At 42.6% G+C, this 72089-nt stretch overlaps 1 protein-coding gene and 1 pseudogene across 2 annotated transcripts; one reads left to right on the top strand and one right to left on the bottom strand.

Moving 5' to 3' along the window:
• The first annotated feature begins 14211 nt into the window (after positions 1–14211).
• Positions 14212–20379, top strand: LOC120024389. 2 transcript variants are annotated; one of them, XM_038968624.1, is made up of 7 exons: positions 14212–14320; positions 14983–15128; positions 15486–15614; positions 16009–16036; positions 18062–18106; positions 19503–19629; positions 19832–20379. In XM_038968624.1, exons 1-7 carry the CDS (start codon positions 14248–14250, stop codon positions 19971–19973), a joined length of 690 nt encoding a protein of 229 aa, XP_038824552.1. In that variant the 5' UTR covers positions 14212–14247; the 3' UTR covers positions 19974–20379. The 2 variants fall into 2 exon arrangements, with proteins under 2 accessions (XP_038824552.1, XP_038824554.1); XM_038968626.1 differs by lacking the exon at positions 15486–15614.
• A 31628-nt stretch (positions 20380–52007) lies between these two features.
• On the bottom strand, positions 52008–71130 carry LOC120024407 (annotated as a pseudogene).
• Between the last annotated feature and the right edge of the window lie 959 nt (positions 71131–72089).

The following is a 72089-nucleotide window of genomic DNA, read 5'->3' as shown; positions in this document are numbered from 1 at the left end:
CTCACCTATTCTGACCAAATAACTATTCATAAACTTTACTAAAAAATACATGTTGTACAGGAAATGATAGATACACTAGTTCTTAATGCAATCGCCGTGTTAGAATTCTAAAAATAACTTTAGTACGACATACACCTTACGTTATAGCGAGAGAGCGCCCAAAATCTGGGCAGAAACTAATAGTAAACATTTGACAGAAATACGAAATATCATAAATGGGTCCTACTTTTGGTGAGCTTCCATCAGAATCTTGTACAAGGGGTCCTTTGTCCAGAACAATCGTTGTTTGGATTTAGAATGTCCTCTTCGTCTGTTGATTTAGCAACCAAAACTTGCCAAGTGGCGCGAAGCTGTCCATCGTCACCAAACGCAGAGAACGGAACACGCCAAAACTCCCGAAAAATGGTCAATAATCTGATAAAACTATATTGAAAAAACATACTTTACGATGATATTATCACATTTATCAAATAAAATCAAAGCCGGAGATATTAGACGTCTATAACGAAAGCTTTTCAGAAGCAAATGCTGAAGTCCTTTCCGCGTCTTCCTGAACAAAGGAAATTGGGGTCATGTCATTCCAGGACCTCTCTTTTCACCATAGATACAGCTAGACACGCCATTTCACCGCTCACTGCCTATTGACATCTAGTGGAAGGCGTATGAAGTGCATGTATAGTCATACATTTCAAGCAAATTATTAGGGAGGCCCTGGAACAGAGCCTCGATTTCAGATTTTTCACTTTCTGACAGGAAGTTTGCTGCAAAATGAGTTCTGTTTTACTCACAGATATAATTCAAAACGGTTTTAGAAACTTGAGAGTGTTTTCTATCCAATAGTAATAATAATATGCATATTGTACGAGCAAGAAGAGAACGAGGCCGTTTAAATTGGGCACAATTTTTCCCCAAAGTGAAAATAGCGCCCTCTATCCTCAACACTGTTTCCCATGCTTGTTCAATGAACCATGAACAATTAATTAACATGCACTTGTGGAACTGTCATTAAGACACTAACAGCTTACAGACGGTAGGCAATTAAGGTCACAGTTATGAAAACTTAGAACACTAAAGAGACCTTTCTACTGACTCAGAAAAACACCAAAAGTAAGATGCCCAGAAAGCCACAGTGAAATCATTGGATATTTTCCAGCCCATCATCCTTTAAGGAATGTAAATGAGGCTGAAGGGTTCACATTGTGATAGAGGATGTGGGGATTTTTATTGTCTTCAGTTGATTATTGATACCCTTTCTGTTAATCAATACTCAACGACATTAACAACCAGATGAGAGGTTTAGACCTGGAGCACCAAATGACAAGCAGTACTGTTTTACCACTGAGACACCAACACAGTGATATAATAAAACAATCCAAACAAATTGATGTGCTCTTACTTGTGGTAAATACAGCAGTGATAAGGTAGACGTGTATCAACTGAAAAACAGAATATTGACAGACACAACCTTAACAACTATTTTACATTGTTACTTAGTTTTTTTATTGAGAAATACAATTTCAATGTCTTGACTGGTGTCATGGTAACAGATAGAAATGGACAATGGATGGTCTAAATTACTTTAGATTGTTATTGCCATCGCAGTGCAGCTGGTATAGTGGTCAGTCAGTGGAATATGGGGCCTTCCTCCCAAAGTCCAGGTGTTGTCATAACTCTCCTGTGACGATCTGAAGGATCAGATTACAGGGGGGTCCGCTCTACACCATGCTCTCTCTCATAGAGGGGGAGAGCGGGAAGTCAACTGTTTTATGGTCAGTCATAAAATACGCTGCCCCTATGCTCTGTTTGTTCAAGATTAGAATGTAAACTGTGGAACACAGAGAGACCCTTGGACATCAAAAGTTTGAATAATTAAACAATATTTCTACTTGTGGGAATGGTCTGTGGACACTTAAGGGATAGTCATGATGAGTGTGTTTCATTTGGTGATCTCATGAAGGACAGGAAACACACAACTGTATCTCTTAAAGTGTACATTTCCCAGCTGTCAGGTTGATGTCTAAATATTGTGAAACATGTGTGATTAAATATGAAACTATTTGTGAAAAGATGTGATGTTAACCTAAATGAGAGTATGGATTTTCATATAAAGATGAACTAGTCAGTGGCCACACCCCCGTGAGCCAAGACATTACATTTGGCGTCATAGAACCGCCCCATCTTCCACAGAGTATAAAACTCTCTTCCTACAAAATATACATTAAGTCAGAGAACGCCGGGACAGAGTCCCCACGTTGGAATGGCTACAATTCTATAGGCCACGGAGACCATACAGCTGTAGTTTTGGCTACACGGCTGGAAATGGTTAAACTCGATCACTACAGAATAAGAGCAAATCTGAGATGTATAATTACTAGTCTGCAGCTAGAAATTACGTAAGTCTAGTACAAGTCTAGTACATCTATTCTATGCAACAACCATCTTCAGATCTGATGCATCCATTACAACGGACACTATCCAGAGCTGCGGAGAAACCTACAACCACAAAGGACATTGTTACTTCTGGGGAAGTTAACCAGAGACTCTCTGATGAGCTGACTCTCCAGTAGAAGGACAGGCGATTCCAACAAAGACAACAACGACATACGGGCGTAAATATATACATTGCAATTATTCGCGAATGAGCGGTCATTCATGTGCAAAGGATTAGCATTTCAATTAATACAATTTTCAACTGTGTGTAGTGAATCCATTTTGTCTTTCCCACTTTTTCTCAGTCCCAACCCCTTTCCTTTGTCTACCAAGACGTCATATTGGCTTCGTCCGATAGGGACTTTTTCTTTGTATCATGTAGTAACCCAAATATCTACTGTTAGTTAGTAAATAAATAATGAATCCAATTTGTATATTGTTGATTCATGATTTAGGCTAGGGTTCATACAGATATCCAAGGGTTTGTGACGTTCAGTAAAGAGAACTGATGAGGTAATAATAATACATTAATGAGGTTAACTAATTGATAAGATATGAAAATATCTGGAGTCATATTTGGGAAATTGACACTCTATAAACAAAAATGTTCCGTGGTGCCCCGACTTCCTAGTTAATTCTAGTGCATTTGCAGTATCCAGAACATTTACATTACATTTAAGTCATTTAGCAGACGCTCTTATCCAGAGCGACTTACAAATTGGTGCATTCACCTTATGATATCCAGTGGAACAACCACTTTACAATAGTTCATCTAACTCTTTTAAGGGGGAGGGGGGGTTAGAAGGATTACTTTATCCTATCCTAGGTATTCCTTAAAGAGGTGGGGTTTCAGGTGTCTCCGGAAGGTGGTGATTGACTCCGCTGACCTGGCGTCGTGAGGGAGTTTGTCCACCATTGGGGTGCAAGAGCAGCGAACAGTTTTGACTGGGCTGAGCGGGAACTGTACTTCCTCAGAGGTAGGGAGGCGAGCAGGCCAGAGGTGGATGAACGCAGTGCCCTTGTTTGGGTGTAGGGCCTGATCAGAGCCTGAAGGTACGGAGGTTCCGTTCCCCTCACAGCTCCGTAGGCAAGCACCATGGTCTTGTAGCGGATGCGAGCTTCAACTGGAAGCCAGTGGAGAGAGCGGAGGAGCGGGGTGACGTGAGAGAACTTGGGAAGGTTGAACACCAGACGGGCTGCGGCGTTCTGGATGAGTTGTAGGGGTTTAATAGCACAGGCAGGGAGCCCAGCCAACAGCGAGTTGCAGTAATCCAGACGGGAGATGACAAGTGCCTGGATTAGGACCTGCGCCGCTTCCTGTGTGAGGCAGGGTCGTACTCTGCGAATGTTGTAGAGCATGAACCTACAGGAATGGGTCACCGCCTTGATGTGAGTTGAGAACGACAGGGTGTTGTCCAGGATCACGCCAAGGTTCTTAGCACTCTGGGAGGAGGACACAATGGAGTTGTCAACCGTGATGGCGAGATCATGGAGCGGGCAGTCCTTCCCCGGGAGGAAGAGCAGCTCCGTCTTGCCGAGGTTCAGCTTGAGGTGGTGATCCGTCATCCACACTGATATGTCTGCCAGACATGCAGAGATGCGATTCGCCACCTGGTTATCAGAAGGGGGAAAGGAGAAGATTAATTGTGTGTCGTCTGCATAGCAATGATAGGAGAGACCATGTGAGGATATGACAGAGCCAAGTGACTTGGTGTATAGCGAGAATAGGAGAGGGCCTAGAACAGAGCCCTGGGGGACACCAGTGGTGAGAGCACGTGGTGCGGAGACAGATTCTCGCCACGCCACCTGGTAGGAGCGACCTGTCAGGTAGGACGCAATCCAAGCGTGGGCCGCGCCGGAGATGCCCAGCTCGGAGAGGGTGGAGAGGAGGATCTGATGGTTCACAGTATCAAAGGCAGCCGATAGGTCTAGAAGGATGAGAGCAGAGGAGAGAGAGTTAGCTTTAGCAGTGCGGAGCGCCTCCGTGACACAGAGAAGAGCAGTCTCAGTTGAATGACTAGTCTTGAAACCTGACTGATTTGGATCAAGAAGGTCATTCTGAGAGAGATAGCAGGAGAGCTGGCCAAGGACGGCACGTTCAAGAGTTTTGGAGAGAAAAGAAAGAAGGGATACTGGTCTGTAGTTGTTGACATCGGAGGGATCGAGTGTAGGTTTTTTCAGAAGAGGTGCAACTCTCGCTCTCTTGAAGACGGAAGGGACGTAGCCAGCGGTCAAGGATGAGTTGATGAGCGAGGTGAGGTGAGGGAGAAGGTCTCCGGAAATGGTCTGGAGAAGAGAGGAGGGGATAGGGTCAAGCGGGCAGGTTGTTGGGCGGCCGGCCGTCACAAGACGCGAGATTTCATCTGGAGAGAGAGGGGAGAAAGAGGTCAAAGCACAGGGTAGGGCAGTGTGAGCAGAACCAGCGGTGTCGTTTGACTTAGCAAACGAGGATCGGATGTCGTCGACCTTCTTTACAAAATGGTTGACGAAGTCATCCGCAGAGAGGGAGGAGGGGGGAGGAGGGGGAGGAGGATTCAGGAGGGAGGAGAAGGTGGCAAAGAGCTTCCTAGGGTTAGAGGCAGATGCTTGGAATTTAGAGTGGTAGAAAGTGGCTTTAGCAGCAGAGACAGAAGAGGAGAATGTAGAGAGGAGGGAGTGAAAGGATGCCAGGTCCGCAGGGAGGCGAGTTTTCCTCCATTTCCGCTCGGCTGCCCTGTTCTGTGAGCTCGCAATGAGTCGTCGAGCCACGGAGCAGGAGGGGAGGACCGAGCAGGCCTGGAGGATAGGGGACATAGAGAGTCAAAGGATGCAGAAAGGGAGGAGAGGAGGGTTGAGGAGGCAGAATCAGGAGATAGGTTGGAGAAGGTTTGAGCAGAGGGAAGAGATGATAGGATGGAAGAGGAGAGAGTAGCGGGGGAGAGAGAGCGAAGGTTGGGACGGCGCGATACCATCCGAGTAGGGGCAGTGTGGGAAGTGTTGGATGAGAGCGAGAGGGAAAAGGATACAAGGTAGTGGTCGGAGACTTGGAGGGGAGTTGCAATGAGATTAGTGGAAGAACAGCATCTAGTAAAGATGAGGTCAAGCGTATTGCCTGCCTTGTGAGTAGGGGGGGAAGGTGAGAGGGTGAGGTCAAAAGAGGAGAGGAGTGGAAAGAAGGAGGCAGAGAGGAATGAGTCAAAGGTAGACGTGGGGAGGTTAAAGTCACCCAGAACTGTGAGAGGTGAGCCATCCTCAGGGAAGGAACTTATCAGGGCGTCAAGCTCATTGATGAACTCTCCAAGGGAACCTGGAGGGCGATAAATGATAAGGATGTTAAGCTTGAAAGGGCTGGTAACTGTGACAGCATGGAATTCAAAGGAGGCGATAGACAGATGGGTCAGGGGAGAAAGAGAGAATGTCCACTTGGGAGAGATGAGGATCCCAGTGCCACCACCCCGCTGACCAGAAGCTCTCGGGGTGTGCGAGAACACGTGGGCAGACGAGGAGAGAGCAGTAGGAGTAGCAGTGTTATCAGTGGTAATCCATGTTTCCGTCAGTGCCAAGAAGTCGAGGGACTGGAGGGACGCATAGGCTGAGATGAACTCTGCCTTGTTGGCCGCAGATCGGCAGTTCCAGAGGCTGCCGGAGACCTGGAACTCCACGTGGGTTGTGCGCGCTGGAACCACCAGGTTAGGGTAGCGGCGGCCACGCGGTGTGAAGCGTTTGTATGGTCTGTGCAGAGAGGAGAGAAGAGGGATAGACAGACACATAGTTGACAGGCTACAGAAGAGGCTACGCTAATGCAAAGGAGATTAGAATGACAAGTGGACCACGTCTCGAATGTTCAGAAAGTTAAGCTTACGTTGCAAAAATAAAAAATCTTATTGACTAAAATGATATAGTACTGCTGGCGGTGAAGTAGGCTGGCTAGCAGTGGCTGTGTTGTTGACTTTGTTTGAAAGTGTAGCTGGCTAGGTAACCTCTAACTGGCTAGGTAACCTCGACAATTTCTCAAAACTACACAATTATCTTGGATACAAGGACAGCAAAGACAACTATGTAGCTAGCTAACACTACGCTAGTCAAGTCGTTCCGTTGTAATGTAAGTTGTAATGTGAGTTTCTACAGTGCTGCTATTCGGTAGAAGTTGGCTAGCTAGCAGTGTTAGCTAGCAGTGTTGACTAGGTAGGAGAACGGCAGCGCGGCGAAAATAGCTGGCTAGTTAACCGAATAATTACTCTAAACTACTCTAAGCTACACAATTATCTTAGATACAAAGATAGCAAAGACAACTATGTAGCCAGCTAACACTACACTAATCAAGTCGTTCCGTTGTAATGTAATCGTTTCTCCAGTGCTGCTATTCGGTGGCTAGCTGGCTAGCTAGCAGTGTTGACTACGTTACGTTACGTTAGGACGAAAATAGCTGGCTAGCGAACCTCAATAGCTACACAATTATCTTTGATACAAAGACGGCTATGTAGCTAGCTAAGATCAAACAAATCAAACCGTTGTACTGTAATGAAAATGAAAATGGTAATACTACCTGAGGAGCGAAGCGGAATGCGACTGCTCGCTCCAAACCGGAAGACAATTGCGAGCTAACAATAACTAATGTTAGCTCGCATGAAGAATGGCCACAGTTTCAATTTCATTTCAAATCCATGTTTCACTTTAAACCCCCCAAACAATAACCACCTCAACTGACTGGATTAACAACTCAAGTCCTGTCTAAAATCAAGGGGGGAAGATTCAGGTCTCCCTCTCCAATATTCACCAAAGGAATGTCCTTTGTTTCAAGATACTTTTTCCTGACGAAACTCTAACATGTTCAAAAGTGAATACTGGAACAATATTTCTAACATAGAACGTGGGGAATGGTCAGAGGTAATCTATAGAACACAAATGTAATTTTGTTTGAAATACTGTAACTTGGAAAGTGTACCCACTACATGTACAAAGTTTCCATACTATGCGTTGTGCATGTAATATGAAAACCGCTGAAAGTGTGTTTCTTAAGAGAGGGATGTGATTTGAGAAACTATAAGAGTGCACAGTAAGTAGCCACCGCCCCTGAGCGAGGTCAGCCGTACCAGTGATCTTCCGGTAGGTGAGTTTATCGTCTCTACCTCATGTTGATATTCAAAGTTCAAACCACTTTAAGCGTGTAGCTGCAGCTTTATGTCTCTCTGGTCTAGCTTGTTATTTTCTTAACCCATCACTTTATACAGTTTTTTCGAAAGGGGCAGTTCCGTCAGGGTGACACTCTCTGACCTCGCTCAGGGGATGTGGCTACTTTCTGTGCACTCTTATAGTTTACGCAAAACTAAAAGCATTGTATTTGGGACAAATAGTTTACTAAACCTTAAACCTCAACTACATCTTATAATGTTGAACTTGAGCATGTTGAGGTGATCAAACTGTTGGAGTAACCCTGGATTGTAAACTGACATGGTCAAAACATATTGATACAAAAGTAGCTAAGATGGGGAGAAGTCTGTCCATAATAAAGCTCTGCCTTCTTAACAAGCCTATCAACAAGGCAGGTCCTACAGGCCCTGGTTTTGTCGCACTTGGACTACGGTTCAGTTGTGTGGTCAGGTGCCAAAGAGTGACTTGGGAAAATTGCAGTTGCCTCAGAACAGGGCAGCACAGCTGGCCCTTAAAAGTACACAGAGATCTTACATTCATGGCATGTCAATCTCTCATGGCTCAAAGTGGAAGAGAGATTGACTTCCACATGACTTGTTTTTGTAAGAGGTGTTGACAAGCTGAAGGTACCGAGCTGTCTTTTTAAAATACTTGCACACAGCTCAGACACCCATGCATACCCCACAAGACATGCCACCAGTGGTCTCAGAACTACATAGAGTCATGACTACATGGCCACATCAGTTAACTGTCACGCCCTGATCTGTTTCACCTGTCTTTGTGATTGTCTCCTGTTTTCCTCATTAGTCCTCGGTGTATTTATCCGTGTTTCCTGTCTCTCTGTGCCAGTTTGTCTTGTCAAGTCAACCAGCGTTTCTCCTAGCTCCTATTTTTCACCGTCTGTTTTTTCCGGTTTTTCTGGTTTTCTGACCTGGTTTATAAATATTGTTTTCAACCTAGGAGAAGACCTATAGACGGGAGTAGGCAAGAAGGAGTCGGCCGATGTTGGCTAAAGTAATGTCTAGTTGGTCAGAACAGTATTGGAAGATACCGAGTGAGTGTCTTTGATAACTGACAAGTTGGTTAGCTAGCTAGCTGTATTTTACAATTAACTAGTTAGCTAGCTAGATAATGAACTAACTGCAATTATCATAAACCATTATCTAGCTACCTACAGTAGCTAAATATCTATCAGATGTAAAGCAGGATTGTGGCATGTTAGAATCATTGAATGTTGGCTAGCTAGCTCATGTTAGCTAGATCACGGTAGCTAGCTAGCAAGATAATGCCTACAGATGTAACTCTGAAGTGAAGCCTACTTTCTGAACCAAGCAATTGAGTCGATACTTCTAGAATGAATCAGGTTGTCATTTAGCTACTTAGGCTTATCACCCTATTTGTAGCAGTTTAGCTGCAAAATTAGCTTGGCCTCAATCACAGGCTGCATCTAGCTAAACTAGTAGCTGGGCTCCACGGACAGATGAATTTTTTTAACAATGCTTTTTTCTGATTAAAAACTTGTTCATTGCATCTGCCGTGGAGCCCAGTTTCGTATTACAATATGTCCCAGCTGCTTGCCGTAACTCTGAAGTAATCACGAAAAAACAGGCCTTATTTTTGGTATTTTGTCACCCTGCCAGCTCCTATTAGTTCTACTGAGCATCGTGAGACCTTCCCACTTTGAACTCGGAGGCTTACCTCGGGTAATTTATTCTTAACTTCTTTGGGACAGGGGGGCAGTATTGAGTAGCTTGGATAAAAAGGTGCCCAGAGTAAATTGCCTGCTACTCTGTCTTAAAAGCTAGAATATGCATATAATTAGTAGATTTGAATAGAAAACACTCTGAAGTTTCTAAAACTGTTTGAATGATGTCTGTGAGTATACCAGAACTCATATGGCAGGCAAAAACCTGAGAAAAAAATCCAACCAGGAAGTGGGAAATCTGAGGTTTGTAGTGGTTCAACTCTTTGCCTATCCAAGATACAGTGGAAATAGGGTCATGTTGCACTTCCCAAGGCTTCCACTAGATGTCAACAGTATTTAGAACTTTGTTTGATGCTTCTACTATAAAGGAGGGGGGAATGAGAGGGGATTGAGTCAGAGGTCTGGCAGAGTGCCACGAGCTGGCCACGCGCATTCACATGAGAGGTAGCTTGCGTTCCATAGCATTTCTGAAGACAAAGGAATTCTCCGGTTGGAACAGTATTGAAGATTTATGATAAAAACATCCTAAAGATTGATTCTATACTGAGTTTGACATGTTTCTACGGACTGTAATATGACTTTTCGTCTGAACTTTCGCCTGGACCTGCCAGCGCGTTGTCAGTTAGGGTTGTGTACGAAACGCGCGAACAAAAATAGTTATTTGGACATAAATTATGGACTATCGAACAAATCAAACATTTATTGTGGAACTGGGATTCCTGGGAGTGCATTCTGATGAAGATCATCAAAGGTAAGTGAATATTTATAATGCTATTTCTAACTTTGTTGACTCCACAACATGGTGGATATCTCTTTGGCTTGTTTGGGCTCTGAGCGCTGTACTCAGATTATTGCATGGTGTGCTTTTTCGAAATCTGACACCGGTTGAATTAAGGAGAAGTTTATCTAAAGTTACATGCATAACACATGTATTTTCATCAACATTTATAATGAGTATTTCTGTAAATTGATGTGGCTCTCTGCAAAATCACCGGATGTTTTGGAAGCAAAACATTGCTGAACGTAACGTGCCAATGTAAACTGAGATTTTTGGATATAAATATGAACTTTATCGAACAAAACATACATGTATTGTGTAACATGAAGTCCTATGAGTGTCATCTGATGAAGATCATCAAAGGTTAGTGATTAATTTGATCTCTATTTCTACTTTTTGTGACTCCTCTCTTTGGCTGGAAAAATGGCTGTGTTTTTCTGTGACTAGGTGCTGACCTAACATAATCGCATGGTATGATTTCGTCGTAACGCCTTTTTCAAATCTGACACGTTGGCTGGATTCACAACAAGTGCAGCTTTAATATGGTGTATTGCATGTGTGATTTCATGAAAGTTTAGTTTTTATAGTAATTTATTTGAATTTGCCATGTGAGATGCTAGAGAGGTTTTAACAAGGTTAAGGCTACTTTGTGGGCAAGCTCACTATTCATATGGGTACATGTTATTGTTACCCATTCCGTCCCAATGACTGGCGCATACCCATCAAATGTTAAACATTTTATGTTCATGGTTAACCATTTTGTTTTCAGAAAAGGTGTAAACCTGAACATAGTATATGTTCCTGTCCTCATTTTCAAGATGTGGCCGATTTTAAACAGCCAGAAGACATTTTTGAATTAAGAAATAACCTTTTTTTTAACGACTTGTTGTTTCTAAATGGCTGCTGGGTAATTTGATCAAATTTAGCGAATGCTGAGCAGGTTCACTGAGTTGCAAACAAAATGGATAGGTCTAGCTCATTGATTTGCAGATCTGAAGCAGTTGCTACCTCAGATTATGAGCCTAACATGTGTCACGAATGAGTTATGTATTACCTACAGAAGGACACAGGGAGGAGCAAAAGCTATACACCCATACTGTTAAAAACCCTAACCTTAGGTTTAACCTATTTTAGCCCTAACCCTGACTTGTAACACAATGCAGCTATAGCTGTAATGGTCACCATTTTTCTAACCCTAACCCTGACTGACATAAAATAGCATGCAACAAAAGACTATGTCCCATGATTTTCTAAAATGGTCACTCATTACTTTACAGTTATTTATATAAAAATATTGTGTTTGGCCTGTTGGTTTTGGGAGAGAAAAAAAAACATTGCAGGTATTGCACCCGAGACAAATAATCACTAGTCAGGTGCGCTAACCTCAACTCTAGTATACATGCATTATGAAATCATCTTAATATCTCATAACAGTAATAGAAAACACAAGACTGCCTCTTCAACAGCCCGCGAAACAATTACATCATGCAACCCTCGCAGTTAACAAATGCAACTTATTTCTAATTATGTAAGTCTGGGCAGTGTATCTCAATGTCATTAGGCCAAAAATAGTCCTTAGTTGCAGTTTGTTTTCTACTTTCTCCTTATGCAGACATAAGTGCAGTTGACACCATAGAGGTGCGTATGTTTACTTTCTACACAAGTTTTTTTATTCCAGTTTTGTCATAAGAACAAATTGTAGTTGTAATATGAAAAGGGATAAATTATGCCATTTAGGCTAAATGGAATTCTAAGCATAATTCCAGTCAAACTAGGCTCTGCGAACGTTCTATTCAATTCATTTGCTATGGGCTCGAGCTAGTGTTCCAGCTCAGCCAACGATCTATTGCCGTTTTCAGCCTTGGGTGAATTTGGACTCGTTCTATTGTCCAGTTTACCTTTAGTCAAAGATAAAGCAAAATAAAGACAATAGTCCAAAAATCAAACTACCAGGACTTTGAGCATCTCCTTTGTCTAATCTATGTATGCCTGGCCCTGCATTCAAGCAACAATCTTGCTAGTATGTCATTTACCTTGATCGTATTTACATAGTCTAATGTGTTTTCGCTGCTGTTATAGTTGACATGTTTTTTTCAGCAGGGCTTTTAATAAAACACAAGATGGCCCCGTTCACTGCGGCTAGCAGTATGACCGGGCAGTTTGATGCTAACTATATGAGATAATATGTCCAGGTTTCGAGGCTACAGACATTAGCTAAATTAGCGAGCAAGTAAACTCAGCAAAAAAAGAAACCTCCCTTTTCCAGGACCCTGTCTTTCAAAGATAATTTGTAAAAATCCAAATAACTTCACAGATCTTCATTGTAAATGGTTTAAACACTGTTTCCCATGCTTGTTCAATAAACAATTCATGAACATGAACCTGTGGAACTGTCGTTAACACACTAACAGCTTACAGACGGTAGGAAATTAAGGTCAGTTATTAAGACGTAGGACACTATAAAGAGGCCTTTCTACTGACTCTGAAAAACACCAAAAGAAAGATGCCTAGGGTCCCTGCTCATCTGCGTGAACGTGCCTTAGGCATGCTGCAAAGAGGACTGCAGATGTGGCCAGGGAAATAAATTGCAATGTCCGTACTGTGAGATGCCTAAGACAGAGCTACAGGGAGACAGGCTGTACAGCTGATCGTCCTCGCAGTGGCAGACCACGTGTAACAACACCTGCACAGGATCGGTACATCCAAACATCACACCTGCGGGACAGGTACAGGATGGCGGCAACAACAACTGCTGAAGTTACACCAGGAACGTACAATCCCTCCATCAGTGCTCAGACTGTCCGCAATGGGCTGAGAGAGGCTGGACTGAGGGCTTGTAAGGCAGGTCCTCACCAGACGTCACCGGCAACAACGTCGCCTATGGGCACAAACCCACCATCGCTGGACCAGACAGGACTGCCAAAAAGTGCTCTTCACTGACGAGTCGCGGTTTTGTCTCACCAGGGGTGATGGTCGGATTCACGTTTATCGTCGAAGGAATGAGCATTACACCGAGGCCTGTACTCGTCCGTCATGGTCTGGGGCGGTGTGTTACAGCATCATCGGACTGAGCTTGTTGTCATTGCAGACAATCTCAACGCTGTGCGGTACAGGCAAGACCTCCTCCTCCCTCATGTGGTACCCTTCCTGCAGGCTCATCCTGACATGACCCACCAGCATGACAATGCCACCAGCCATACTGCTCGTTCTGTGCGTGATTTCCTGCAAGACAGGAATGTCAGTGTTCTGCCATGGCCAGCGAAGAGCCCGGATCTCAATCCCATTGCGCACACCTGGAACCTGTTGGATAAGAGGGCTAGGGCCATTCCCCCCAGAAATGTCCAGGGACTTGCAGGTGCCTTGGTGGAAGAGTGAGGTAACATCTCACAGCAAAAACTGGCAAATCTGGTGCAGTCCGTGAGGAGGAGATGCACTGCAGTTCTTAATGCAGCTGGTGGCCACAACAGATACTGACTGTTACTTTTGATTTTGTTCAGGGACACATTATTCAATTTATGTTAGTCACAGGTCTCTGGAACTTGTTCAGTTTATGTCTCAGTTGTTGAATCTTATGTAAATATTTGTATGAAAATATGTTAAGTTTGCTGAAAATAAACGCAGATGACAGTGAGGACGTTTTTTTTTTTTGCTGAGTTTATCTGATTTAGCTTATGCTGAACACTGCTGATCCTGGTGCTAGATTAATGTTAGCTGAATTGTCTAGCCATCCTTCCACTGTAAACTAGCTGATAAACTTTATGATTCAGTAACAACAAATTTCAAAGACAAAATCGTTACAGTGTAAAGGTTCATACTCTGCTTGCAATGCAGTGGAAAAGAAAGCTCCTTCAAACTGAAATCTAGTTGAAAGGAGGAGCTAGGGAAATTAGCATATTGTTAAATTAGCGTGTGTGGGTGTATATTTAGCATAATTTGACGTGTGCAGGACCGCTTGCAGCCATTTATTTAGCATATTTTGAATCGCCTGCAAGCACATTTGACGCGATTATTTGACTCATGTAGGCGTTAATTTCGCGTCTGCGACCTGTTTACTTTACACACGAAGCATTAAAATTCGCGTTTTTACCCCGTGCTTTAGGACCCAAGCGGCGTCCCAGATGATACACAATGACCCGCCTACAATTTGAAATACTAAAACTACAAAAAGTGTTCTCTGTTCACTCTCAGCTTCAGATCGCACGGAATGTTGAACTGCGCTGGTTGTTGGATCAGCTGTGTCATACGGAAGGTGTCAATGAAATTGATTTGCGTGTTCTGTAAGTAACCTTACATATATCAAGTAGGCTAAAGTAATAGTTATTTAAGCCAACAGTGAATGTGCTGTTTAATTTTTTTGTTGTTGCGTTATTTCATGTGTAGTGCAGCGTCCCAATCGTCCTATGTAGCCAATTTTTACTCATCTTCCACCGTTTTGCAATGTTGAGGATTATGGAAAAGAGTAGCCTTATGCGAGTATGTTATAAACATAGTTAAAATGTTATGTATTTTAGTTAATTTGTCTAAATGTATTATTAATACGGACTTTATTATCAATACGGACTGTTCTGATATCGCAGTTTGGAGGATTTGGATGATTCACTTGATGTATTTTGTCAATGTTTGTCTAAATCCCCTCGAAGTAGGGAGGCGTGGGTGAAAGTTAATGCAGCAGGTGTATACACGTGTGCAGTATTATTAGCGGTATGCATGTGTCATTTGAAAAACAATGGCGCAGTATATCCTACTTGTCAAATCGTTTCACAGATTTGTGAAACCGCTCAAACCAATTTTCCCACCTCTTAATTTGACAGTTTGTAGTACAATACCGATGTGGACCGATGTTAAACACTCCTGTAATATTTAAAACATGCATGTTATGTCTGTCTCTGATTCTACAATCCATGCTATGTGTCAAGACTGAGTGCCCTTTCTTTCACAGTGGGGTGTCAGCTGGTCAGCTGTGTCAGCGCCCAGACCGTTGGCTGTAACAACACTGTACATGCCAACGGTACAATGACCTATCAACTCCCAAAGCCCATGCCAGGATCGCCCTCAACCTGTGTAAGGCAGTGGTTGGATGGAAATGTGAGTGACCATATGATAGCTTATTTCGAGGCTACATCTGTATAGCTGAGATCAACATTATCTGAATGACATGTCAGTACATGCTGTGCAGTACTACTTTCATTTTGGACCTGATGAGGCAACTGGTAGGTGTGTCACTGTATTCTTTCACAGCAGTGGTCACCAGCCCCAGTCCTGGAGAACTACAGGATATGCAGGCTTTAGTGCCAGCCCAGCACTATCACACCTGATTCAACTAATTAAGGTCTTGATAATTAGTTGAATCAGGTGCATTTCTGTAGCTATCCTGGACCAGGGTCTGTGACCAGTGAGTTATGTTAAGCTGTGGCAACAATTTTCTGTTTTTATTTCATTTAGGGCATTGTTCTCACCAATGATGATGACATAGACAAAGATCGTATTCTGGTTCAGACCAGTCAATCTATTACCATCATAGGCTGCATGGACAGGCTGAAGTACTTAGAGGAATGCACACTTAATAAAACGGTGCGTAGAATGTTTACTATCCACTACAACCCTGCTGTTACTGTATGGTTACTGTTTGTGTTGGGACATGAAAATAAAGATCATGATTATGGATTTAATTTGCGTACACATGCTGTGCTGTGACTAGGTCTTAAAGTGCTTCATGTAGACAAGCTCACAATGCAACACCTGTGTAGTTGGGTAATGCACAGTTGCCATCTTTTGCCAGAATACACCACAAATTCACACTGGCTATCAGAGTCACGAGCACATAGCAGATGGATATTCTTTATTCATGAGAATTTTAGGGGAGAAGGCGAGTGCAGACATGCCCAGGCATGTTCAGGATGTCTAGAGTAGACTGATCCTTTCCTCTCTCTGCCTTCTGTTAACCTTCTTTCTCCATTTCTTATAGAATTCAAATCGCAAAGTAGAGTGCCTTAGTGAGTATGATTTCATATTACAGTTGTATTGTCAAATAACGATTAGTGAGCTAGGTGGTGTTCCTGCCCGATTACATTGCTGACGCATGTCAGAACTTAGAACGACTAGGTATTTAACATATCTATCAGCTAACCACATGATATAGCCATCTAATGCCAGACAGCACAGTCAATAATGTGGTGCGTACCCATTGGTTGATGCACATCTAGCCGGGCAGGAACTCAACCTAGGGTCTCGTTCTCCTGCTCAGACGTTGCATGCGTCAACCAATGGTTCCTTGCCAAGTCAGACTGCCAAACATATGTGGTTAACTGATACATAAAGTACCTATCCAGGTCTTGTAAGATCAGGCAGGTGTCGGCAACGTCTGAGCAGAATAACGTCCCCCTACAGTGCATTCGGGAAGTATTCAGACCCCTTGACTTTTTCCACATTTTGGTATGCTATAGCCTTATTCTAAAAATGGATTAAAGTCATGTTTTTCCTCATCGATCTACACACAATACCCCATAATGATACCCCAAGTGAAAACAGGTTTTTTGAATTTTTTGCAAATGTATTAAGATAAAGATACCTTATTTACATAAGTATTCAGACCCTTTGCTATGAGACTTGAAATTGAGCTCGGGTGCATCCTGTTTCCATTGATCATCCTTGATGTTTATACAACTTCATTGGAGTCCACTTGTGGTAAATTCAATTGATTGGACATGATTTGCAAAGGCGCACACCTGTCTAAGGTTGTCTGTAAAGCTCCGAGACAGGATTGTGTCGAGGCACAGATCTGTGGAAGGGTACCAAAAAATGTCTGCAGCATTGAAGGTCCCCAAGAACAGTGGCCTCCATTCTTAAATGGAAGAAGTTTGGAACCACCAAGACTTCCTAGAGCTGGCCACCCGGCCAAACTAAGCAATCGGGGGAAGGTGACCAAGAAACCCGATGGTCACTCTGACAGAGCTCTAGAGTTCCTATGTGGAGATGGGAGAACCTTCCAGAAGAACAACCATCTCTGCAGCACTCCACCAATCAGGCCTTTATGGTAGTGGCCAGACGAAAGCCACTCCTCAGTAAAAGGCACATGACAGCCCACTTGGAATTTGCAAAAGGCACCTAAAGGATGAAACCAATATTGAACTCTTTGGCCTGAATGCTAAGCGTCATGTCTGGCGGAAACCTGGCACCATCCCTACGGTGAAGCATGGTGGTGGCAACATCAAGCTGTAGGGATAATTTTTTAGTAGCAGGGACTGGGAGACTAGTCAGGATCGAGTGAATGTACAGAGAGATCCTTGATAAATCTGCTCTAGAGTGCTCAGGACCTCAGACTGGTGCGACTGTTCACCTTCCAACAAGACAATGACCCTAAGCGCACAGCCTAGGCAACGCAGGAGTGGCTTTGAGACAAGTCTCTATGTCCTTCAGTGGCCCGGCCAAAGCCTGGACTTGAACCCAATCTAACATCTCTGGAGAGACCTGAAAATAGCTGTGCAGCAACACTCTCCATCCAACCTGACAGAGCTTGAGAGGATCTGCAGAGAAGAATGGGATAAACTCCCCAAATACAGGTGTGCCAAGCTTTTGGCTTCATACCCAAGAAGACTTGAGGCTGTAATCGCTGCTAAAGGTGCTTCAACAAAGTACTGAGTAAATACTTATGTAAATGTGATATTACAGTTTATTTTCATACATTTACAAAAGTGTATACATCTGTTTTAGCTTTTTTATTGTGTTTAGATTTAGGGGGGGAGAAACATTTCAGAATAAGGCTGTAATGTAACAATGTGGAGAAAGTAAAGGGGTCTGACTACTTTCTGAATGCACTGTTTGTCTTTCTAAGAATGGTTAACTGAAACCATGGTGTATATTTCATGTTAGTTAATGTTCTTACTGTGTTCTATGTAATTGCACCAATAACCTGAAACTGCATTTAATTACATGGAATATGTGCAAGTGTGTATGTGCTATTCTCAAGGCTTGCTGGGTTTGTCCACCAACTTGAACATTGTGTCTTTGAACTTTTCTAGGGAACTGTATTGTGAAGCCATTTGACCAGGAATCCATTGAACCAGGTGATGACTCACAGTAGCTTGAAATATCTTGGTATTGTTGCTATGGCTCCAGTATTCGGACACTTTTACTACTGTATACTATAACTGAATACATTCATTTGCTATCTAATGTCTGCTTGATTCAGAGGCTTTGATTCTCTTTGCAGCAGTAATTCCAGGCTTATTGAGTGATAATGCCAGAGAAGCCAGTGTTTGAAGGATATATTGGCATGGGTGTTAGGCCCGAGACAAAGTCATAATTCCATACTATTTTATCTACAAGATAGTCCTGACACAAATCTAGGGTTGCTACCCAAGCCGAGTGGTTGTTCGTTCTATCGGTTCAGCTGCCAGATGCGACCAAGTTGTTCAGTCTTTTTGTTCTGTTTCTATGGATGTGACCCAGTCGTTCTTTCTAAATGTTCCATTGCCATACTGGCTGGCAACGTTCTTATCCCTTGCTTGCTAGCTAGCCAACTACAGTACGGTTAAACTTAGTCACATCAGAAAGTACAGCCAGAATAACAGCAAAGTAGCTGCGTTTAAAAAATAAATAAATAAAGCTGTTTTCTAGTTATATTTATTTGGATACATCCATAACAATGAGCTAATGGCATAGAAAATGTGCTCACTCGTCAGGACACTGTTGTTCAGAGGAGCTAGCCAACAACACAGCTAACAATCACTTCAAACTGTAGCTGGAAAGTCTGGAAGCTAGCTGCATTTCGTTTCGTTTGACCTTTTCAATTGACATTTCTTTGTATACAGTATATCAAATTATTTTTCAGCTGATTCATGATTGACTGGTTGAGAAACGTTGCTTGCCTGTCTCTCGTCCCGACACGTTCATTACTATGGTACAGCTGGAGATCGAATTTGAATATGGAAACAATGTTGCAAATGTCGGAGAGACCGACAACAAGGTTTATTCAAACCTCTGCTGTTAAACTAAACGTTACTCTGAAAGAAATGAGAATGTCTAGATGCACTTTATAGTGGGGGTTCAAGTTTATAAATTGCTTGGCTGGGCTGATGACCGTGGATTGCACAGTCAGATCAGAGTAAATAGTTATTTTAAGGTCATAGATTTAGCCGGTGGTAACTTGTAGAATAGACACCGGCTGGAATGCTGTTTAACCAAGCAGGATTAGACACACCTGTTGTATAAACTTTGATTGGCCTGGAATGAGTGGATCTTTATTACAATGGCAGCACTTGGTTAACTACCAGTGCTGCCATAAACTAAATGATATTGTAGTAACACTAATTATACACTGGTTTATTTAACACCTTCCATACAATAACATTACAAGACTTGATATTCCAAAATGTACTGTTAAAAAGAACAATGCATAAGATTAGAGAACTAAAATGTCTGCGTTTTGATGCTGATCTGCCCTCCCTTCCTCTTCAACAGAGCACAAAATATGTTTTGGTGTTAGGTGTGTATCAGGGATAACATTTGGGCTTACCTTTGGAGTATCAGCTGCTGTCGTCATCATCATCCTGGTTCTCCTTATTCGCTACAAGATCCACTTATACCGGTAAGCATCCTCATTAGAGGGGATGTACTGTGAAACTCAGGGTTGACGTGTTCATTCAGGAAATGGTGAAAGTCTGAAGCTGTTTTAATTGAGAAGATTGGACGATGTTTTTATGTTCTATTGATGTGTTGGAGAATTTTGTATATTCAATAACTCAGTATTTCATTTATGTATCTGAGTGTAGTATTTCTGTCTTTTCTAGAGTGTGCATGTTTGTTGGACATCGGGTGAATGGGACCACTAGAGAACCCTCTCCTGACACAGAGAAGCCACTAGAGAACCCTCTCCTGACACAGAGAAGCCCCAGGGCCACCCTGCTCCCACTGTCAACTACTCCGCTGTGAACCAGTAGGCAACAGTGATCATGTGAGAAGGAACCAGGGGGTGAAGGGAAAGCGGGGGAGAGAGAACAATATGTGGGAGAGGTTCATTTGCTTTGGGTTCACTTCCTGGCCAGAGTCGTCATTGCAAATTAGAAAAGGTTCTCAGCCGGCGAACCTGATCACTTCAAGGCATAGTTTGGGATGTTGTCAATGAAGCCCTTTATCTACTTCCCCAGAGTCAGATGAACTTGTGGATACCATTTTTATGTTTATGTCCAGTATGAAGGAAGTTAGATTTGGCTTGCCAAACGACCTCTAACTAGTGTTATCACAATGACTGGAAGTCTATGGGAACAGCACCAAAGAGACCACCTCTCCAGCCACTTTAATAATTGGAATTGATGGAAATTTATGTAAAAATGTATCACAAGCCACTTTAAACAATGCCACTTAATAATGTTTACATACCCTACATTACTCATTTCATATGTATACTGTACTCTATCATCTACTGCATCTTGCCATCTTTATGTAATACATGTATTACTAGCCACTTTAAGTTTATATACCCTACATTACTCATCTCATATGTGTATACACTACATCTACTGCATCTTGCCTATGCTGTTCTGTACCATCACTCATTCATATATCTTTATGTACATTCCCTTTACACTTGTGTGTATAAGGTTGTGGAATTGTTAGATTACTCGTTGGTTATTACTGCATTGTCGGGAACTAGAAGCACAAGCATTTCGCTACACTCGCATTAACATCTGCTAACCATGTGTATGTGACAAATAAAATTTGATTTGATTACACAAAAGAGAATACGCTAACTCACTGTGGAAGCTCTTACTACAGCTACACCACACACACGTCATAACTGTCTAATGTTTTTAGGTATTTAAAAAAAAAAAAAAAAAATTATGTGCTTGGAATATGAGGTGGCTGTCGTTTTACATTATAACATATTGATCTCTTGCTGTGGAAGCTAATGAGTGTCTTGGCTCAGAAGCGCACGCACACAGAAATTCACATCTCTCCATCCACTCCCTTGTATAGTGAGCAGTGTAGATGGACAGCATTCCATTTCACTATATTCCTTTGGCAGTTTCTGCTGAGTCACTCATCCTACTTCGTAGTGTTATGCTACAACAGAAATACAGTAACTCCTCTCCCGCCTTCCCTTCTGGCACTCTTGCATGCCCTTGCAAATCCTCCAACTCCTATAACTTGGCATTACCCCCTAGCTAGCCCCTGACCCTTTAGGATTTCAAGTTTAAGCAATATGGGCAAAATGTCACCTAGCTTATCAGAGGGCCATGTTACCATGTGCACTTAATAGAAATGCTTATGAAGAATCATTCAATGTATTTTATATTAATCTATCTTAAAATACACTATATTGTGTAAGTATAATTGTAGCCGTATGTAATTTAAAGTATTTATCTAAATCATTATGGTCAATGAGTTATTGACCAATGACAGCCAATGGAATGTGTTATATTTCAGAGCTGATAGTGCCTACAGTTTTGATAAGGCATAGAGTACTGTATTTAATCTGTTCTCAATACTGTTGATCTAGTTACACTTACAGGCAGGCTATACTGCCTGTCAAACCCATTTAGAATGCTGTAAGACAGTTACTGTGATTTAGTCATGTGAGACTAAAGGAAGAATATAGAAACAGTCATCAATTAGATATTTTAGTTTTCCTTATTTGAATGTCATGTGTGATCTATCCAGATCTTTTTGCTTTATAACCCGATTCAACAGCTTTTATTAAAACATTGTTTCTTTGTTCTTCCCTCAGTAGTGTCATTTTCCACTGTACATTGTTTCAGTTATTACAAGAAGTTGGTTTGTCAGCCCAAGAGGGGGCTTCTAGTCATAATGTTGATTAATGAGCACTGTCCCTGCATCTGGGCTAGGTTAGATTAACATCTAGTCAGCACAAAGACGTACTACTTCCTTAAACTTATGTGAATAAACCTCTAAATAAATGATCAAAGAAATCACAATTTGGACCTTTACAGCAAAAAACATTTAAAATGGAAAAGGGGCATGAGTCACTCAAGTCTACTTTTTCCATGGATATTTTTTTGCTGCACTTGACTGATACAAGCAGTCCTTTTGCATAGCCAGAGAAGTCCTTACATGACAAGTCAAGGTTCAGATATTTGAAATGTATTTTTGATCAGCTCTGTCACAGAGCCTCTGTGCTGCAACTGTTTCTTGAGTCTGACCATTTATTGGTCATCAGAGAGAAAATCCTCTCTACAAAGGCATTTGAGCCTGACAAATGAGACCACCCTGAACATGTTGATCAAGTTGGCTTTCCCTAGGTTTTGGAAAACTGTCACCCACTTCTCACTGGTGGATTTTGTGGTATCCTGTCTGGCTTGCTGTATTTCCTCCCAGCTAACACAAAACTCTTCATAGAGTTGGTTCATTCTGTCTGTCATTTTGAGGGCAACCACCACCTGCTCCAGGTCAGTGAAGGAGAGCTCCTCATAGAGGCTGATCGGTTTCAATTTCACCATTACATTTTCTGGTGAGAAATCAAACCACTTGTCAATGTATGTAATGACAGTGTCATAGAACTTCAAAGACCTGTTGCTGCTTGGACCTTTGTGCTGACAATTGTTTTGTCCATCAGCTGCTTGGTCTGGTATCCCAAAAAAGCTGTCCTGTTTTTGCTGAAGCATCTTCATTTTTAACTTTTGGACTTCCTTGTAAACATTTGTGATGGAGAGAGTTGTTTACTCAAACACACACCAGGTTGTGGAAAATGCAGATAAATCTCAGCTTCTGTTTGTTCTTCATACTCAAAAATACTATTCAGTGCCACTGGACAGGTCTCCCCAAGGGACCTTGTGTATGAAGTAAGAGTTGGCCAGCTTCGTAGGAGACGATCGGCAGCTGGATGAAGAGAGAGCCATCATGTGCAAACATGTCGCAGAATTTCACGCCATTCAATGTCAAAGGCAAACAAATGCAAGCAGTTCCTGTTCGGGAAGCAGATACTGAGAAGTGGCTGTAGATCTTTAAAACCATTGTCTCAATATCCACTGACAGCTGATCGCAGGTGTGCTTGCAGGTATTATAATCTGTGAACTGGGCAATTAGCTTTCAGAATGCGATTGTTGGCACTGCTCAATAACTGGTAAACGGAGTGGTGTTTTCCAAAGTTGACATTGGCATTATCTGTTGCATAGGCTGTGATGTCTAATATCCAGTTCATGCTTTTCCAGACAGTTCATCAGAGCTTGATGCAATTTGCAGTTTCATCACGGTCTTCGTAAAAGTCAAGTAACTTGCACTGCACACCAGACAGAGATAAATATCTCACGCACACAGGAAACATTTTCCTATTTCCCTTGTTTGAGGCATCACTGGCAACTGAGAAATACACGGGCTCGCCTTCGGTCAGGGACAGATCATCCAAAATATCCCGCACAGTCTGTGGTCATTGAAACATTCATTGTAATCATCTCAGCATTCATTGTAATCATCTTTCGTTCTTCCCAAGTGCATCTTCACAACATTTGAGTCATGAAACAAAGCACCGTTGAGCTTAACGAGACAGTCAGTGCTGTTGTAGCCGAGTCCGTGTTTAGCCATATGGTACACATACGAGGCTTCACTTGCCACGATTTTGTCATTTTCCGCAGTAGAAGTCACGAAGAATGCACCGATATTGCTAGCACCTTTAGCTAGTGTGGCCGCCTTGTGCATTTCTGTGGATGCAAGCTGAGTTCGGTCATTCTCCCCTCCATGGTCAATTGGGAATTCCCGAAGGCATTAATTACAGAAAGCTTTCATCGGGTCACCACTGACGGGCTTAACCCACGTCTTTTGTGCTTCCCATTGTTTGTTGTAGCTGTACAGTTTCTTTTTTGCAGGTTTATCCATATTTCCTTGATATGCCAAACCGACCGAACAACAACAGAAATGTCTACAGGAATTGGCGCGTTTACGCTATACTGTGATTGGATGAATATACGGGACACGGGAGGTCCCGTATTGGATCAACCAATTTAGCCCAATATAAGGGACATCCCGGCTAGTACGGGACAGTTGGCAACCCTACTGGCCCATGACATGACTCACAGGGGTAACATAATCTAAAACCTCGGTGACAGTATGATCTCATATCATTCCCGCCGCCATAAAAACATTGACACTCGCCTGATAGCTACATAATTGGCTGAACGACATAGGACGCATTAACACTTGCCTTCTATGGGCTGGGATAGCGCAGCAGAAATTCCATACTAAAGAGCACATTAGAAAGCGGTTCACTCGCAGCAGAACGCAGTGAACAGACAAGCAATCGCCGTTGTTTTCTATGTCTGTGATAAATAGGCCTCAGGTTTTATTTTGGAACTTCTGTCCCATGAAATAAACTCAGGCTGTCCTTGGTTTATATCACATGACTACAATGATTCATTCTGGCGTTAGTCTGTCCTTGGTTTATATCACATGACTACAATGAGTCATTCTGGCGTGATTGTGTCAATCTTATATCCGCACGGTAAATTATAGGCTACATGCCCTACCTTAAACTATTCAGGAACTGTTCAGGAACTCTTGAAGTAACATAACTACCTGCAAATTTAAGTCGCAATCGTTAATTCCTTTTTTTCAACCAAACAGCATTCTTGGTTTGCTGAGGTATTGGACTGTATACATGTAACTCAAATTAATAGATGTATGTTTTAACCGTATTTTGAAGCTAAGATTGTTCATTTACAAAGACTATATTAATAAAGTAGCCTTAAACAATTTAGTGTGTAGACCTGTGTTGGATTATGGAGTTAAACAATTAAGGGCTTGTACCCTACAAATTAACAGCTGACTTTCAGCATACTTATAGGGAGGGGCACTCAACATGTACAGCACTTACACAAATGACTGATGATTGGCTGGAATAAATTGATAATAAGAAGCGTGTGGGAGCTGTTTTGTTAGACTTCAGTGCAGCTTTTGACGTTATCAATCATAGTCAGTGGCACATACTCATGGGTGCCAAGAGAAGCCAGGCTTACCCAAAAAATACAAATAACATTTTATATATTTAGTCTCTGTTTCATAATATTCCTGCTAATGTATCTCACCGGAGAAAGCATCCGAGTGAGCAAAACAGCGCCCTCAGTATGTGTAGCCCATCTATCTGATGGTGTCTGGTCAAAAAGAGTATGATATTGTTGCCGCTGTAGCATTGAATGCAAGGTAAGCCAGCGAGCATTTGGCCTCCCTTGATAAAAAATAATAGCCAATCAGAGTTGAGTTACACTGCGCGAGCTCGACTGTGAATTGTCCTGGCGTTCTAGGGAAGCCAGTTTGAATTTGGCTTCACATCAAAAGGTGAACCTCATTTACAGAAAAAAATTGAATTGTTGCATCTCCTTGTGTTTTCCTCCGGTGGCTAACTACCTAGCTAAAATATTCCCTTTCCTAAATTAGCCTTGGATGGAGATAAGGATTTGGACTTGTGGTTTTACTTCATTCTCCGTACTGACCAATGTTTATAACTGTGATTCTGATCCAATCATAAATTCATACATTGTTCCCATGGCCTGAGAGGATGGAAGTTCAATATGTAGCTAGATGTAGTGGGCTAATATGTTAACTTGCTGGCCTGGTGCATCATTGCCCATGAAAGGAAGTTAAGCATTCGAGGAAACATTTTAGCCAGGTACCCTAGGACAACAAAAACAGTACGTATGACTGAGTCATAGACCGTTTCGGCAACATGAAAGAGAGGAGGATGTCATTGGGTGTGTGAAGGTACAAATAACATGTTGACTCACCCTACTTCTACAGAAACACAAAACACAGAAATCAGAACCATGGACAGTCACATTTGGCTTACGTTGATTGGACTAAATAGTTTTTGGTATCTTTTAGTTGTCACTGTTTTAAACTAAGCATAGGTGATTTGATGATGAACTGGTGGTGGAATAGTGGAGGCAGCTCCTGTTTTCTTTTCAACATGTGGTAATTCTCAGTGATTCTAAAATCAAAGGTTGTTTTTTCCCTGGCATGGCTTCCCCATTGATTTTACCCACGCACCGCTACAGAATCTTCTGCTGGAAATAGTTTTTGTGTTAATGCTTTGTATCCCCTGCTATATCGTGGATTGAGAGTTACCGGTTTAACAGAACACAGAGGGTGTTCTTTAATGGAAGCCTCTCCAACATACTGTAATCCAGGTAGAGTCGGGCATTCCCAAGAGAAGTTGTCTAGGCACCTTACTTTAAAAAAAATCTTTACTAATGACCTGGCACTGAGTAAAGCCCATGTATGCTGATGACTCAACATTATACACGTCAGCTACCACAGCAAGTGAAATCCCTGCAATACTTCACAAAAAGCTGCAGACAATTTTAGAATGGGTGACAAGTAAGAAGCCAGTAATAAATATTAAACTAAAAGCATTGTATTTGGGACAAACCATTCAATAAACGCTAAACCTCAACTAAATCTCGTAATGAATAATGTGGAAATGGAGCAAGTTGAGGAGTTGACTGTCATGGTCAAAACATATTGATGAAATGGTAGCTAAAATGGGGAGAGGTCTGTCTGTAATTAAGTGTTACTCTCCTTTTTTGACTATGCTATCAACAAAACAAGTCATACGGGCCCTAGTTTTGTCGAGTGCCACAAAGAGGGACATAGGCAAATTACAGTTGTCCCAGAACAGAGCAGCACAGCTGTTCCTTAAAATGTACACAGGGAGCTAACATCAATGACATGCATGTCAATCACTCCTTGCTCAAAGTGGAGGAGAGATTGACTGCATTACTACTTGTCTTTGTGAGAGGGATTGACATGTTACAGAGCTGTCTGTTCTAACAACTAGCACACAGTTCAGACACCCATGCATACTCCACAAGACATGCCACCAGGGGTGTCTTCACAGCCCCCCAAGTCCAGAACAGACTCTGGGAAATGCACAGTACTACGTAAAGCCATGTCTACATGGAACTTTATTCCACATCAGTAACTCATGCAAGCAGTAAAATAAGAAATACTTTTGTTTTTATAAAACTACACCTTATGGAACAACGCGGACTGTGAAGAGACACACAGGCACACACGCATACTCACACTCACTCTACACACATGTATATTTTAATATTGTTGTATGGTGGAATTGTACATTTTGTGCTGTGGGTATGTAGTGGTGTTGTAATGTTCTGTTTTATTGGGTTACGTGTTCTTAATGTGAATGGGCCACAGGAAGAGTAGCTGATGCCTTGGCAGCAGCTAATGGAGGTCCTTCATAATCATAAAAATAATAATAAACTCACCGATGTCATTGACTGTCATTCCTTGCTGCCCATAGTTCAGTCAATGCATTTGAGTGTTTATTTCACCAGCCCCATCACTCAGCTTTATAACAAACCAACTGGACTGAAACACAAACTCAGGATTGTGGCTTTAAAGACTGACTTTAAAGTAAAGACTGGACATAAATGACTATGTGTAAAATAATAAAAAGGTGGGGAGTGAATGGTTACACCTACACATGTTACATCCGTACAACCTGAATGAGACTAAAACACCTTGCTACAAGAACCAGTCAAAACACTTCCCAACAATACATGTGTAGCCAAAATAAAAAACTCACACAAGTCTCACGTTATTATAACATATATCCCGGTCTTCTGTGTGTGTGAGGCCAGTTTTCCATGTTTGGCTTTCAAATATCATGTTCAGCCTAACTGACTGATAAGTTATCCACCAGCTGTACTCCTAAAAGGACGTGGTAGCCTAGTCTACATTTCCTGGTATCTGAATGGTATAATTCCTGTTGCCACTGTGGACAGCCTCTAACAAACTACATAGGATTTGCATAGAAATTACTTTTTTTTATCACCAACTTCCCACCAGAAATGTAGAAGAGTACACAGTAGGAGAGACCAGAAGATGGGGTAGCCTAGTGGTTAGCCAGTAACCGAAAGGTTGCTGGATCAAATCCCTGAGTTGACAAGGTAAAATCTGTTCTGCTCCTGAACAACGCAGTTAACCCACTGTTCCCCAGTAGGCTGTCATTGTAAATAAGAATTCGTTCTTAACTGACTTGCCTAGTTACATTTTTTTTAAAGACTGAATGACCTGCTATTGCTAAAGAGACTATGAACAGGAACATCCTATGTCCCTTTCACAATGCTGTTTCAGATGGTTAGTTGCGCCAACGCCCATACCATTGGTTGTAACGTTACTCAAAATGCCAACGGCACAACAACCTATCACCTCTTAGAGCCCCTGCCTTACATCAGTTGTGAGACAAGAGTAGGCGTATCCAAATGTGAGTGACATCAGAAATCACCTAATCGTTCAGAAGCAGGGTTGGGGTCAACTTTAATGGAAGTCAGTCAATTCAGGAAGTGATTTTAATTTAAAATCCCCAAATTGAAAAAGTTGACATATAGCTTCTCCTTTTTCAGATTATTGAGAAGTCATTGAAAATAGACGCCCTTTTTCAATGATTGAATTGGAATTTAAGTTTACTTCCTGAATTGACTGACTTCAATTTGATTTTAACCCCAACCCTGTTCTGAAGACTAGTGCATCAGTCATCATTAGGGAACAAGTTGTTACTGACCAGGAGAAACTCTGTTTAGGGATCTACGCTGACCTTTAAAGGTGAAACAAACTCAGATCAGGTCCTGGGTCTGACCAGACAGTCCATCACTACCACAGTCTGTCTGGGCAGCCTGAAGTATACGATGGACTGTGTAAATCCTCAGGTACTGTATCAAGTACGAATCTTGTCATTGAATTTGGTTATCACCTCTTCTCCATGCATGTGAGAGGCAGGTAGCCTAGCGGTTAAGAGCGTTGGGTCAGTAACCAAAAACAAAGTTGCTGGTTCGACTTTCCTAGGTGAAAAGTCTGATGTGCCCTTGATCAAGGCACATAACGCTAATGGCTCCTGTAAGTCGCTTTGGAGAAGACCATCTGCTAAATGATGTAAATGTACTTAAAGAAAGATGGGAGCATATCACATGACAGTTATGGATCAATGCATGGCTGGACTTGTAAAGGAGTCTAGACTGCATCATTTCATGGTCTCTTACTGTCACCTCTCTGTTGTCTTTCAGGTGATGAATAAAGTCGAATGTGAGTATAACCTACTACTGAAAACAGAGACACACATACACACAAACACTGTGGTTTCCATTCATCAATCTACGAAAGTCTTTTTACAGTAACTGAATAAAAATATCACACAGGAACTGAAGAGTAATACCGGGTCGGAGCACGGGAGGGTCGGAGAATGAGTCCAAATCAAAGTATGCGAAACGGAGCATGGAGGGCACTTCGATTGCATACTGCGTTTGAACATCTTTAGAAGCATGCACCGACGCAAGCTTCAACTGAAAGTATCCACTGAAATCATTTGAGCTGAAGCGAGATAAAATGGACTAATTAAATGTTGCCCATTCACATGACATATTTTGCCTGACTACAATATCTTGATACGTTAAAACTTCTTGCAACTATAGGGGGTGCTGTTCCGCATTAGCATTTTTTGGTCTCCAAATTAAACTGCCTCGTGCTCAATTCTTGATCGTACAATATGCATATTATTGTTATTATTGGATAGAAAACACTTTCTAGTTTCTATAGCCGTTGGAATTTTGTCTCTGAGTGGTACAGAACTACTTCTACAGCACTTTTCCTGACAGGGAGTCAGATTTCAGAAATTTTTACCCCTGATCTGGGATCGGTTTTAAGGTGCCAGTAGATGCTATGGAGAAACCGACACTGCCTACGTCTTCCTCTGGGTGTCAGTACGTCATCACGCTTTGAATGGATTCGATTGCGCAATCAGAGCCACTATAAAACACGAAAACGTGGAAGTACCGCTCTCTTCCTGCATGCGTCTTGCGCAAAATGGACATCAGACCTGCCTCCTTCCAAATGGTTGTTTACACAGTGATATTTATCCGGTCATGTTTTTAGTCGTTATAGTTGTTAAAAACATCATAATGTAGTTAATTTGAACCGTTTTATAGCAATTTATATCCGTTTAGTGCGATTTTGAGGAATTTCTTTGTCGTGCACTCTGAAACTTTGGGCACGTTTCGGGGTCCCGTTCGATCGTTAGTGGATATTTCGAAGGACAGAGGACATCTATCGACCAAAAGAAGATTAGACCCAAGAAAGGATACATTGCCCAAGAATCTGATGGAAAATCACCTCATAGTAAGGAATATTTAATATGATAAATCGTTGTTCTGTCGAAATATTTTAAACGCATATTACGCCATTTTGTTTGTTATAGCTTCTCTTGGCGAACGCTGTATAAGAAAGTAAGGATAATTTTAGAAATGTAAATCAGCGATTGCATTAAGAACTAATTTGTCTTTCGATTCCTGTCAACCCTGTATTTTTTAGTCAAGTATATGATTAGCTTTCAATTAAACTAGATCACTCTGAAAGATGACGTCCGACATTTTGAGGCTTGATTTCCTAGTATTTTCATTGTGTAACCACGGTTTTGTATGGCTAAATATGCACATTTTCGAACAAACTGTATATGTATGTTGTAAAATGATGTTACAGGAGTGTCATCGGAAGAATTCTGAGAAGGTTAGTGAAAAAATTAATATATTTTGGCGATGATTACGTTATAGCTCTCTTTGGCTTGAATGATGCTCTGGTAACGTTTTCACATGTGGTATGCTAACTTATCGATTTATTGTGTTTTTGCTGTAAAACGCTTAGAAAATCTGAAATATTGTCTGGAATCACAAGATCTGGGTCTTTCCATTGCTATGCTTTGTCTATTCTTATGAAATGTTTTATTAAGAGTAAATTGGTCATACACGTTGCTCTCTATAGTAATTCTAGTCGTCTTGTGATGGTCGGTGCAATTGTAAACTGTGATTTCTACCTGAAATATGCACTTTTTTTCTAACAAAACCTATCCTATACCATAAATATGTTATCAGACTGTCATCTGATGAGGTTTTTTATAGGTTATTGGCTATCAATATCTTAGTTTAGCCGAATTGGTGATAGCTACTGGTGGAGAGAAAAAATGGTGGACAAAGAAATTGTGTATTTTGCTAACGTGTTTAGCTAATAGATTTACATATTTTGTCTTCCCTGTAAAACATTTAAAAAATCTGAAATGGTGGCTTTATTCACAAGATCTGTATCTTTCATCTGGTGTCTTGGACTTGTGATTTAATGATATTTAGATGCTACTATCTACTTGTGAAGCTATGCTAGCTATGCTAATCAGTGTGTGGGGGGCTGGGGGGTGATCCCGGACCCGGGGTAGAGGCTCGTTAGAGGTTAATAAATACAGTGAACTCCAAAAGTATTGGGACAGGGACAATTTCTGTCTGCACTTTAACCTCAGTCATTGTATCGTTTCAAATCCAAAGTGCTGAAGTACAGAGCCAGAACAACAAAATGTGTCACTGTTTGGAGCTCACTGTACATGCTGGGTTACTTTTGTCATGTTTACCTGCCTACAATACTCACTGTAGCCGATAGGCCTAACTGTCAATCTACTACTGTTAGCTAGCCAGATGGCCACAAATAATTGTTACCTAGCTACCCATGATGAATTGACCATCTACCTAGAGTACCATTCCTTTTAGGTCTTGTTTGCCTGTTAAACTATCTGGTTAGCTAGATTATTACAATTCACACACAGCTAGCTAATAGTTATGAAGTAAAACGTTTGCTTTGTATATGTCTTGTTTCGTCTCTATTGTTGTCTTTGCTGGAAGAAGGTTCAGTGAATGGGGAGGTTCAGCGCGTGGTAATACAGTAGGGGGAGTGCTTCTCAAATGTAATGTTTTATGCGTTCTCCACACTCTCGTACTCACAAGACGTACTCAAGAGATCGTCCTCGGAGAATGCACTTGGAGCATGAGAGTGTGGAGCATGGTTGTGTGCATATTGAGAAACACCCAGACTTAGCAGACAAACCCTGCAGCTGAGGTGACAGTAAATACAGTGAATAGATGACCTTGTAGGCCTAATGTAGCTTGAGGATTTTATACCCTATTATTTCTAAAAAGAACTATGCATTGAGTCTGTTTTTTACTATATACCAAAGCTGCTGTACAAGTTATGTCCTGTTTCAGTTCTATATTGGAAGGGAAAGGGGGATACCTTGTCAGTTGTACAACTGAATGCATTCAACTGAAATGTGCCATAATTGACATCCATGTCTTCGGCGCCCGGGGAACAGTGGGTTAACTGCTTTGCTCAGGGGCAGAATGACCACTAAGATTTTTACCTTGCAGGCTCGGGGATTCAATCCAATGACTTTTCGGTTACTGACCCAACTCTCTAACCGCGCAGCTACCTGCCGTACGGGGAATGTACACTAGCAAGCTGTAGATTTCTGCGTGACGCTTAGGCCGCACATTGTAACTCGCTTGTGGGTGTGCTGACAGCATATAAACTCAGCAAAAAAAGAAATGTCCCTTTTTCAGGACCATGTCTTTCAAAGATAATTCGTAAAAATCCAAATAACTTCACAAATCTTCATTGTAAAAGGTTTAAACACTGTTTCCCATGCTTGTTCAATGAACCATGAACAATTAATTAACATGCACTTGTGGAACTGTCGTTAAGACATTAACAGCTTACAGACGGTAGGCAATTAAGGTCACAGTTATGAAAACTTAGAACACTAAAGAGACCTTTCTACTGACTCAGAAAAACACCAAAAGTAAGATGCCCAGGATCCCTGCTCATCTGCGTGAACATGCCTTAGGCATGCTGCAAGGAGGGATGAGGACTGCAGATGTGGCCAGGGCAATAAATTGCAATGTCCGTACTGTGAGCGCTACAGGGAGACAGGAGGTACAGCTGATCGTCCTCACAGTGGCAGACCACGTGTAACAACACCTGCACAGGATCGGTACATCCAAACATCACACCTGCGGGACAGGTACAGGATGGCAACAACAACTGCCCGAGTTACACCAGGAACGCACAATCAATCCATCAGTGATCAGACTGTCTGCAAAAGGCTAAGAGAGGCTGGACTGAGGGCTTGTAGGCCTTTTGTAAGGCAGGTCCACATCAGACATCACCGGCAACAACGTTGTCTATGGGCACAAACCCACCGTCGCTGGACCAGACAGGACTGGCAAAAAGTGCTCTTCACTGACGAGTCGCAGTTTTGTCTCACCAGTGGTGATGGTCAGATTCACGTTTATCGTCAAAGGAATGAGCGTTACACCGAGGCCTGTACTCTGGAGCGGGATCGATTTGAGGTGGAGTGTCCATCATGGTCTAGGGCGGTGTGTCACAGCATCATCGGATTGAGCTTGTTGTCATTGCAGGCAATCTCAACTCTGTGCTTTACAGGGAAGACATCCTCCCTCATGTGGTACCCTTCCTGCAGGCTCATCCTGACATGACCCACCAGCATGACAATGCCACCAGCCATACTGCTCGTTCTGTGCGTGATTTCCTGCAAGACAGGAATGTCAGTGTTCTGCCATGGCCAGCGAAGAGCCCAGGTCTCAATCCCATTGAGCACGTCTGGGACCTCTTGGATTGGAGGGTGAGGGCTAGGGCCATTCCCTCCAGAAGAACATTTCTTTTTTTGCTGAGTTTAGCAGCTTTTCGAATGTGCGTCAAGAATTCAGCATAGCAAGTTTGTATGAAGGTCTGGTTATTAAATGGGTAAATTGTTCATTAGTAATATGCTCTTAAACGCTCTGGTGACAAACTTTACTTCCCTGTTTCCAATTGTCCACATGGCTGGGAGAACCTATTCAAGTTAGGAAATACATTTCGAAAATGTATTTTAAAAACAATGTATTATTAGCTAACTAACTACAGTGCAGGCTAACTCAAATGAGCTGCTAAATGAGCTAGCTACTTGGCATACTGCATATGTGACAAAGTGAAAATATAGTTTCCATAACCTTGTGCGCAATGTAGATATCAAAGAACACCGCAGTTCATGGGTAGAGTAGTGGGTGAAACCATTCACTTCAGGAAAAGGTGTGATATAAATAAAGTTTCCTGTCATTATGTGTTGTCGAATTCATAATAAATATTTGCTGCCATTGTAGGAAGGTTGGCAATATGAGAGGTCTTCGGACTTACCATTTTTGTATTATTTTCTTTGAAAGAACAACTAGTGGGTTTCGAGTGCTTCTCCCCTATTAGGAAAGTTGGTCTGCCTGGCTAAGAGATATTATGAGAGTTGTTTCGTGTTTCCTTCCTCTGTACATAAAAAAAATGGTTTAAAAACCTGTATAACACAATAGTGTCTTTGGAAAACGGGTTCATATTCAATAGTGAATGTGACTATGTATATATTTATCTTACCGTTAATTTATTTAACCTGTCTCGCCCCCCGTTCCGCTAGCGGAACTCCTCCCACATTCCACTGAAAAGCCAGAGCGTGAAATTCAAAAAATATTTTTTTAGAAATATTTAACTTTCACACATTAACAAGTCCAATACAGCTAATGAAAGATACACATCTTGTGAATCCAGCCAACATGTCCGATTTTTTAAAATGTTTTACAGGGAAAACACAATATATATTTATGTTAGCTCACCAACAAATAGAAAAAAAGCACAGACATTTTTCACAGCACAGGTAGCATGCACAAAATCAACCAAACTAACCTAGAACAAACCAAAGAAACCAGGAAACAACTTAATCAGATGACAGTCTTATAACATGTTATACAATAAATCTATGTTTTGTTCAAAAAATGTGCATATTTCAGGTATAAATCATAGTTTACATTGCGGCTACAATCAGAAATTGCACCGAAAGCAGCCAGAATAATTACAGACACCAACGTGACATACCGAAATACTCATCATAAAACATTTCTGAAAAATACATGGTGTATAGCAAATGAAAGACAAAGATCTTGTGAATACAGCCAATATTTCAGATTTTTTAAGTGTTTTACAGCGAAAACACAATATAGCATTATATTAGCTTACTACAATAGCCTACCACACTACCGCATTCATTCATCAAGGCACGTTAGCGATAGCAATAGGCACGTTAGCGTTAGCGAATAAACCAGCAAAAGATATTAAATTTCACTAACCTTCATAAACCTTCCTTAGATGACAGTCCTATAACATCAGGTTATACATACACTTATGTTTTGTTCGAAAATGTGCATATTTAGAGCTGAAATCCGTGGTTATACAACGTAGCATAACGTAGCATAACGTGCTAACGTAGCATCTTTTTCCCAGAATGTGCGGATATTTCTATTAGACTCTCACCTATTCTGACCAAATAGCTATTCATAAACATTACAAAAAAATACATGTTGTATAGGAAACGATAGATCCATTAGTTCTTAATGCAATCGCAGTGTTAGAATTCTAAAAATATCTTCATTACGACATAAGACTTAGTTATGGTAAGGGAATAACCAAAACCTGAGCGCAAAGCTACTAGTACACAGTTCGACAGATATATGAAATAGCATCACAAAATGGTTCCTACTTTTGCTGATCTTCTATCAGAATGTTGTATAAGGGGTCCTTTGTCCAGAACCGTCGTTGTTTTGGATTCAGAACGTCCTCTTTCCCTCTTGAATTAGCAAGCACACTGGCCATGCAGCGCTAAGCTCTCCAACGTCAACAAAGTCAAACAACGTAACACGCCGAACGTCCCGAATAAAGTTCAATAATCTAATGAAACTATATTGAAAAAACATACATGTTACAATATCATCCTAAAGTATCAAATAAAATCAAAGCCGGAGATCATATTGGCCCATAACGACAGGTTTCCAGTAGGCAATAACAGGTCCAACACGCGCCTTGCAGAAAACAGAAAATGGGGGACACGTTGTTCCAAGAAGGCTCATTCAACGTCAGACAGAGATAATCAACTCCTTTTTCCTCTCACTTCCTCTTGACATCCAGGGGAAGGTGTATGACGTGCACGTATAGTCATACGTATCATGCCCATTTATAGGCAGCCACTTGAACACAGCATCGATTTCAGACTTTCCACTTCCTGGTCACAAAGTGTGCTGCCAAATGAGTTGTGTTTTACCCACAGACAAAATTCAAACGGTCTTAGAAACTAGAGAGTGTTTTCTATCCAATAGTAATAATAATATGCATATTGTACGAGCAAGAATTGAGTACGAGGCCGTTTAAATTGGGAACGATTTTCCCCCAAAGTGAAAACAGCACCCCCTATCCTCAACAGGTTTTAAGGAACATTTCGGCAAGTTTTTGCTGGTTTAGCTAGCCATGTTAATGACAAGCTATCAAGCACCGTCAGACAGTGCACTGTAATGTCACGCCAGCAGGTGATTTTCTTACTACCCCTTAAACTACAGTCAAATATGGAGCATGTTGACATTGTCATGATGGAATAAGTCGAGGTAGCAATTGTAAGTGAAATGATACCTGGTGCCATAATATAAATAATAGCTCAGATAAATTCACATGGATGCCATGTAATTTGTCATATGCATTATCACAAAATGGCATGCATATTTTGTATCACCCCTATTGGGTTTCCACTGGTTACCACAGCCACAAAGTCAAAATTAGTCAAATAAAAAAATATTGTAACGACCCTGGGTTTATAAACGCGGAAATCGACCGCAGCTTGAGCATGCTTTTGCGGAACAGTCGATAGCGCGCCGGACTTTGGGAAGGTTGAGGGTTCGAGACCTGCTTCCTGCTGTTTCATTACAATATGAAAACAAACTTTTGCTTTTTGGGCTTAATTTAAGGTTAGGTATAATGTTATCGTGTGGTTAGGTTAGGCTTAGGTTTAAAATCAGATTTTAAGAAGAGAAATTGTAGAAATAGGCGGGGTGTAAGACTTTGTGGCTGTGGTAACTAGTGACGGCCGGTCTGTTGTCATTTACAGGCATGAATCATGAAGTAGGCAAACTGATACATGAATCCCAAATACAGGTACCAATTTCGTTTGTTAATCCCTGCAGTTTTGTAATCTGATTAATTGGAGCCTGGCGGAGATAGATGCAACCATACTCTGAGGCAGAACATTTCTCTGCATCCAGGTTGAGGCTTGTTATCAGCAGGAAGATGGACCACTCCGTCCTAGTAAGTCATATTATTTTTTCCTTTACATTATACCATTTCAAGAGCTAATACTACACTCATATAAGAAGTGGAGAAGACATATGCGCCATACAACGGTCTACTCCTGGAGTAACTCCCTGTCAAAGAGACTGCGATTAGAGGTTTAGGCAGGAGGCCCTGGGCCAGTGTTAGGTCAGGGGTGAGGGCTCTCTCTTTCAAGCACACTCACTACCTCTATCCGTCTCTATCCAGGACCTCCAGAGCATTTTGACCAACTACCTGCAATCTCTGCAGAGCACAGAGACGTAAGCTCCACTCATAATAGTATACTTGATGTAAACCTCTCACTATGGCAGTCCTTTCTGTTTTAGTTCAGTCAATTATGTCAATTCATTAATGTTATACCCTTTGTTTGTAGATTGCTTTACAGCTACCCTGCTAACACATCCACCACTAAGAAATATGTTGCCCCCTCAAGCTGTTGTTCTTTGAGATGGTTTTTGCTACCTACACTATGGAGATCTGCGTAGCCCAAAATTCACAAGATACACTGGCTTTTCACTAACTGCTGTTTTATAGAGAACACTTGAAGTGTCAACAAGTAGTGTAATTGCAAATAATTATAAACGTCAGTGTTTCTAGTCATTACAGGCCACCATAACATCATCATAATTTATCATTGGCAACAATTGAACATTTAAAACTAACAGGATGATAACATTTCATGTAAATTCTACATATAGATGTGAATGAATGTTTGATGAACATATCAGTCAAATGTGTAATTGTTTGTAATTCCTTAGGAAATCCAATGTGAAAAGACAGATTTCTTGGTTCTGAGACACCTATCACGGATTTTCTGTTCCTTGTTGGTTTGTTTTTATCTCTCATCTGAAGATTGGTCTTTATTTGCTCCGGACTGTACAACTTCTTTCTTTTTCCCCACTTTTTCCCCACTTCCATGCTCACCAGGACCCCCGATAGCGGCCCGAATCACAGGTACCTCTCTCCTGGACTCTAGAACCATGGGAGGATGATGGAACCATGACTGCATACCTTTTACCTCTACAAATTCTTAACCTAATCAGTCAATCAATCAAATAAATTATACTCTATTCCCCTAGTAACTGGTCCAATAACTTTCAGTTTGTCTAACTCATAATAACACAGTTGGAAAACTGGATAGGAAACCAAACCTAAACCAGATCCTTTGGGCCTCTTTTGCCTCTCTCATCTGTTGAGAAATTATGCGTCCTCTTTAACCCCTCCAAACTTCCCCGACGTTGGCCCATATGAGTTCCATGATCCTCCTTCCTTCTAGAAGTGACGTAACCAAAACCGAATTGGGAATCAACTAGTTCAGGGGATTCCTTTCTTCCATTTAAATGAAAGTGAAAAGTGTTCTGTTTTATTGCTCTCGGCTACTATGCACTGCTGTCTGAATTATGCTTCCAAGTGCTTGTCTTTCATCTTTTTGCTGCTCACTTATCTAAAGAACCACTAATCCCTGTAGTTTATCAGCCACTAGATGGCATTATCCTAATATTTGTGTATCATCCCCTCTGCTGACTCACCTTGCCTTCTCTTTTTTTCTTCACTTAACCTCCCTCTTTCTCTCACGTTCTCTTCATAGCAAACTAGCTATCTCCTGTAATAAACTGTCTCAATCTCTTCCTCCGGCTTTCTCTAATTTCTCTGTATTTTTTCCCTCCTCCCCCTCTAATTTCCTTAATTAGCCCTAATTAGCTTACGGTTAAGTGGTCGAGCAAAGGTAATGAGCCTCTGCTGGGGCTGGTAGGCTCCATTTTATGAGCAGGCCCTGGCTTCGCTAGCTCCCTCTTACTCAGTAATTGGCTTTGGAAATTGAGATCTAGCAATGTATACAAGGTTGCCATGGAGATCAGGGGTTGTCTGCGGGCCCCAAACTGTGGACCTCCTGAGGTACGCCTGCTGATGTAGAACACACGCATGTGCGTGCAGGTATACATACACACACACCACATTTAACACATCACAATACGCTCACCATTAATTGAACATATTTAATGAGAGACGTGTGAAAAGCATGGAGGGACTGCAGACAGACTGCTAACAGCTTCCTTCCCCAGGCCACCAGGCAGCTCTGTGAGGATGAGGAGGAACACTACGGTCCACCTCTCCTCTTGGTTCCCTCTCTGGGAGTCTCTGGAGGGTTTTTTGGCACAGCGAGCTCTGCTCAGAATGAGACGTGACATAGAGCTGACTGAGAGTTCAAAGAGCAAGACTCAGACAGCTAGAAGGGATTTTACTTCATGGTCCCTGTGTATAGGAGAGCTGTCAGGATGATGTGGGTAGCACAGGAGGTTAGTGGTACTTCAATTGGAGAGGACTGGCTCGTGGTAATGGCTGGAGTGGAATGATATCAAATACATCAAACATTGTTTGATGCCATTCCATTCGCTCTGTTCCAGCCATTATTGTGAGCTGTCCTCCCCTCAGCAGCCTGCACTGGTGGGTAGAATTTGCTGCTGTGGTTTGTGTGTGTATAACCTTTTCTTTATAGTGTGTGAGTTTGGTGTGTTATCAGGTGTGTTGTCTCTTACGACACAACCTTTTTGTCTGTATTTTACCTCTACTTTTGTGTGTGTGTTTATGTCCCTGTGTTTAAACCCTATTCTCTGCTATTTCTGGTGTGTCTAACCCCATTCTCTTTCTCACTGCAGTCTGACCAGGTCTCAGGGTAGCGTTGGCTGCGCTTCCTTACATTCCGACTCCCCCCCCTCCGCCGAAGTGCCAGTCCTTTATCCTGAGGGTTCTGAGAGCAGCCCTGCCCTTCCAGCTCCTCCTCCTGCTCCTGATTGGCTTAGCCTGCCTGGTGCCCACGACAGAGGAGGACTATAGCTGTCACTATGCCAACAACTTTGCCCGCTCCTTCCACCCTATGCTGCTCTACACCAATGGACCTCCACCCATATGAGGGTTAATCACTTCCTGGTTCCAGAAATACTTTTTCATCTGTATGGATGTTCCCTAATCCTCTCAGGACATTCTTCCTCTGCTACACAAAGATGACATTCACTCATTTTAGACTCTCTAACCCACTGAATAACAAAAGCATCCTTGGGCTACATGGCCTAAACAACCTCTATATGAAAAGTGTTGTTCAACACCCATCTCCAAGATAGATGGACCTATAACTTGTGGATCCCCTAAATCACAAAATAATCAATTTTTTTTTTTTAATTCTTTACAGCAATCTGTATGTTATTAAGTTTGAGGTAACGTCTGAAGTTGGAAAAAACATAGCACTATAGGTGTGCTGGTAGCCTAGCGGTTATAACATTGGGTCAGTAACCAAAATGTCACTAGTTGGAATTCCCGAAGGTGAAAAATCTGTCAATGTGCCCTTAAACAAGACACTTAACACTAATTGCTCCAGAGTCGCCGTCAATAATGACTGAGTTGGGATATGCAAAAAACTGCATTACCAATATACACTTGTACATGAAACAGGACAAATATAAGCGCCAACAAATTATTATCACATTGGGAGCCAAAGTGGACTGTGCTGTGTGGTGCAGTTCAGTGCTGCTGTTTAGTTGTTACTCAATCTACACTTGGTAGATGTTAGAATCAATTAAGCTAGGGCGCCACCTAGCGAGTGGGATGTCCAACTGTTAGTACATAGACTAGGCTGCCGGTGAAGTTTGAATACCGAACGTTCCCATTACTCCTAGAGTTTCTATAGAGCTAAAATCTGAAACTAGAGCACTGACTTGGAGTAAAACTAAAAGGGACATGACTGACCTGCAAACACATGTTAAAATACAAAATTGGTTATAAGTAAGGTTAAGGTTAGAAGTTTGGTTAGGGTTAATGTTAGGATTAGAGTTATGGGTTGGCATGCCAGTCACATCCCTTTAGTGGAACCCCACTGACACGAGCACTGTTGAATGAAGATACTGCACTGAGACATCTTCCTCCTCTAGAGCCAAGACAAGTATTTAACATGGTTTTGTTTTATAACACCGAAATAAAATCAATCAAGGCAACGAGAAGAAATCCTGTAAACTCACTTGTAATATTCAGGGGATTTGTATATTGATGTTTAAATGTACATAACTGCGGGAAGTAGTTTGGGAGTGGGGGTGCTGTGATTTATTTTTTCAATATCGGAAATACAGAAATATTAAAGGCCCAGCGCGCTACTTTTGTGAAAGAATACCCCCCTAAACATTTTTTTCTTGTGATTTTTCAGGGGGAGCTGCAGCACCCTCAGCACCCCAGTTCCCGCAAATATGGAAATGCCTTTGACGATGGCCGTTCTTTTTTTTTAACGTTTTATGTGAATGTGTTCCTTCGAACCGCTGACAAACAATGCAGAAACGTGTATTACATGCGTAAGCTATCCTGCATAGGCTTTACTTTTAATAAGGCCATAAGATTTAACAATTCAAATCCAGACGGAAAATATTTACACAAGAAGTAACCTAATATATCACACAGTCAAACTCTCAGTCATTTAAGAACGATCGCAGTTCTTTTTTTAACATTTTATGAGCATGCGCATGAACCCTTGCTTTAAAAAAAAGCCAAACAGACAATAATTGGCAGTATTGAGTAGATGAATGTGATATGTGACCCGATTCAGGGGAACTAGGCATATGTCACAAGTCACAGGAGAGCAGTTTGAACGGAAAACAATAGTTTTTTTACTAAATTTGTTTTTTTGGCAGAAATGCTTTCTCGAACATGTGAACTTTCATGTGCCCTAAAAACAAACTTGTATGTCATCTGTAAATATGAATAAAATTGTGGAATTACGAGCCTTGTTGGTTAAGCCACAGAAAAAGCGGCAACCTTCCCACTAGCCATGATTGGCTGAGATAATGAGTGGGCTGGACATGCCGAGAGAGGAGTTCGTATTGGTCTGCCATATAAAAGGCCTCTGTCTATTTGAGCTCGTCAGTCTGTGTTGGTAATCCTGTCGAACAGTACTTAAATATATATATATATATATATATTGTGTAGTGGAGCTGCATAAGTGTTGCTCTCCACTTTCTGGAGGATCAAGTTTTGAAATCAGTGGAATTAGAGTATGATATCTAAAGAGATAGAGAAAACACCTGTCTCCGGATTACATCTTCAAACTAAGGGCAACCGTGGTATAGCATTCCTGACATGGAGACGCATCCATCATGCATGACAATGTATACAGTGAAGATAGTCTGGTGTTAGCTAGCTACATTTTCAGATATTGCACATTTCTAATTTTGACATGAAGTGGATTCATTTCAAGCTAAAGTGTACTGTCAGCTAGCTAGCTGGCTGGCTCCCTAGATGTTATTATTCGTGTCCCAGAGCCGTATTCATGCGGGGTAGTAATGACATGATTTGGCACTGTGTTCATTGTTGTTTAACTAGCTAACTTTAGCTGGCTGGCTCGCTAGCTAATGTTACGTGACGTGTGTGATCTTAAACGTTGTTCACTTAGCTAGGTTCATTGTTTACCTAGCTAGCTAGCTACAGTTGAAGTCAGAAGTTTACATACACTTAGGTTGGAGTCATTAAAGCTCATTGTTCAACCACTCCACAAATTTCTTGTTAACAAACTATAGTTTTGGCAAGTCGGTTAGGACATCTACTAAAGTAATTTTTCCAAGAATTGTTTACAGACAGATTATTTCACTATATCACAATTCCAGTGGGTCAGAAGTTTACATACACTAAGTGGACTGTGCCTTTAAACAGCTTGGAAAATCAGCCAAGACCTCAGGGAAAAAAAAAATGGTTGACCTCCACAAGTCTGGTTCATCCTTAGGAGCAATTTCCAAACCCCTGAAGGTACCACATTCATCTGTATAAACAATAGTACGCAAGCAAAAACACCATGGGATCTCGCAGCCGTCATACCGCTCAGGAAGGAGACGCGTTCTGTCTCTTAGAGATGAACGCACTTTGGTGCGAAAAGTGCAAATCAATCCCAGAACAACAGCAAAGAACCTTGTGAAGATGCAGGTGGAAACAGGTACAAAAGTATCTATATCCATAGTAAAATATCGATATAACCTGAAAGGCCGCTCAGCAAGGAAGAAGCCACTGCTCCAAAACCGCTATAAAAAAGCCAGACTACGGTTTGCAACTGCACATGGGGAAAAAGATCATACTTTTTGGAGAAACGTCCATTGGTCTGATGAAACAAAAATATAATTTTGGGGACATAATGACCATTGTTATGTATGGAGGAAAAAAGGGGAGTCTTGCAAGCCGAAGAACACCATCCCAACCGTGAAGCACAGGGGTGGCAGCATCATGTTGTGGGGGTGCTTTGCTGCAGGAGGGTCTGGTGCACTTCACAAAATATATGACATCATGAGGCAGGAAAATTATGTGGATATATTGAAGCAACATCTCAAGACATCAGTCAGGAAGTTAAAGCTTGGTCGAAAATGGGTTTTCCAAATGGACAATGACCCTAAGCATACTTCCAAAGTTGTGGCAAAATGGCTTAAGGACAACAAAGTCAAGGTATTGGAGTGGCCATCACAAAGCCCTGACCTCAATCCTATAGAAAATTTGTGGGCAGAACTGAAAAAGTGTGTGCGAGCAAGGAGGCCTACAAACCCGACTCAGTTACACCAGCTCTGTCAGGAGGAATGGGCCAAAATTCACCCAACTTATTGTGGGAAGCTTGTGGAAGGCTACCCAAAACGTTTTACTGAAGTTAAACAAGTTAAAGGCAATGCTACCAAATACTAATTGAGTGTATGTAATCTTCTGACCCACTGGGAATGTGATGAAAGAAATAAAAGCTGAAATAAATGATTCTCTCTAATATTATTCTGACATTTCACATTCTTAAAATAAAGTGGTGATCTTAACTGACCTAAAACAGGGAACTTTTACTAGGATTAAATGTCAGGAATTGTGAAAAACTGAGTTAAAAGTATTTGGCTAAGGTGTATGTAAACTTCCAACTTCAACTGTACACGTCTTAAGCTGAAGTGTACTGTTAGCTAGATAGCTAACGTTAGCTGGCTGGCTCCCTAGCTGACGTTATTATTCCAGAGTCGTTTGCTTTTCTAGTTAGAGCCTAATGTTTTCTAGCTAACATTTAACCTGGGTGGTTAGCTCCCAGCACTGTGTTATTGTTGGCACTGTTCATTGTTGTTTAACTAGCTAACGTTAACTGGCTGGCTTGTTAGCTAGCGTTACATGTTTACAACATCTGTTGAATATGGCCGGTGTCAGTAAACGTCTGCAAAAAAACAAGCAGAGCTTGTTAGGCTGTTTTCATGTTATCCAATCATCGGCCAGAGTGTCAAGTGTGCACTCCGAGAGCAAAACGAGACGGGTGGGGCTAAAGCTTAAGAGGGTGTGAACGATGCTGAATGGAAGTAGACAAAGAAGAGCTCTTCACTAGATACCAAAACATTCAAAGGCCATTTTCTCAAAAGTGAGTTTACAACTTTAAAAGCAGAATTACTTTCCCATTGTTCCTCAAATGCAATGTATGTAATACCATTTTGTAGCTCTGAGTCTCTACTTTCATCCCATGTAAAAAAAAAAAAAAACATTTCAAATGTTGATACATGACAACGAATCCAGGTGGTGAGTCACATAGTGTGCTTTGTAATACTTATGATTGTCCTAACTGGATGGAAACATCAATCACTGGGTTGTTGAAAAATGAAACTGTAAAAACTATTAAATATTAACATTTATACTTATGTAATGATCTATGTATTTAGTTTGCTAATGCTGACCTAATGAAGAATACTCTTTGCATATAATAAAGTACACATTAAATATTAGTTCCCTGTGTTTTTGTATTGCTTTGAGTTTGCATTGCTTAATTAACAAAATGCCAGACAGTAATTTATATATAATAATGCAACAAATATCTACCCCATTTATTAAAGTCTTATCCTTGGTCTATTTACAGCAATACATGATAGTCAGTTGAAAAGTGTGCACTTGATGACCGTAGCATCCAAGTCAACGTCTACATTTATTGTACATGTGGTGGGTGTAGACTTCCGTAGAGCAGACTAAGTAAACAGCAGTGGCTCTCATATCTGGTAGAAGAAATTAATGATCTACGTATTTAATCATCTTCGGGAACAAGCAAGTCATTTCTCTATCTCGCTCTCCCATATACACAAACATTACACAATTAGATTAAATTCACACAACAATCTGTTAGAGTAAGCAATTAAATATTCACAGAACAGCTGCAAAAAAGGCTAAATAGAGTACCACAGTATGAGTCATAATACCCATAAAACATAGTAGGGAAACCGTTCCAATAGTTTTTCCACCATACATTTGTCCCATATGGGATTTTAGAAACACTTAAAAGGGCTCTGTTCCGTGTAGGCTTACCCTGGCGTGACATTTTGATAACCTTGTAAATCTCTCTAGGACAAGGTAACTTATCAATATATTTGCCTGTATTTACCTCCCAAAAATGCAATGCAAATTAGCTGCTAATGTGCCTGTCACACAGATGATCTGAACGTTACTGCCAAACCGAGGCAAAGGCAAGAATCTCTGGATTAACTATCTAATGTTGGCTGAATGTGTCAGGACCCGGTGTGAGAAACAGTCACTAAATAAATCGGCAGAACCCAGAAGATGAGGCAGACACAGCAGTACAAGAGACGGTGGTTTAATCAAAGAAAAGATCTTCCGGCAAAAATATAAATCCACAACGTCCAAAGAAAAGCCAAGAGACAAAAATAGATATCTTCCAAAATACAAAGAAAATCCACAAAGTGGTAAGAACAGCAAGGGAAAAAACAAACCTCAAAAGACTAATCCAAAATAAACAAGAACAAAACCAGCGAATCTCTGGAAAATCCAACAAGAGAAAAAGTTTAACAGCATGGCTGGGGCTGGGTGCTAACTTACAAACACTGAGCAAAGAACTGAGGAACACACAGGGTTTAAATACTAACAAGGGAACGACACACAGGTGCAAACAATAATAGAGCAAGGAAAAAACAAAAGGTACAAAAAAGGTGCAATGGGGACATCTAGTGACCAAAACCTGAACAGTCCTGGCCAAAACCTGACAGAATCCCCCCCCTAGGAACGGCTCCTGACGTTCCTACCAGCCTTCTCAGGGTGGAGGGCCCTGAACTGACGAATGAGGTCAGGGTCCAGTATGTCCTTGGCAGGAACCCAGGAGCGCTCCTCGGGACCGTAGCCTTCCCAGTCCACCAGATACTGCCAGGACCGCTGCACCCGGCGGGAATCCAGTATCCGGTGGACGGTATAAGCCGACTGGCCTCCGATGACACGGGGCGGAGGGGGAGGTCTGCCTGCCGGGATAAGGGGAGAAAAAACAACAGGTTTTAATAAAGAAATGTGAAATGTGGGATTGATCTTAAGGGATCTGGGTAAGTGCAGGCGAAAAGTAACGGGATTGACTCTCCTGGAAATCTTAAAGGGACCGATGAATCTCTGGGACAGCTTGCGAGACTCCACCCTTAGCGGTAAGTTTTTTGTTGAGAGCCATACTCTCTGGCCGGGGTACAGGGTAGGACCGGGACGGCGACGTCTGTTGGCTTGTCGCTGGTACTGCTGTGAGGAACGCAGAAGATTAAGACGGGCCTTCTTCCACGTAAGCCGACAGCGTCTGATGAACCTCAAGGCTGAAGGCACTCTGACTTCTGCCTCCTGGTCCGGGAACAATAGCGGAGCATAGCCAAACTGACACTCATGCGGAGACATACCAGTGGAGGAGGAGCACAAGGTGTTGTGCGCGTACTCGGCCCAAACAATGAAGGATGACCATGTGGACGGGTTGTTGGAGACCATACATCTGAGGATGGTTTCCAGCTCCTGATTCATCCTCTCCGTTTGGCCGTTGGACTCCGGATGGTACCCTGAAGAAAGACTGGCCGTGGCCCCTATGAGTTGGCAGAAGGACTTCCAAAACCCAGAGGCGAACTGGGGACCTCTGTCGGAAACCATATCTTGCGGAATGCCAAAGACTCGGAACACATGGTTAATCACCAACTCAGCCGTTTCCTTGGCAGAAGGTAATTTGGTCAAGGGAACAAACCTGGCCGCCTTAGAAAACCTGTCGATGATGACTAGGATAGTAGTATTACCATGGGACGGAGGAAGGCCAGTAATAAAGTCCAACGAGATATGGGACCAGGGTCGGTGGGGAATAGATAAAGGGTGAAGAAGTCCTTGAGGGCGGAGGTGAGAAGATTTGCCCTGGCAGCACACGGAACAGGCCTTGACGAAAGTGGCCACGTCTTCTTTTATGGTGGGCCACCAGAACTTACGCTGGATGAACTCCAAGGTGCGACCTACGCCCGGGTGACAGGTGAGGCGAGAGGAGTGCCCCCACAGAAGGACTTGGGACCTTGCTGCATTGGGAACAAACAACCGATTGGCAGGACCTCCTCCAGGACCCGGTTCGATGGCTTGAGCTTGTTTCACGGTATCCTCAACTTGCCACGAGATCGGAGCCACGATCTTAGCGGCAGGAAGGACAGTCATGTCAGTATCTTCTCGAATGGCAGGAGAGTAGACTCGTGACAAGGCGTCCGGTTTGAGATTCTTCGACCCGGGTCTATAGGTGAGGATAAACTGGAATCGGCTGAAGAACAGAGACCATCGAGCTTGTCTGGAGTTCAACCGCTTCGCCTGCTGGATATACTCCAGATTCTTGTGGTCCGTAAGCACTTGAAATGGTTGAGAAGCCCCCTCGAGCCAGTGTCTCCATTCCTTCAATGCCATCTTAACCGCTAGGAGTTCACGATCCCCCACATCGTAATTCCTCTCGGCCGGGGTAAGCCGGTGAGAGAAGAAGGCGCAAGGATGAAGCCTCTTGTCTTCACCCCTCTGAGACAGGACAGCTCCAACACCAACCTCTGATGCATCTACCTCCACCACAAAAGGTTCATCCGCCGTCGGTAGTGTCAGGATGGGAGCAGAGAGGATGCGCTGCTTGAGTCCTTGGAAGGCCGTCTCAGCTTCTCTTCCCCACAGAAACCTTGTGTTGTCACCCTTGGTTAAAGCTGAGAGAGGGGCTGCCACCGAGCTGAAGTTCTTGATGAACTTGCGGTAAAAGTTAGTGAAGCCCAGGAAACGCTGAACTTCCTTAACGGACTTGGGGGTGGGCCAATCCGCTACCGCCCCTACCTTCTTGGGGTCCATCTGGACTCGACCGGGTTCCACTACAAATCCCAGGAATTGTACTCGAGAGGAGTGGAATTCACACTTTTCCGGCTTAACGTACAAATGGCTGTCTAGGAGGCGTTTGAGCACTTGTCTGACATGCTTAGTGTGTTCTTGAAGGGAGCTCGAAAAGATGAGGATGTCATCCAAGTAAACAAACACGAAGATGTTAAGCATATCCCTAAGCACATCGTTTATGAGCGCTTGGAACACAGCCGGGGCGTTGGTCAGGCCGAAGGGCATCACCGAGTATTCGTAGTGACCAGTAGGCGTGTTGAAAGCGGTCTTCCACTCGTCCCCGGGTTTGATCCGCACAAGATGGTATGCGTTCCGCAGGTCAAGCTTAGTGAAGACAACTGCTTCCTGGAGCAGCTCAAAAGCTGTGGCCATAAGGGGTAGCGGGTAGCGGTTATGGACGGTTATGGCATTGAGTCCCCGGTAGTCGATGCAAGGTCGTAATCCACCGTCTTTTTTGGCCACAAAGAAAAACCCTGCTCCCGCCGGCGAGGTGGATGGACGCATGAGGCCTGCTGCCAGAGCGTCCTTGATGTAGGTATCCATAGCAGCTCGTTCGGGAGGAGATAGGGAAAAGATCCGACCCCTGGGAGGGCAGGTGCCCGGAAACAGGTCGATGGTGCAATCGTAAGGTCTATGGGGTGGTAGTTTGGTGGCCTTCTGTTTGCTAAATACCGGTTTGAGGTCATGGTAACACTCGGGAACTCGGGACAGGTCGATGGATTCTAGAGACTCGGGAGGGAAACTCGGGGAACTCGGGAAGATGCAAGTGGCTTGGCACGTAGGACCCCACTGCTTGATGGTGCCTACAGACCAGTCGATGTGAGGGTTATGGCTGTGAAGCCAGGGGTATCCAAGGACGAGAGGGAACTCGGAACAGGAGATCAGATGAAAATTCATCACTTCCTGGTGTTGGGAAACTGAAAGTCGCAAGGGGGTAGTGGCATGAGTGACAAGTCCAGATCCCAAAGGACTTCTATCCAACGTAGTAACCCTTATGGGGTCACTTAGAGGTTCAGAGGGAACGCCATTCTCCTTCGCCCAGACCCCATCCATGAAGTTACCTGCGGCTCCAGAGTCTACCAAGGCTTGAAGAGGAAACTCGTGGTCGTCCCAGGAAAGGGTAACTGGAATGAGCAGGCGGGAGTTGGATGGATGGGAGGAGGTTATGTTTCCCGTTACAGTCCTCCCAGGCCTGCACGGGAGAGTGCGTTTCCCTGGAGCCCGGGACACGTGGAGCGGAAATGGCCCGGTTTGCCGCAATATAGACAGCATCGTTCCCTCATCCGGCGGTCTCTCTCAGCCTGGGAGATGCGTCCAACCTGCATGAGTTCTGGTGGAGCCAGCGAGGATAAAGGTGGGGACTCAGAGCTGGGACCGATAGGAGCTAGGGTGAGAGGTCTACGGTTGAGTTCTCTCTCTCTCAGACGCTGGTCTATGCGTGAAGCCAACTTGATCAGGGACTCGAGGTTGTCCGGTGGTTCCCGAGTGGCCAGTTCATCTTGGATGGTGTCGGAAAGACCCTTCAAAAAGCATACTGTGAGCGCCTCGTCGTTCCAGCCACTTGCTGCTGCCACAGTGCGGAACTGGATGGCATAGTCCGTCACGCTGCGCCGACCCTGGCATTGAGTCAGGAGCTGTTTGGCTGAGTCAGGGCCGTTTGTAGGACCTTGAAAAACTCGCTTGAATTCTTCAGCAAAGGTAGAGTAGCTGGCACAGCAGGGACTTTGGGCATCCCACACAGCAGTAGCCCAGGCTAGGGCTTTTCCCGACAGCAGGGTGATGATATATGCTATCTTGGACCGGTCGGTGGGAAACGATGATGGTTGCAGCTCGAAGGAGAGAGAACATTGGGTAAAAAAACCCTTACAAACACTCGGATCACCTGAGAACCGTTGGGGAGGTGGCAGACGAGGTTCAGCCAGGGGGTTAACTGCCACGGGCACTTGAATCTGATGTACTGGAGCAGAAGCGGTTGCCGGGGAAAGTTGATCAGAAATCTGCTTTATGGAAGTCAGCATCTCCGACAGAAGTTGAGAATGTCTAGCCATTAAGGCCTCTTGCTGAACCAGAGCAGCTTCGTGGCGTTGGACAGTCCCCTCGTGGTGGGACAGCATGGAAAAAAAATCCTGGGTACTGGCTGCCTCTGGGTTCATTATATTGGCTCAGTGTTTCTGTCAGGACCCGGTGTGAGAAACAGTCACTAAATAAATCGGCAGAACCCAGAAGATGAGGCAGACACAGCAGTACAAGAGACGGTGGTTTAATCAAAGAAAAGATCTTCCGGCAAAAATATAAATCCACAACGTCCAAAGAAAAGCCAAGAGACAAAAATAGATATCTTCCAAAATACAAAGAAAATCCACAAAGTGGTAAGAACAGCAAGGGAAAAAACAAACCTCAAAAGACTAATCCAAAATAAACAAGAACAAAACCAGCGAATCTCTGGAAAATCCAACAAGAGAAAAAGTTTAACAGCATGGCTGGGGCTGGGTGCTAACTTACAAACACTGAGCAAAGAACTGAGGAACACACAGGGTTTAAATACTAACAAGGGAACGACACACAGGTGCAAACAATAATAGAGCAAGGAAAAAAACAAAAGGTACAAAAAAGGTGCAATGGGGACATCTAGTGACCAAAACCTGAACAGTCCTGGCCAAAACCTGACAGAATGTAGTAATGAATAAATTGGCTGCATTTCTTTAAAATGGACAATTCTGTGAACTGTCTTTATTTGAAGTGTTTCTAAAATCCCCTATGGGAAAAATGTATGGTGGAAAAACGATTGGAACCATTTTCCTGTTTGGCCGCTAGGTTTTATGGGTATTATGACACCTCCACTGTAGGGCTCTATTACATTACTTCTGTTTTAGAACCATATAAAATGGTCCATAAAACATTATTTGCTGTCCATCAACTGAAATGCTGTTAAGAGTTCTGTACAATATAAATTACGAATGCAGTAATACATTACCTTAAATATCCCATTTTGTCAATTGTTTCAAAACATGAATGGAAGTCTATATGGAGATAGTTTAGTGCTGAAAATAAGGGGCTAAATACATGGAAAAAAATTGGACAGACACTTCAGTACAAACTTCCTTTTGATTTTTTTAATGGGTACTATCTGTTGTTCCATGTAGTGAATCTGTTATTCAATGCATTTCTATTTGCTAATAGCAGTAATGCCAAATTCAACGTTTCATCCAATAATTCTTTATCTATTTTTTGATACTTTAAGGGGTTCTAAAATCCAAAATCAAATAGCTAAATGATCCTTGGTATGACCATCTTCAAACAATTCCATATGTTAGCTTAGCTTACAGGGAAATTTGGTCAAGGCAAGCAAAGCTCATGTTCACGGGGTATAATGCATTGATCAACATCGACTAGCTGCTCTCTATCAAGAGTCTGTGCTGCTAACAGTGCGCTACACTATATGAAGCTGCACAAAGGTGAAACTGCTGCTAAAGCCACAGAAAACACTTCACTCAAAAGTTTCTAAATGTTGTGAAAGGCAACATCTGGTGAGACGGAGCACATTTCAGTCCGTAGTGAGCCAGTACAAAATGCGAACATTTCTAAACATTCAATGGATCTCTGCTAAATCATTTGAACTATCTATTAAATGATTCACATAAATTATAAACGAATATTACAAATAACAAATTCATGTATATTTTCTATCTACTCTCACCTCCACAAATGTCTAAATATTTCTCTACATATACTATATCGACTGGAAGGACTTTTACATCTTCCATATCTACAAATACCTCTTTCTATATCTCATCATGGAATGGGGCTCCGGTCAGAGCGTGTAGTGCCATACTCGAGTACCCCAGGGCCGGGGCTTCTGAGCTGGGTATCTTGGTTGCCTTGCTTGGGTCCTATGCTGGAGCCTTTGGTAGAGAGGGGCTCCCCCTTGGCCTGTCCCCAGGCTTGGGCCACCTTGCCTGGGGAGTGGATCCGGTGAGCGTCCAGCATCTCCAGGAGCAGGTCATACAGAGGCACTTTGTTCTTACACTTCATGCTGTACAAGTGCTGCATGCCTTTGTTGCTACAGAGAGGAGAGAAGAGGAGGAGTGAGAGGGGATATTGATAACGACAGAAATATAATCTGTGGGTATAACCAAATAAGTGATGATCATACTGTATGTAACTGACAGATAATATGAACATTCCCTTTGCCTAGGTCTAAACTGCGCCTCAACTTTCAGAATCTGAATTTACATCATCAGGAGTATGTGTCCCCTCGTGTAGTTTGAACTCCTCATATAATGTGTCTGATGTGTGAGAAAAACAGCAGTCTGCCAACCACACTCCCCTTATCCCCCCTCTCCTTAGTGCTCCTCAGCTAGATAGAGTGCCCTCCTCACCTCATATGTCTGATGTGCGAGAGCAGGAGCAGGAGCTGGGCCTGCCGTCTGGACTGCTGCTGCACCGAGGCTCCCGATTGGCTGATGTGGTGGATGAGGGCGTCAGTGATGTTGTCCAACATGCTTTGCACCGCCGGGCTGTTGTGGAGGGACTCCACAGAGTAATAACAGAAGGAGAAGGCACCTAGAGGGAATGAGGAGAGAGACAGAGGAGAGGTTATTGTACCTACAAGGGATTTTGTAAGGGTTTTAAGTAAAGAAAAAAGAGACAAAGACAGGGAAAAGGGAAGAGCCTGATGTTCTCAATGCAACTCAGCAATTAATAAGAACATCAGGTAGCTATACACAGAAACCTGCAAAAACACCCATCGCTAAGGTATTTCTGTCTCTTACATATTAGTCAGTCTCAAAACAAACACAGAAGTTTCTCTCAGTCAACACACATAGAACAGCTGGCCCAGTTGTCATGGTAACAGTTATAGGGTACATTGAGAAAGAAGGACTTGGGATCATTCTGTTCACAGCTAATGCTCTTGAGTGGCATAAAAACAGAGTTCATCCTTTTACTAAAGGGCAACAGAATGCATTAGTTAAACACCATGTTCATGAAGTGGCGGATTCAGACTTAGGAAACTCCACCTTTCTTACGCACTTATGAGTAGTTGCTATTCAGACATTTAAGCATGCTTTGCAGGCGTGGTTCCCTTGCGCGCGCTGGATTAATGTAATTCACCTACTGAAAACCCTTCCACTTGCTGGCCCACAGATTTTATAGTGGAGTTTTCATTCAATAGCTTTTTCAGTACATTTATCTAAAGCCAACCTTTTAAATTTGGTGTACTGTTAGTTAGGATTTTCTTTACAGACTCATTAGGGATCAATGAAAGAAAGCCATGTAGGCCTAAATACAGAAATTTGTCTCCTTTTCAGCACCAATTGGTGGATTTAAAAATATTATGATCTAATTTAGGGTTAGGAAAGTACTTATAAATAATGAAAAAAAGATGCTGTTTGCAGTCTTTAAGCACACAATATTGGTGAATCAAAAATACAGTGGCTTGATTCATCCTGAAAGTTGCCATATTCAATTGTTCAAACCATTAAATATTGGAAGATGACAAAACTTTACAATTGAACAGTAGTCCCACAGTAGTCCCACAAATCTACCCTAATAATCCTCACTAATCATAGAACTGTGATAACGACATTCCAGTTGTCGTGAACCGTGTGCCAGGCTCCAGGTTTAAACTGCTACCTATGGCCTGTGTTCCATAATGATAAAAATAGGCTACGCGTCCCAAGTTATTGCACAAATTGTAATATGTTAGCTTAATATGATGTAAGGGGTGCGTACTGGCGGCAGGGAAGTCAGGCGTAGGAGAGAAAAAACTGGGTTTACAACGGAGCAGTTCAATACATAAAACCACCTGCATCCAGAACAAACAATCAATGGGTACAAAACCCGTCGCACACCAGAATAATGTGCACATGCACTTACAATAAACAATTCCGGACAAGGACATGGGGGGGAACAGAGGGTTAAATACACAACATGTAATGAGGGAATTGAAACCAGGTGTGTGGGAAGACAAGACAAATGGAAAATGAAAAGTGGATCAATGATGGCTAGAAGACCGGCGACGCCGAACGCCGCCCGAACAAGGAGAGGAAGCGACTTCGGCGGAAGTCGTGACATATGATCCACTATTGCCAGCGATCCTCAGGAACAAACACACAAATGTGACAGAGAAAAGAAAGGTAAACTATGTAATGGAATGATGCAAAATGTAAGGAAACTAACACTAAAGTGACAGTTATGTAGGCCTATGTGGGTATACTGCTCAACCAAGCACAAAGGCAGTAATTGCTCATTTGGTCAAGAATGCTACATTAAACACATGCTTAATCATGTGGACAAGTATCCTGCCTCTATTGTATCGTGTGTTGGAGAAAATGGGGGTCATGTTAGCAGTAACTGCAAGTTACTGTGATTTTTGTCAGTTCCACACTATGAGCAGTTACTGCCTTTTTGCTTTGTAGGGCAGTATAACTGAAAGTGGCACAAGATACAAATTGTAAAAATAGAGTGAAATCATCAACTCAGTAGGTTTGGCGCTATACTGTCATTTGCACATGGCTACAGGAGCCTATAGGTTGGGTCTCCAAATGTCATCCTTGTAAGGCCAGCATTTCATAAACTTCATTTGTCTACGGTGATTGTACGGTAAAATAGATGTAAAAACAATTGTCATTTATACAATCCCCTTATCCAAATGGCTTACTCATTTACCTACCTCTTCTTAATTTGTAAACTACAGTGTATGGAGGATGGTGTTATTTCTATCGGAAAAAGGAAAGTAGATGTTGTTCCACTTGGAACCGACAGGTTGCTCGACCCTAATCACTGTTTCGTCACCAGTAAAGATGGTGGAATTATGAGGGAATTAAGACAAGGTCAGAATACGGAGTATCTGTAGACACCACCACATCTTCATTTCTTTGATCTCCACCCCAAATGAATAGCGGGTGAATAGCATGCTATTTCTCATGCTTAAATTCAAGGTCAGAATACGCGAAGAGAGAAATGTGCATAGAAAGGGAATTTCGTTCCATTTACGTGCGCTTAAGTCTGGTCGGAATCTGCCTCAAACAGAAAGAACATTTGTGATTGGACAAAAAAAATCTGAATGGAGATGTTTTTCTATCATACACACTTAATGTTCTCAATCACAGCCAAGGCTAACCCAGGATTAAACTCAGGTCACACTCACAACAACAAAACATACTAAGCAAAGCATCTTTAATAGCTTAGAATAACACACTCACCAGAGTTAAGCAAGATGATGGCTTTGAGACACACAAACTCCTCAGGCTTTAGTTTGAGCATGCGGAAGCGAGACACAGTGGCCAGGAGCATGTCAAAGATCTCAGCCATGCCCTCCACACAGTCCCCTTCACTCCTGGAGGTCAAAGATCCCCCATATGGAAAAGATACAGAATCATTGAACAAGATTCCTGTATGTTCTACCTGGAACTTGTAAGTAATACACATGGCAGCAAATACACATATTAGATTCTTGTAATATCTGACTTATATGGATGGGTAACATTTAGACATAAAATAAATGTTCCAGGTGTATAATAACATACAAAAGCCATGTAAGTTAAGCCTTCTAAGGTCTCACATACATGAGATACACACATTTCAAAGCAATTGCATAGCACTGTCTGAAGTCAGTCGCACGCAACGTTACAATTGTTGAAAAAAGAAGCTAAGTCTGCCACGAGGAGGAGCAGGAGGAAAGGGGAAAGCAGAAGGAGGAAGAAGGGGAGGAGGAGGAGGAGAGAGGGATGCGAAGGAGGAGGGAGAAGGATAGGAACGACTTGGAAACAAGCAGTGAATCTCTTTCATTATTAAGTGGAGAACCCTCAACAATCATTCACACAATAGCACATTGGTAATAGTAAGTGACAACTATCAAAGCTAAACAGGGCTGGGGGCTTGGTTAAAACCCTGGATGGGAGACCAAAGGCACAGTTGTAGATAAATCCACTGTCCAGTAGGAGATGCCATAATAATGGAAATTCATACCTGAAAATATATATACAAATATAGTAATTGTCATGTTTTTTTTTATACGTTGACTTATAAAAATAAAACCTATAAGAAAAGCATGTATTTTGTAGAGGTTACATTGTCAGAACATACACTTTTCTTATACACTGAACAAAATATCAATGCAACATGTAAAGTGTTGGTCCCGTGTTTCATGAGCTGAAAAAAAAGTTCCCAGATGATGTTCCATACGCACAAAAAGCTTATTTTTCTCAAATGATGTGCACAAATTTGTTTACATCCCTGTTAGTGAGCATTTATCCTTTGACAAGATAATCCATCCACCTGACAGGTGTGGCAAATTAAGAAGCTGATTAAACAGTATGATCAATACACAGGTGCACCTTGTGCTAGAGATAATAAAAGGCCACTCTAAAATGTGCAGTTTTGTCACAACACAATGCCACAGATGTCTGAAGTTTTGAGGGACCGTGCAATTGGCATTCTGACCGCAGGAATGTCCACCAGAGCTGTTGCCAGAGAATTGCGCCGCCATAAGCCACCTCCAACGTTGTTTTAGAGAATTTGGCAGACCACGTGTATGGCTTTGTGTTGGCAAGCGGTTTGCTGATGTCAACGTTGTGAACAAAGTTCCCCACGGTGGCGGTGGGGTTATGGTATGGGCAGGCTTAAACTACGGACAACGAACACAATTGCATTTTACAGATGGCAATTTGAATTTCCATCGGTAAAATGGCGAAATCCTGAGGCCCATTGTCGTGCCATTCATCCGCCGCCATCACCTCATGTTTCAGCATGGTTGTGCACGGCCCCATGACGCAAGGATCTGTACACAATTCCTGGAAGCTGAAAATCATGTAGCGAATTGTGTATGTCATATAAAGCATATGCACCGATTCTAGCAAATATTAGGATCACCTTCCTAACATTGCTTTGCCCCCTCCCCACTCAGAACAAACTCAATTCATCGGGGCATGGCCTCACAAGGTGTCGAAAGCGTTCCAATCCTTCCCACAGTTGTATCAAGTTGGCTGGATGTCCTTTTGGTGGTGGACAGTTCTTGAAACACAAGGGAAACTGTTGAGCGTGAAAAACCCAGCAGCGTTGCAGTTCTTGACACAAACCGGTGTGCCTGGCACCATACCCTGTTTAAAGGTACTTAAATGTTTTGTCTTGTCCATTCACGCTCTGAATGGCGCACATACACAATCCATGTCTCAATTGTCTCGAGGCTTAAGAATCATTATTTTGGCCTCCTGAGTGGCGCAGCGGTCTAAAGCACTGCATCACACTGCGTCACTACAGACCTGGATTTGATCCCGGGCTGTGTCCACCGTCGTCTGGGTTAGGGGAGGGGCCAGCATCGTCTAGGTTAGGGGAGGGTTTGGCTGGCTGGGATGTCCTTGTCCCATCGCGCTCTAGCGACTCCTGTGGGGGGCCGGGTGCATGCACGCTGACTTCGGTAGCCAGCTGTACGGTGTTTCCTCCGACACATCGGTGCGGCTGGCTTCCAGGTTGAGCAAGTATTGTGTCAAGAAGCAGTGCGGCTTGGCAGGGTCGTGTTTCGGGGGATGCATGGCTCTCGACCTTCACCTCTCCCGTGTCCGTACGGGAGTTGCAGCGATGGGACAAGACTATAACTACCAATTGGATATCATGAAAAAGGGGTAAAACTAATAAAACATTCCTTCTTTAACCTGTCTCCTCCCCTTCATCTACACTGTTGGAAGTGGATTTAACAAGTGAAATCAATAAGGGGTCATAGTGTTCACCTGGTCAGTCTTATGGAAAGAGCAGGTGTTCCTAATGTTTTGTATACTCAGTGTATGTTAATACATATACAAATTCATTACTGACATATAAGGTAAAACATAAAAAATCTTATTAGATAGGCTCCTAATTAGATTACTTATTAGATTTTTGTACAAATAATCTTCTTCTGCCGTACAAGATTCTTATTCGTTTTTAATTCTTATTTATCATATGAGTCGGGATGAGACATCAGTAAAGTAAGGTGAAACTCTGAGTGACTGCAGCACTGGACCAGAGATGGTGGTCAGGGTAAGAACAATAATCATACAGTATTTCTGAAGAGCAGCCATCTAGAATAAGTTTGATAGTTGCCCCCTAACTCAAACAGCCTTCCCACCTCTCCTGCACCATTTTACTCATCATGTCAAAGTGACTAGCTATGGACCCGGTGTCAGAAGTAATGCTCTATAATAAAACTCTGATCAAATGAGAACATCATAGACATCAACGAGAGAGAGTAACAGCCCTTCTTCCTCTCTCCCTATTTCATTTCACCCTCTCCCTCTTTCCCTTTAGGGAGGCTCTGCAGCTCTGTGAAACTTGTTTACTTTGAACATGGTGGGGGTAAATGAAGTGAACAGGCTGTGCTTGAAAAATACGCCCTCTCTTGGCCTCCTCTCCCTCTCTTTCCATCTCTCGGTCTTTCCCCCCTTTCTCTGGTGCTGTCTTGCACGATCTTTCCCAAGAGTCATCATTTTGGTGACACTTCACTCCCCTCTGCCAACGTTAAAGTGTAGTGATGGGGACTTGTGCAGGTGAAACAGTGCGTTTCTTCCTCCATGGGAATATCATACTTAGACTCATTGTGACATGGCCTTCAGTAGAGGTACACAGACAAGGCGCGAAATGGACGTCTACAATTTAGATGTATTTCTTGTACAATATATTTTATGTGTGTGTGTACCCACCTGTCCAGTATCAGGTCCTTGGCGAAGATTAGTTTCCCAGGGCTGGGGATGGACCTCCAAATGAGTCCGATCATCAGCACCTCCAGCCAGGAACTCTCAAGCAACTGCACCTGGTCATGGAGAGACAGCTCCTGGAAACCTACCAGTACCAGAGACACGGTCACAATGCGGTCAAACCATATATAAACCCACTATCAACCATACATTAACCACTAGTCCATTCAACCACTTTAAGATGGTCACGTTACTCATTTAATAGTAAAATTGTCATTCAAAGGATAGAAGCTCCCACACACTGCAAATGCAAAGTAATGAAAGTGATAATTTCCTTTAATTTGTGGTTGACTGGACCACTGGTTGAAGCCTCTAGTTGAATCAGATCAATATGTATATTATCATGTGATAGTTGTATTTTTCCAGGATAACATTTTTCTCTGATCAGAATTCTTAGGTAAAGATAAATGCTATGCATTAAACTTATTACAATCTTGCCACATAACAGCCATTGTGAATAGTCCTATCTGCAATCTCTTTGCTGGCCTGGCATGGGTCCTTATCAGCACAACTCAGCTGTCCTAATTCATATCCAATTACATGGCTAAAGACTCCTAAAACTGTGTGCTTTCGGGTTCTTAGTGACACACACTGGGACATCATAACATCAGTGTTTACTTAGACAGTGTCGCGGGGAGGTTGTGTGTGGCTCCATGGGGTAGCAGTGGTTTTGCCCAAACGACCCTTTGAGATAGTGACTGTAATCATCAACATAATGCCTGTAATGTCCCAGTGTGTGTGTGCAACCTCAGCAGCCGGACACTGCCACTACCAAGGCCTGCCACCACAGGAGGAAAGTGGTTGCGTAAGCAGTCGTATGAAGGCTGTAGTCCAGCATTGTGTAGGGGTCTACTCTGTGTGTGTGTGTGTGTGTGTGTGTGTATTGTCTGTGTGTGTCTGTCTGTGTGTGTGAGAGAGAAAGAGAGAGAGATAATGAGTACTATTAAAGCCTTGTTACAACATCATATACAGTACCTTTGGAAAGTATTCAAACACCTTGACTTTTTCCACTTTGTTACGTTACCTTTTTCTAAAATTGATTAAATCGTTTTTTTCCCCTCATCAACCTACACAAAATACCTCATAATGACAAAGCAAAAACAGGTTTTTAGAAATGTTGCTAATTTATTAGGGTATGTGGGACGGTAGCGTCCCACCTCGTCAACAGCCAGTGAAACTGCAGGGCGCCAAATTCAAAACAACAGAAATCCCATAATTTAAATTCCTCAAACATACAAGTATTTTACACCATTTTAAAGCTACACTTGTTGTAAATCCAGCCAAAGTGTCCAATTTCAAAAAGGTTTTACGACGAAAGCACACCAAACGATTATGTTAGGTATGAGCCAAGTGACAGAAAAAGCCAGCCATTTTTCCAGCTAAAGAGAAGCAGTAACAAAAAGCAGAAATAGAGATAAAACTAATCACTAACCTTTGATGATCTTCATCAGATGACACTCATAGGACTTCATGTTACACAATACATGTATATTTATATCCAAAAGGTTAGGCAAGACGCTACTGTCTCACTTGGCAAAAAGCCTGAGAAAATGCAGAGCGCCATATTCAAATTAATTACTATGAAAATTACTATAGAATCAAACTTTCATTAAATCACACATGAAAGATACCAAATTAAAGCTACACTGGTTGTGAATCCAGCCAACATGTCAGAATTCAAATAGGCTTTCGGCGAAAGCATACGATGCTATTATCTGAGTATAGCACAATAGTAAACAAAGAGAGAAGCATATTCCAACCCTGCAGGCGCGACACAAAACACAGAAATAAAAATATAATTCATGCCTTACCTTTGACGAGCTTCTGTTGTTGGCACTCCAATATGTCCCATAAACATCACAAATGGTCCTTTTGCTCGATTAATTCCGTCGATATATATCCAAAATGTCCATTTATTTGGCGCGTGTTCCAAACACTGGTTCCAACTTGCTCAAACGTGACGACAAAATATCTCAAAGGTTACCTGTAAACTTTGCCAAAGAATTTCAAACTACTTTTGTAATACAACTTTAGGTATTTTTTAACGTTAATAATCGATAAAATTGAAGACGGGATGATGTGTGTTCAATACAGGATTGAAACGAAATGTAGCATGCCTTCTGGACATGCGCTTCAATCAAACAGGACACCTGGAGTGACTCAACTTCAAGATGGCCGTATTTCTTCATTACACAAAGGAATAACCTCAACCTATTTCTCAGGAATGTTGACATCCAGTGGAAGCCGTAGGAACTGCAAGCAATTTGCTTAGAAATCTGGTTTCCCAATGAAACTCCATTGAAAAGACAGTGACCTCAAAAAAATACAAATCTGGTTATACTCACAGACATGATTCAAACAGTTTTAGAAACTTCAGAGTGTTTTCTATCCAAATCTACTAATAATATGCATATTTTATCTCCTGTGGATGAGTAGCTGGCAGTTGAATTTGGGTATGCTTTTCATCCAAACGTGAAAATGCTGCCCCCTACCCTAGAGAAGTTAAAACCAAAAAAACAGAAATATCACATTTACATAAGTATTCAGACCCTTTAATCAGTACTTTGTTGAAGCACCTTTGGCAGTGATTACAGCATCTGGTCTTCTTGGTTATGACGCTACAAGCTTGGCACACCTGTATTTAGGGAGTTTCTCCCATTCTTCTCTGCAGATCCTGTCAAGCTCTGTCAGGTTATATGGGGAGTGTTGCTGCACAGCTATTTTCAGGTCTCTTCAGAGATGTTTTATTGCTTTCAAGTCCGGGCTCTGGCTGGGCCACACAAGGACATTCAGAGACTTGTCCCGAAGCCACTCCTGCGTTGTCTTGGCTGTGTGCTTAGGGTCGTTGTCCTGTTGGAAGGTGAACCTTCCAAATCCTGAGTGCTCTGGAGCAGGTTATCATCAAGAATCTCTCTGTACTTTGCTATGTTAATCTTTGCCTCGATCCTGGCTATGTCTCCCGGTCCCTGCCACTGAAAAACATCCCCACAGCATGAAGCTGCCACCACCATGCTTCACCGTAGGGATGGTGCCAGGTTTTCTCCATATGTGTCGCTTGGTATTCAGGCCAAAGAGTTCAATCTTGGTTTCATCAGACCAGAGAATATTGATTCTCATGACATGAGAGTCTTTATGTGCCTTTTGGCAAACTCCAAGGGGGCTGTCATGTGCCTTTTACTGAGTAGTGGCTTCCGTCTGGCCACTCTACTGTAAAGGCCTTATTGGTGGAGTGCTGGAGAGATGCTTGTCTTTCTGGAAGGTTCTATAGGAAGAGTCTTGGTGGTTCCAATCTTCTTCCATTTAAGAATGATGGAGGCCACTGTGTTCTTGGGGACTTTCAATGCTGCAGACATTTTTTGGTACCCTTCCCCAGATCTGTGCCTCGACACAATCCTGTCTCTGAGCTCTACGGAAAATTCCTTCGACCTCATGGCTTGGTTTTTGCTCTGACATGCACGGTCAACTGTGGGACCTTAAATAGACAGGTGTGTGCCTTTCAAAATCATGTCCAATCAATTGAATTGACCACAGGTGGACTCCAATCAAGCTTTAGAAACATCTAAAGGATGATCAATGGAAACAGGATGCACCTGAACTCAATTTCGAGTCTCATATCAAAGGGTCTGAATACTTATGTAAATAACGTATTTATTTTTTATTTACATTTGCAAAATTATCTAAAAACCTGTTTTCGCTTTGTCATTATGGGCTATTGTGTGCAGATTGCTGAGGAAAACTGGTCACTTAATCCATTTCAGAATAAGGCTGTAACGTAACAATGTGGAAAAAGTCAAGGGGTCTCAATACTTTCCGAAGGCACTGCATAATTTCTATGCCGTGTTAGGTTCTTGCCTGGTATTTTCTTAGCCCAGGCGATCATGTGCACCAGCTCCTTGTCAGCCATGCTGGTGAGCAGGGTCATCATGGTGATCTCTGTGTAGGGACGGCCCAACTGCTGACTAGAACACAGGGCTGGAGGCTCCGCACCCTGCAGCAGGAACAGCACCTGGGGGAGGAGAGCAGGAAGTCCGGCACCGCGCATTTAATTCCAATTTTACCCGTGATTATGATTGCTAGCGAGTAAGATACTAATCCTGGTACTTTGTTTGTTACTTTGTGTTTCCACTTACATATTAATTTGTATTAACTGAATTGTTTAGGACTGTTTGCTAAATGAAAGTGGCTACATTGGAGATGTATGAAATGGAGGAAGCCAGTGAAATGTTCAGACCTGTTCAGGAGGCATGGCGATCTTGAGCCGCCCTTCTCCTCCTCCTCCACCACCGAAGCTGCTGTTCCTGCTACTATCCTGAGGGGGCGCTTTGCTGTGCTCCTGGACACTGTTGTCACCAGCAGGGCCACCACGCCTCTTATCCCTCTGGAGAACCCGCCCACCGCGGTCCTTTCGCAAGCCTGGGGTTTAGAGTAGAGTAGAGTTAGTAACGAACACACGCGCATGCACACACACGTACAGTATATATACACACACACACACAACCATGCACACACTTATCTCGCTATTTACACTCTTGCTTCCACGTATAACTTCATATCCTTTCCTTGCTGTAGAATTTCGCTGTGTGTGTGTATGGATGGGTGTGTGTGTGTGTGCATTCATGAAGTATGAAAACAAAACTGTGGGTGTGTAGGCTACTAATCAATCCTTTACATCCATCAGAGTAAAGTGGTTCAAGGCCATGGTAAAATATGTCTCTTATTTTATCTGCACACAATGCTCAGCCACACACCGACTGTCCTTTCAGCATCAAGCAGTCTTAACTAATACTAACCTTTTCACACTACTGAGGCAAGCCAAACCAAACTGTAAGTTGTGTGTGTGCGGGCACACACGTGAACACCACTGTGTTCCCTTGCTCACCTCCTTTCATCATGCCCACTTCGTAACACTTTCTGAGGCGGCACGCCTGGCAGCTCTTCCTACGGTTCCTGTCGATGGTACACTGGTTGGTCGCAGGGCACATGTAGTCATTGTGACCTGGAAGAAAACTTTATTGTGATCCAATCATTGGGACTGGCACCCAGGTTGAGGCTATTTGACAGAGAGGAACACTCTATACCTCTTTTTCATATCTCTCTGGTATAAAGTGAATTCAAATGTAGTATCTACAATGTTTTATTAGCATGAAACTACTGTGTTCTGATTATGTGTCTTTTGTTGTGTGATGTCCACCCCCACGAAACGTCATGAAATGTAATTTATTAAGATTTCTCTGCCGTACAAGGTAAAATTAACTCTGCTCCCTAGGATCGCCTATTCAACGTTGAAAGAGCATTAGAATATGGTTTTACAACATGCTCTATTTCAGTAATAATGAAAACTGTCCACGTCTATGGCACAATACCTACTATACAAGACACTTGCAAAAAAAGCTACAGACTCTCATTCAGATATGAAAGGAACATTATATTTTCCCTTAATTCAGGTCGTTGGGTTCTCTTTGATTAGTTCCTTCTCTACACCCAGTGTACCTTTAGTAATATCACTAAAGTGGTAAATGACAGTTAAACTTCGATGGTCGTCTCTCCGTAAGTGGTTTGAAGCTGGCTGGGAACCAGGAACAATTAACAGCCAATGTCAAGGTTGGTTTCTCAATAACATTCATGTGCCCACACCTTCTGCTCAACTTATAATAACAGCTGAAAATGACAGTCAGTAGGTACCAGTCAGACCTTAGATAAGTCACTCTCTCAACACACACAAACACACACAAGCACGCATGTGCCCTAAACCTCTGCACAACTTATAATAAGAGCTGAAAATGAGCAGCTTGGCGTTTTTGGTCATAAATCTTGTTCTTGAGGCAGCCCTACAGTGGTCACTAGCTGACACAGTCACAAAGTCATACAATCAGATTTTAAACCTAACCACGCTGCTAACCCTAAGCCTTAAATGAAGACCAAAAAGCAAATTTTTCCCCTATATATTTTTATAATATAGCCAATTTTGAAATCGCTCAGTTCTGCCTCCAGGACAAGACTGATGGGGAAAAAAAACATCAACCTGCTAAAAATGACAGTGGGTGCCAGCAATGTTCCCTCTCATGTTCCCTCTCGGCACTGAGCAAATGTCAGGTCTGCTGAGTACAAATTTGACCGTTGTGAAAATTCTGTGCAACTTCCAGCATGCGTTTACTGTTAACATTTAGGCTGTACCCCCTTTAAGTTCCAGTTTTAACAGTGGCCATGTAGGCTACTGTGGCTATTTAATCACAATGTAGGCCTACCAGAGTGGCCTACCATCAAAAACAATGAAAAACATCAAAAGCATTGCATAAAATTTTAACAGGGAAATAGCTGTTCTATCATTCAGCCTACAGTAGCAGCCAATGTGTTCAATGTAGGCCTACATTTCATGAGACTTTTGAAAAAACATGCAGGGCTTGACAATAACCTGTTTTTCCACTTGTCCTCGAGACAAGTGACTTAAAATCTATTGTGTTGTTTGATGCAAGAAACCACTTTACAAAAGAAAATGCATTATTATTCTCATACCATTATTACAGAGAATCAGACAGATTATGCTACCCTCTGCCTATTTAGCTTATTAAAAGCTCTTTACCTGACTAGCTTTTTAAAGATGTCTAGAAATGTACACATTTTGTGCTCTTGTAGGAAGCAGTCAGTCCCCTATCACTGACTACAAATTATCTATAACTGGGCTAATAACTCACTAACTAGAAAAGGATATGAACAAAATGTGCACACGTGGCTACAAGCAGCTCTCCCTTTGATCTCAAAACAAGCACATCTAGTCACGACTGCTCATGCTGTAAACACAATCCAGTTCAACGTAAATGGCACAGATCCATATATGGCAATGGTCTATTTGCATATATGCCTACTGCAGCTCTGATGATAGTTTATGCAGCACCGGTCTGTGTAGAGTACGGGCTGAGTAGTGCATGTCAATGCAATAGAATCCTACTCCGATGCGTTCTGCCTACAACAGAATCTGTTGCATAGTTCATTTTGTTTCGGTATGTTGCATTGAAAGTGGCTAATATTGCGTTGATTTAATCACATGTGCCACAGTAAAGGGAAACATTTATAATGTTAACAGGAAAAACTCAAACAGTGATCACCAACCTTTTCTGAGTCAAGATCACTTTGAGTCAAAATGCAAGCAGCGATCTAACGGTCTGATTTTTTTTAACATGACTTAAAAAACGTAAGCCTATGCAACATTAACCAATTAAAAACAGTACTGTAGCAATGAGGTTTGTGCAGTAAGCTATAGGCCCAATACATTATCAACGCATATTAGCTTTGCTTGAATTGCCTTGCAAATGCATTGTTAATTGGGCCATTTATTAAAATCATATTTTAAATAATATAAACTTGAGCTAGGCTATATCTGTTGTTGTATTACTTGTGAGGCACAGCTGAGTGAGCATACATTTAAATCGTTTGCTTTTTATTTTTATTTTACTGGGCTGCTGGTGCCTCCATCTCATGGTCAGTCTCAGCGGAGGGAGAGAGCAGCAGACTGAGGGTCCGCCTCTCAACATCCCTCAGATCTTCCTTTCCACTGACACTGACCAAAAAGGGACCCGAAACTCGAGTCGCACCGCATTATTTTTGCCTCTTGCACAAATTCATATTGTTACTCCTATGGGAAAAAATGTATATTCCTCGATGTTACAAAAGACCCACACAGCTAATAATTACAATGCAAGCCTATAGTTTCACTTTCCTACTCATTTATTACTGCTGCAGTGCTCGTCGTAGCCCTGTATATAGGAAGAACGCGCATTGTATGTCTTATCAAAGTGTTGACAGTGCCGAGTAAGAACTTAAACATGAACTCACCACAGGAGGTTGGTGGCACCTTAATTGGGGAGGATGGGCTCATTGTAATGGTTGGAGCAGAATTCTTGGAATGGTATCAAATACATCAAACACATGGTTTTCATGTGTTTGATGCCATTTCATTCACTCCGTTCCAGCCATTATTTCTAGCCGTCCTCACCTCAGCCTGCACTGGGACTCACTCATAAAAACAGCAGCTCTTTGCTGTATTCGTTAATAGTCTCTCTGTAGTCATGGTTTAAAACGTTTTGAAATCTCACAGTATCAATGTTGCTGTGGCTTTCTTTTATGTCTGCTACATTACTGCAGACACGGTCATCTGAGCCATCCAGTTGGCAAGCGGTAGCCCTATAGTACACTTGATTTTCTCTCTGGGCACGCCGGGAAGGCAGAGTTTGTACCTTCAAACACATGAAATGGTTCAAAATGGCAACAGTTTGCCTACCCAGCACACAGGGCAGCTGAATCGGGTACACCTACTGGCAACAGCCTGAAACAAATAAAAATTCGTTTTTTTACAGAAATGTTTGGCGATCGACTAGGAATGCCTTGGAGATCAACGTGACCACTGCTCTAGAAAGCTGAGTGAAGTTCAATAACGTGCTTCTCTCTGTGGGCTGATATTTCTGCAGGGCAGTGCCGGACGAGCTTCGTGGGGCTACTGCTCGCGCGCCGCTTAGAGGGAACATTGGGTGCCAGTCAGATGAGTTACCTTTAATAGAGTACAGTGCTGAATGGGGAATTACGTGGTATTTTTGTGGCACCCTTATTGCTAAGAGGGCTTAGTTATGAATTTTAAAAGTTTGGTCGTGAGTGCGTCTTCTGATACAGTGAATAGAAGGAGTTAAATGTTTTAAAGTGAAGTGGGATATAGTGGTAGGGGATGAGAGGCTTACCTTGGATGCTCCTTTTGAAGAAGGCTTTGCAGCCCTCGCAGGACCAAACTCCGTAGTGATACCCAGAGGCATAGTCACTGCAGACCACACAGTACCTAGTCTCCTTGGCCATCTCAAACACTCCGACCCCTGGCCCTGAACCTGAGCCTGACACTGACTCCGCCACAGTGTAAGGCTCCTGCCTGTCGGAGGCGCTGCTGAGCTCCTCCTGGGACACTGAGTGCTGATTGGCTACCACACTCGACCTGCAACACAGGGTTGGTCAGGATGGACAGATGATTGGCTTTTCTGGGATGAATCAACCTGGAGTTGTTCTTTGTGAAATTATTTTCAAGATGGCGTCACAAAAAACTTTTGCATACTCATTGATTCAAAATGTGACTTTTGGGCTACAAAAATGTGCTGGTTCTCTTTGAAAACATATTCCTCTGATGACCTCTGCCTTAGTTTCGATTTAAGTGCTTTCAAAACTTGAAATGACCAACACCAGTTCCTCTGATAGAAATCTCACAAGTCAAACAAAGATATTTTCTCATTCAATAAAGAGAGCTGTAAGAGAGGTGACTGCATTTCATTTGACTAATTTAGCAGGCGCTGTTATCCAGAGCGACTTACAGTTAGAGCATTCATCTTAAGATTCTGTAGCTAGGTGAGAACTACATCACAGTCGTGTTTATGTACATTTTTCCTCACCTAAGAAGTTCAGCAAAGTTAGTGCTAGTAGGAAAACAAAAGTACATGTTAAATTCATACAACGGGGGTGGGGATAAGGGATGTCTTATTTAAGATACTCTTTGAAGAGGTAGGGATTCAGACCTACTGTCCTAGCTTCAGGGGGAAGCTCATTCCACCTTTGGGGTGCCAGGACAGAGAAGACGTTCGACTGGGCTAAGAGGGCACTGACCCCCTGTAGGGGTGGGACGGCCCGGAGACCAAAGGTGGAAGAACGGAGTGCTCGGGGTTGGGGTGTAGGGTTTGAGCATAGCCTGAAAGTAGGGAGGGGCAGTTCCCCTTGCTGCTCCGTTGGCAAGCACCATGGTCTTGTAGTGGATGCAAGCTTTGACTGGAAGCCAGTGGAGTGTGCGGAGGAGAGGGGTGCCATGGGAGAACTTGGGAAGGTTGAACACTAAGTGGGCTGCGTCGTTCTGGATAAATTCCAGGGGTTTGATGGAACAGGCGGGGAGCCCAGCCAACAGAGATGCAGTAGAACAGACGGGAGATGACAAGTACCGCTTCCTGTGTGAAAAGTCCGTACTCTATGGATGTTGTAGAGCATGAGCTTCCAGAAGCGAGTCACTGCTTTGATGTTTTCAGAGAATGACAGGGTGTTGTCCAGGGTCACTAAAGTTTTTGGCACTTTGGGAAGTTGACATCGTAGAGTTGTCAACTGTGATAGAGGTCTTGGAGCGGGCAGGCCTTCCCCAGGAGGAATAGCAGCTTCGTCTTGTTGAGGTTGACAACACCATCGAGCCCCTCAATCCCTCAAGCCAATTTTTGCTAACAGCAGCAACTTGGATTCATCTACTATCCCCCCAGGAACTAAATCTGTCTCCGCCTCATTCAGGGAATGAACTGTACGTGTGTACTTTTGTTGTTCTTACATATTGTTCTTTTCTCAAGGTCTCCAGCAAAGTCGCTAATCTGAGGAATTAGAGCTCCGTAGCTAAGGCTTTTCAACAGCCTAAATAGTTCCCTTCTGATAATGAATGTTTTACTTTTAAATGAAACTAACCCAGTACAGTACTGTCACATATAATGAGCATAATACCCTGCTTTGAGGACAAAACATTATTGAAAAGGTGAAGTCCTGAGTACATGTTTAGTTTTAAAGTATTTATTTTGTCTGACTGTCATTGTTTGTCAGACTACCTAGAGGATGCTAGAGAAACAAAAGTACACTGAGACAAATAACAAAATGTGATCACAGGAAGACAAATACATATTGTTAATGTGGAGTAAGGACAGTCAAATAATTGAAGCGAACAATTAGAACAAGACTAAACCTAAACTCAATCTATGTCAATCAATGTAGACTATCACTCTATTTCTCTCCAAGCAATCATATCATATGGGACAGGGCATTTCTTTATTGAAATGCTCTGTGACAATTACATAATTAGTGGTCTGGTGAAGAAGAAAAAAAACACAGGGACACAGTAGCTGTTGAACGACACTACATAGTCAGCAACACACTGTCCAAACAACACTGCTAAAACTAACATCACAAGAGTTAACACTAACTCTAACGAACATTCAGATCAAATGGAGTGGAATAGGGTCACTGATCTCACTCTCTCTTACACATTACTTACAAGGGCTTGTAAGTACGTCTAACACATCATTGTGATCTCTACAGCGCTGTTGGATGGTCGTCATTGACCTTGCGTAGGCTTAAACACTGGTATACACTGATTTATATGGCCAGATTGGGTAAAATGCCATTTTATCCCTGTTCTTTTTTAGTCAGGTCGGTAAATAAATATAAATTATGGTCCCATTCTCATTTGCTTCTAACAGTACCAAAAATTAGAACAGGTCATGGTAGAAATAGTTTCAGTTACTCAGCTCCGTGGTCCTGGAATTCTCTCCTGAACATTTTAAAATGTGATGATCTAGTTTCGTTGATGGAGTTTAAACACTTGATCGATGTATATATCATAGAAGAGTGTAATTGTCTTTAGGCCAGCTGTTTTTAGTCAAGACTTTCGTGTTTTTAACGTCAAATGTTTTGTGTACTGTATGTGTGTTTATAGTTTTGTTTAATGTTGTGTTAGTGTATGTAAGTTGTTTTGTCTGAAACGGTTGTTCCCACTGCTGCTATTGGACCAGGTCTCTCTTGGAAAAGAGGTGTTATCTCAATGAGAAAAACCTGTATAAATAAAGTTATTTAAAAAAAAAAATTTAAGTAAGCATTTCACTGTTGTATTTTGGCGCATGTGACAAATAAAATGTGATTTGATCACCTAGGTACAGTACAGCTATCCGAGCCACACACATTCAGCCAGATAATTAACTCTTGCCACCCATAAGGGTCAAAGACAGTTATATCTCTCACCTGTTTACGGGTGTGGAGGATATCTCCAGGTAGAAAGACTGGCTGGGGAGGCTGGTGTGGCGGAGGAAGGGGCTGAGCTGGGGAGTCGAGGGCACAAACAGAAGGGACTGCAGGCTGTCGTCCGAGGGGGGTCCATGGGCATCCAGGGATGCGGTGGAGGAACAGTAGAGGGGGGCCAGGCCAGGGGCATGGGCAGTGTAGTCATACACTCCCTCCAGGTAGTCGATGGCGGCTGCCCCTCCACCCCCACGGGTCTCCTCAGGGTACATGTCACTGTAGGGAGTGAGCGGTGGCTGCGGCGAGAGTTTCCGGGGGGAGATGGCTAGGCTCTCCAGGGTTGCTTAGGATCTGAGAGGAGCTCCGCAAGGTTTGGAGGTCTGTGCCTGGGTCTGTCTGACCAGCATCACACTCACAGAACGACAGCACTGATAACCAGTATGATTTAGACTGGCTCACTAAGGGGTGGGAGGGGAGATGTGTTCTGTTTTGCGTCTTTTTTTCCTCCTCTCTCTCCGTCTCTTGCCCTGTTCTTCAATGTGTGCCAAACAACTCAATACAGGCTGTTGCGATGAAGAGGATTGGGAGTGGGGATCACTGTGTTCTCTCTCCCTCCCTCTTTCCCTCCCAGCTTCTGGCTAGACACACAGACCCCCCCAAAAATCCTACCTCGCTCCTTCCATCGAGAGGCAGAGCTTTTCTCTCTATTCCCTTAACTAAGAGGGATAGAGGAAAGGAGAAAAAGAGAATGACAGAGGGAGAGAGTATAAGAAGGAAAGAAACAGGCAGTCATTCCAAGAACTCCCCTGTCCTTTCATTTTTCTAAAACGCCAGCTTCTTTTCCATGAAAAGCTTTTAGCAGACACAGCTTTTCACCCTGGTGTGATTTCCTCTCTGAATGCTTAAGTCAGTTAGTTTATACACTATGTAGAACATCTCATTCCAAAATCATGGTCATTAATATGGAGTTGGTCCCCCCTTTGCTGCTATAACAGCCTCCACTCTTCTTGGGAAGGCTTTCCACTAGATGTTGGAACATTGCTTTGTGGACTTTCATTCAGCCAGAAGATTATTAGTGAGGTCAGGCACTGATGTTGAGCGATTAGGCCTGGCTCGCATTCAGCCTTCCAATTCACCCCAAAGTTGTTTGATGGGGTTGAGGCCAGGGCTACGTGCAGGCCAGTCAAGTTCTTCCACACTGATCTCGACAAACCATTTCTGTATGGACCACGCTTTGTGCATGGGGGCATTGTGTTGCTGAAACATGAAAGGGCCTTACCCTAACTGTTGCCACAAAGTTGGAAGCACAGAATTGACTAGAATGTCATTGTATGATGTAGCGTTAAGATGTCCCTTCACTGGAACT

The sequence above is a fragment of the Salvelinus namaycush genome, chromosome 29, assembly GCF_016432855.1.
Source record: "Salvelinus namaycush isolate Seneca chromosome 29, SaNama_1.0, whole genome shotgun sequence".
NCBI lineage: Eukaryota > Metazoa > Chordata > Actinopteri > Salmoniformes > Salmonidae > Salvelinus > Salvelinus namaycush.
The sequence above is the reverse complement of the archived record's forward strand: the minus strand, read 5'-3'. Positions and strand labels throughout refer to the sequence as shown.

Coding starts and splice junctions, on each gene's coding strand:
- LOC120024389 (XM_038968624.1), top strand. CDS start 14,248: ATGTTGAACTGCGCTGGTTGTTGGATCAGCTGTGTCATACGGAAGGTG. Junction 15,129..15,485: donor GGCAGTGGTTGGATGGAAAT/GTGAGTGACCAT, acceptor TATTTCATTTAG/GGCATTGTTCTCACCAATGA. Junction 15,615..16,008: donor AATGCACACTTAATAAAACG/GTGCGTAGAATG, acceptor CATTTCTTATAG/AATTCAAATCGCAAAGTAGA.